Raw genomic sequence first — 65,342 nt, forward strand, 5'->3', positions numbered from 1 at the left:
ACCAAAATGTATTTTTTAAAATATCAATTAATATCTACCACATACTAATATTCTAGTGTCCTGATTTTGCTGACAATTCTATTCCCTACTATTCAGTGTTTGAGGCTTTTTGTGAGGAATTTAAAATTTCTTATTCTTGTCTGACCATTTAATTTTACTTACTTTCTATCACTCTACAGACATGTGAAATTGATATCAGCTAGTATCAGGGTTTGACCAGCACCTCACCAGGACATGGGGGATTTCTTGATTGCTACTGAAGGTGGTGCCATCTCTTTTCAGATGGGCCTAGCTTGTAGAGAAAAGGTTGCCAAGCAAGCCAATAAACAGCATTCCTCTGTGGTTTCTGCTTCAAGATCCTGCCTCCAGTTCCTGTGTTGGTGATATAAAGTGTAAGATAAAGTAAATCCTTTTATCCCCAAGTTGCTTTTGATCAGTGTTTTATCACAACAACAAAAAGCAAGTTAGGGCAAGAGGTTTCACATTCTTGTGTCTCCAAGTGTGAAATTGAGTGGACACATATTCCTAACAAAAGCATGGACAGTTTATTTAGGAAAAGTCACCCTGCAAAGAGAGGAAACAGCCAGAGAAAGAAGACAAGCCCCCACTGCACAGAGAGTGGAGAGTTTTGTGCTGTTTTATTGAGGACCTGTGGGCTCCTTTGTGTTAGAAGTCTTTGGGACTTGTGCATAAGCATCAGCTTTTTAAAGCATGCTCTCTCTGTTACACATAATTCTATTATAACCATGCCTTGTATGTCTCATTATCATCTTTAATCATCTCTATGTAGAGATATGCCTTTTAGTGTTATAATGAGCTATAGGTCCGACACTCTGGGGTACCTTTGCTCCAGAGTCTGTGTTTGCTTTTAGCTGGGAAGAGATTTCCAGCCTTTCTCTTTACCAACTTGTTTTATTTTATTTTTTTCCTATGCTAGTTTTGTAAGGCTTTGGGCTCAACCTTCTAGATTCTACTCTATGAGCTATTTGCCTCCACCTCAAGAGAGAAAATGGAAGTATCTCAATGACTGTTTATAGATTTTGCTTGTGCTTAGGATACAGCTTTTTGTGTATTCATTGAAACATAGTTGTGTGATTAAGAAACAAAATAAAATTAAAAATAAATAAAATAAGACCGGGACCATCAAGTTAAAAATAACTTTAAAAGTTATATATATGAAATATACTTTTGGGAAAGATAGTTAAAGAGGAAAAAGAGGCCCTCTAAGATAGAAAAAATTTTGAGATGGCAGTTTATCTTTATATGAGAGAGCTGTTCTAAAATAGAAATAGAAATCAATAAAAATAAAACTGAAAAACTTAAGGTCATCGCAGAAGGTCTGGGTCATGAACAGGTTCATAAGAGACAAAACTATAAAAGATGCATATATTGGTTAAATTTCCAGTGAGGAAAGGTGAGTAAATTTTCTTAGGGTCACATTAAAAAAAAAACAACAACAACAAAAAAAAAAAACCAAACCAACCAAACAGACAAACAAACAAAAAACCCAGAGGCTGTTGCTGGTCTTTGCTACTTCGAGGTTTCTTCTTTATTTTTCTGCCCTTTATGCTGTCAGCTTCACCCCCTAACAGTAGATAGGAAAGAGGAGAGAGGAGAGAGGAGAGTAAAAAAGAGAAGGAGGTGGGGGGGAGAGAGAGATCTGCATTTAGTTTCTTTCCTTTTCGTTTCTTTGCCTATGGCTATGGGCTCTAGCATTGTATACCCTCTGAAAGTCCCCAGGATTCCAAACATCACACAATTGCAGAAACTGTGTGCAGCTGACAAAACCAAGACTCAGCTAGTGCAAGAGGCAAATCACAGTCGGCTGCTGCTGTCAGTAAGTAGCAGCCCTACATACCCGCACCTGGGGTTAAAAAAAAAAAAAAAAGCATTCTTAACAATATTGTGTGTGTGTGTGTGTGTATGTGTGTGTGTTTTCTAAGAAACCAAAATTACAAAACTGCCACTGCAAGAGGGTTAGTGCAGCCACATCAGGTAGAAGACCAAAGAGTTCCAGTGACTCCTGCACTCAACTTCATTTTCTCCCCCTAGGGTTAGTTTTGGCTAGATACTTATTTCATCCACCCACCTACTCCAAACCTCAGGAAGAAGCTGTAAAAGGAGGCAATGGGACCCTAGACACTCCAGTTGAACTTCTAAATTTTGTAGTCGTGAGGTTTTCAAGAACAGAAATAAAACAAAGACAGGCTCAAAAGCCCAGAAGAAGTTATATACTACAAGCCCAAGTGAGAACCTTAGTTCAGGGAACAGTCCATCTCCCCCGACATGTAAGTCCCTTCTACCTCAGAGAAACTCTATCTGTAGAACAGGACCCAAGGAGTAACAGTTCCCATAGTTGTGGGAACCGAGGGTAATGCCCTCAGTTGAGTTCTAACATATAAAAAATGATATTTGACCCTCCAAGGAAGGATGGGCCATCAGCTCCGATGATGCTCGCCCTTAGAGACTGAAGCTACCATGAGTTCACTGGTGATGTTGCCACTCAAGTGACTGCAGATCACCGCTGAGGTACTTTGAAGAACTCTTGACATGTAAAAACTTTGTTTCCAATACTGGGGTTTCATTCTCTGCCTTATGGATATTTCAGCATGCCTCACTGAGTGAACTTGCATAGTAACAAGCATGGTATACTTTTCCACAAGACGAAGGAGTTGTTGCCAGCCCTAACTTTGGAGCTCTAATAGTCACAGCCTAATGACAAGGCATAATCTTGGTATCCTTACCTAAAAGTTACATTCTTGGAACCACAACTCACTTGCCTATCTACTCTGTAAACATGTGAATAACTAGGACACTCAAGACCTATGAGTGTCATGAGGTATGACAATATGGTAGATGAAACTGCAAAATTGCTTGGGTACCTCTTTCTCTTTTCCATAATTAAAGATAAATCCACTTATACATAAGTAGAGAAAGAATGGGTCACCCAGTGAAGTCAGACTAACCAAAATATCAGGTGGATTAAAAGGGAATGTTGTATTCTGTTGTTCTAAGCAAAGGGGGAAAAACTATATAAGAGAATTTACAACTCAGGGTGCTTCAAAAGGCACACATTAAGTGTTCTAGTGAATTGTGTCTTCAGGAAAAAGGATTATGATCCAGAAGTCAGAGGGGCTGTCTACCCTATCTTTGTAATAGCCTGAGATGTGGTATTAAGCTGTCATTTTTCCTCCATTCAGATAGGCATAATCTGAGGAAATAGCTGGCAATTACATTTTACTTAAATGAGGTCCCTGTCGAGAGTATAAATATCTTCTCAGAATGGATGGAAACCTACCTCTCAGGCTGGACAGAGCCTACCTCAGCCATACTGAAAGAGCTCAGGAACTTATTCTCAAGAATAAAACTTCTCCCTTCTATAGCTACACACCTGAGTGTGTATATAAGGCTATTTAATCTACAAACTGCTAAAAGACTTAGAAATTCTCTTCAAGTAAGGGAAAAAAGCAAATCTTAACTTTGTTATTTTGTTTTGTTTTTTTAAGACAGGATTTCTCTGTGTAGCTTTTGGCTGCTCTAGAACTCACTCTGTAGACCAGGCTGGCCTCGACTCAGAGATCCTCCTGCCTCTGCCTCCGGAGTGCCGGGATTAAAGGAATGCACCATCACCACCCAGCTGTATACATTAACCTTTTAAAGCAAAGAAGTCCTATTTGTGAATGTATGCATAGGGAGCAGAGGAAGCACGGAGTCAAGTCCTGAGTGAATATATATGAATATATGTGAATATGTATGAATATGAACATGTTGACGCGCTCACAGCCATGCCAGGTGCCCAAAGCCTCAGACCCACAGAGGAACGGCAATCCCGCCTCCACCTTTCTTCCGGATGGATGAAGAATCCAAGATTTTTTGTCATCTTGATATTTACCTATGGCCTCATTCCCTATCTGTCTAACCATCTGGATAATTCTTTGCCTTCATAACCTCAAGTTATTTTCCTACTTTATTCCACCATTAGATTTTATTCTTGGAATTCTTCTTCTGTGTTTTGTCACATTCTCAGTCTGTAGCCAGCATTACATTTGTATTTCTAGTCAGAGTTCTTACTCCTGAAATAAAGTTAAAATAATGAGGACAGTTATGTACACCACCAGACATGGTGGCCTTATGCTTCCAGTAGCACAAGGAGAAACCTGCGTAATCCTTAAAGATAGAGGAAGTTTTGTTTGTTTGTTTGTTTGTTTTGGGTTTGGTTTTTTGAGACAGGGTTTTTCTGTATAACCCTGGCTATACAGAAACTCGCTCCATAGATTAGACTGGCCTCAAACTCTGCCTTCCTCTGCTTCTGAGTGCTGGAATTAAAGGTGTGTGCCACCACTGCCTGGTTTTGTTTTGCTTTGTTATTTGGTTGATCTTTTTTTTTTTTTTAAACAGCATTTCACTATGTAGACTGGGTTAACTTTCAATTCACACAGATATCTACCTGGCTCTCCTTTTGGGTGGCTAGGATTAAAGGCATGTGCCACCATGCCCAGTGGAATGCTGTTGTAAGTAAATAGGCCAGAACAAGTTCAAACCAGTATGAAAAACTTACTAACCAAGCATCTCACCACCAGGAGTAAGCCACACTGGGATTGTTCTCCTGGGAGAATACATAGTCATCGAGTCCCTGGCTCTTGCTCTTTGGGGTGACATTTGTTGCCATAATCAGGTTATTCTTGTTTAGACCTGGTCTTTTTATCCTCCTTGTAAAATCAGTGTCTTCTAGACTATTACCTTCTGGTCTGGGGGCTTTGTAAAAGATTTATTGCAGAATGTATGATGAAATACAGGGAGGGAGAAGGTCTAGTCAGCCCACTTGGCCCAACCAGGTGTCCAGCTGCCTCTTCTTAGGTTTAGGCCCATGATGACATACAGCCCTTGGCCAGAGATGATCATTTAAGAGATAACAAAGAAGCACAGACAGACCTGACTTCTTCCATTTCCTGGCCTTGGGCAAGGATGTTCTCGGAACTGCTATTTGGGAATGCTGCCCTTCCTGACCTTCTGTATTCTGTTCTCATCACAAGGGAATCCAAAAACCTGGAGTAACTGATCTAAATAATTCTCATTTTTATCCATTTTTTCCTGCATTCCTCTAGGGCCCACATAGGAGAAGCACAAAGCCTATTTCTGTGGAAGCTTCATAGAAGAGTTGACTTTGAGAAGAGGTGGAGGGGGGGATAACACACATGGAGCAGAGTATGTGCTTTTTGCTCTCTGTTGCTGTGATAAAGACCACACCCAAAAGCAAGCTGGTGAGGAGAGGGTTTATTATCAGCAATAAAAAAAACAAGAAATCATGAAATTTGCAGGTAAATGGTGGGAACTGGAAAAGATCATCCTGAGTGAGCTATCCCAGAAGCAAAAGGACACACATGGTATATACTCACTCATATAGACATATAATATAGGATAAACTACTAAAATCTGTATGCCTAAAGAAACTAATCAAGAGGGAGGACTCTGGCAAAAGTGCTCAATCCCCATCCAGAAAGGCAAAGAGCATGGACATCAGAAGAAGGAGAAAACAGGGAACAAGTTAGGGGCCTGCCACAGAAGGCCTCTGAAAGGCTCTGCCATGCAGGCTATCAAAGCAGATGCTGAGACTTATGGCCAACTGTTGGGCAGAGTGCATGGAATCTTATGTAAGAAGTGGGAAATAGTAAGATCTGGAGAGGACAGGAGCTCCACAAGGAGAGCAACAGAACCAAAAAATCTGAGCACAGGGGTCTTTGCTGAGACTCATATGCCAACCAAGTACCATGCATGGAGATAACCTAGTGCCCCTGCACAGATGTAGCCCATGGCAGTTCAGTCTCCAAGTGGGTTCCATAATAATGGGGACAGAGACTGTCTCTGACAAGAACTGATTGGCCTGCTCTTTGAACACCTCACCCTGATGGGGGAGCAGCCTTACCAGGCCACAGAAGAAGACAATGCAGCCACTCCTGATGAGATCTGATAGACTAGGATCAGAAGGGAGGAGAGGAAAACCTCCCCTATCAGTGGACTTGGGGAGGGGCATGGGTGGAGAAGGGGGAGGGAAGGTGGAATTGGAAGGGGAGGAGGGAGAGCTTTATGGGGGGATACAAAGTGCATAAAGTGTAATTAATAAAAATTAATGTATGTGGACCTATCTGCATTGCCCCCGTGGCACGCCTGGGTTGGCTACCCAGAGGCTATTTAAGCTGTGGGCTGGCTTTCCCCGGGGTCCGAGGATTGTTCAATGTTCCTGAATAAACTGCATTGAAAAAAAAAATGTTCAAAAGTAAAAAAAAAAAAAAAAAAAAAATTAAAATAAAATTTAAAAAAAGATTCCATTAGCAAGGAAATTAGGGCAGGAATTCAATGCAGGAACTCAAAGCAGAGACCACGGAGGAACTAACTGGCTTGCTTTTTTACAGCTTTTCAGTGTGTTTTCTTATACATAACATCTGCCCAGAGATCCTGCCCACAGTGGGTCAGGCCTTTCAACAAATCATTAATCCAGAAAATACAGACCTGTCCACAGTACAACCTGATGGAGACAATTCCTCAATAGAGGATCCTGTTGAGGCAGACTAAGTTTCTGCCCGAGTCACTTAGTGTTTGATGGCAAAACAAATGTGTATGTTGTTGTCAGGGTTTGCTGTTGCTATTTTTATAAGAATTTTATTATTTCTAAAAGATTGGAAATGAAAGGAAGAGAGCCATGGAGGTGGCTCAGCCTTTGAAAGAGCAAACACCAACAAAGGCCTCATTTCTTTTCTAAACTTTGAGCATCAGAGCCACTTCTGCTAAAAGACATCTATCTGCCAGGCCAATTGGCTTCACTCTTTGTGTGTTTATGTGCTTTCAAAATCATTGCTTGATGAAAGTGGGAGGCATTGAGGAATGTTTTTCAGCTGCCTTCTGCATACTTTGCCTATTATGGAATTTGGGCTTCTGTCTAAGGGTTCCCATTTATTCTTCAATCTGCAAGACTGGTTCTCTTATCATTCCATATCTACCACTGTCCTGTCTCCTGCTGGACATCTCCCTGCTTGCCTCATTCTGTCAGACTCTTTGATTTTGGCACTGCTATATTTTCATCAGAAAGAGTTTTTTGGACTAAACTAAGATGATGTCAGCTGAACTTTTGTCGTTTTGAGTCTCGTAGAAGCTTTTGTTTTCTCCAGAAAACAAAACTTTCAGTAGTTTGTGCTGTTCTTAACATTTAGTATACTAAATTACAAACTAGAAATTGTGATTAAAAAGAAAAAAAAAACTTTCAATACAGCTTTTGGAAAAAAACTAGTAAAATTAATTTATTTTTTTTCTTTTTTTCTTTTTTTTTTTTTCAATGCAGTTTATTCAGGAACTTTGAACAATCCTCGGACCCTGGGGAAAGCCAGCCCACAGCTTAAATAGCCTCTGGGTAGCCAACCCAGGCGTGCCACGTGGGCAATGCAGATAGGTCCACATACATGGAAGCAAGCCAGATCCTCAGCCTTAGCCAAATGCGGAATTGTTCGTGACAGAGAGCACTCACCATCGGGAAGGTGGAAGGCGGAAACCAGCTCCATCTTCCGCAGCTCTCTACAGTTCCCCCTTTTTGTTTTAGACGCATCAGGCAAGAGTAGAGGTCTAATCTCTGATATTAGAAATAAATTGGGACTTTGTACCGATGTTCATTTAGGTGTCATCCACCCAAAGAGCATCAGACCCTTCCAATACCTTTTTCTCAGAGGCGGGACCTGGGGCATCAACCCGCATGCAATTGGACATGCTCTTCGCTGGGTCCAAAGCGGCTGACCCTGAGTGCAGTGCTTAGCCTCGCATCCTGAGCGTATCAGTAAAATTAATTTATAATTATTGGAAACTTTAGACTAAATTTAAGCACAGTTTATGCTTCTTTGATTAGCTTCTATATTTCAAACAATGTATAGAAAATTTCAGGTATTACATGTAAACTTAAAGCATTTTGTGCCTTACAGTATAGGTATACCACAATTGAATGCTAAAATGCAATAATTTGCTTGTTCCTAAATAGTTCAACAAGTTACACACATCCATTCCTGCAAATATCTCCAGCTATGTCACAATATTGTTTTAAAAATGGGTTTCCTCAAGTGCCTTAAACAGCTAACAAAAGCAATGTGCAAATGCTAAAGCTTCTTTTTAAAATTCATTTTTTTTATTAATTACAGTTTATTTACTTTGTATCTTAACTGTAGCCCCCTGCCTCCTTCTTCTCCACCCATGCCCCTCCCCTAGTCCACTGATAGGGGAGGCCCTCCTACCCCTCCATCTGATCCAAGTCTTATCAAGACTGGCTGCATTGTCTTCCTCTGTGGCCTGGTAAGGCTGCAGGCCCCTCAAGGTGAGGTGATCAAAGAGCCAGCCACCAAGTTCATGTCAGAGGCAGTCCCTGTTCCCATTACTAGGAACCCACTTGGACACTGAGCTGCCATGGACTACATCTGTGCAGAGGTTCTGTGTTATCTCTATGAATGGTCCTTTGTTGGAGTATCATTCTAAGAAAAGATCCCTGTGCCCAGATTTTAATTTTTTTAATTTTTAATTTAATTTAATTTGCTATCCTTGAGGAGCTCCTGTCCCCTCCAGGTCTTTCTATCTTCCCCTTCTTTCATAATATTCTCTGCATTCTGCCCAAAGTTTGTCTATGAGTCTCAGCACTGCTTTGATATCCTGCTGGGTAGAGTCTTTCAGAGGCTCTTTGTGGTAGGCTCCTGTCTTGTTCCGTTTTATAAGAACATCTGCTCAACCATGTTTGTAGCAGATTTATTTGTAATAGTCAGAAGCTGGAAGCAACCCAGATGCCCCTCAGTTGAGGAATGGATACAGAAATTGTGATATATTTACACAATAGAATTACTACTCAGCAATTAAAAACAAGGAAATCATGAAATTTGTGAACTAGAAAAGATCGTCCTGAGTGGGGTATCCCAGAAGCAGAAAGACACACATGGTATATACTCAGTTATAAGTAGATATTAGACAAATAATATAGGATAATCATACTAAAATCTGTACACCTAAAGAAGCTAATCAAGGAGAACTCTGGGTAAGATGATCAATCCTCATTCAGAAAGGCAAACAGGATGGACCTCAGAAGAGGGAGAAAACAGGGAATGCTAAAGCTTCTTAAAGCAGTCAATTTTAGTAAAGTTGTTAGTACTAAAGCCTGTAACCCTGAGCTGTGTCCTTAAGCATTTCCACACAAAATCACAAATCCAGTAAATGAGATTATCTTAATTACTTGGAACTTATAACAAACACAGATAGGAAAAGGCTCCCAGTATTTAGCCAAAGCCACCCATTTGTGGTTAGCGCCTCCTAAATATCTTTGATACAAACTCTTCAAGGGAAATAGGATGAATTTGAAAAGCATACTTGATAAAAAAAAATAAAAGTTATGTAAAGCAACAATGCTGTATTAAGTTTGTCTTCTATGTAATTCTTTTAGTTTTTAGTCTTTTGTTTGCAAGAATTACTTATAACTAGGTAGAACAGAATTATATGGTATTTATGTTATGAAGACAAAATCATATTGGGTCAGGGAGCCATGCTTTCCAGGATGGCTCCACCTTAATTACATCTGTAATGACTATATTCAAGCAAGACCAGAATTCCTCTTATTTTGTAGTACCCAGTTCTACCACAAAGGTAGAATTTGAGTACTATTGGGCAGATGTTTTCAAGCTTGGCCCTTCTTTCTATGGAGTACTCTGTGTGTGTATGTGTGTGTTGATGGGATACCATAGGATGCTACCAGTACCCCTAACAACTGCCAGTAAGATATCAGTGACACTCTGTAAACTGTACTAACCATAACTGTCTACAATTTTCAAAAATACAACTACATTTCGGTATAACTGGGGTCAAAATAACACTCAATTGAGAACCACAGATAATAGACAGAAGGAATTAAAAAGATCATTCATGTTGACTCCGCTATAACGAATACTGATGTTTTGTGAATTTAAAGTTTACCACCGACATCTTTAAGGAAAGAGAAAGAATGACCTGGGCAAGGGTAGATGGACAATATAACAAAGAGAGGAAGTTGATAAATCATTGAGTTATTTGAGGCCCAAAGAAGGGGCTTTTCATGGAATAGGAAAGAAAGGCAACTCCTTGAGGTAATGAGAAGAAAGCCACACCTCTACCCCAGCAACAGGCACACTGTGAGATAAAGAAAAGAAAGTGATTGAAGCAACTACTGCCCTCCACTGGGTACCAGAACCCAGTAATACAACAGAAGGAAATCTCTAGAAAGCAATTTGAGGACTTATTGGAGCTTGATGAAATGGACATGAGTTCCAACAAGAGAATGTAGCTGAACTTTTGATCTACTTTATGAATTTGTTTCGTACCTCTACCTCACTTCCAACCCCCAACACTAGATAGGAGAGAATGTTAGAAAAGAAAGGGGATGTAGACCTCTTTAGAGTTAGTTCCTTGGGGCAAGTCCAATCTTGGAAGTCAGGATATCCAGCATTCCAGTAAGCCAGCAAACACAGCAGCAGAATGAATCAGCAACAAACTTTTTCCTCCTCAGACTCCTATTCCTCCCAGTGCTCTGACATTTATACACTCTCAGAGTCTTCAGACTAAAACTATCTGCAGCTGGTAAAGATCACACCCCTCTCTGAGCCTGCACCAGGTAATCATACTCATCAGCTGTGAACAAACTGAAAGCTGCCCCATATCCCAAACTTGGTATTAAAACAAAGACATACTTACATAACATAACTGCATTTTTTTTTAAAGAAACCAGAGCTTCTACTACAAGAGAATTAAAAGATTTCAAGCCCTAAAGAATGGTGGAAGCTGGGGTCACAAAATTGTTACGAATGCTTTACAAAGATTAGTCTCCATAGTGGTGAGATTTCCTGGAAGGAAGTGCTGGTTTTCTTGCAATGATTGACTTAAGGTAATGGTGCAGAGGTAGTGTGGCTTTGTCGCTGTTCTGAGACAGACTCACCTTAAAAAATCTTTTTAGACAGGATTTTCATTTTGCCAGAATATATAAGAAACAAGAGTTCGCTTTTGAAACGAACCCATTTGTGTGTGTGCCATAGCTCTGCTCCTGTCTGAGTCTGTTCTGGGATGCTATCATGAAGTGCTTGCGGCTTCTCATTTCACAATGAAAGATACCACCCAATTTGGAGGTAGGTCTTGTCCCATCATTTAATTCTTCCTGGAAAGGACCTCACAGATACACCCAGAGGTGTGTCTCTAAATGGATTTCAGATCAAGATTAATCATCAGGTCTGAATATCCAAGTTCATGTTCAACTACAACGCCTTCCTTCCGTGACAATAACTCTAAAGTTTTAGCTTATCCCACGATGGTTAAATGTTCAAATTCAAAATCTCTTCTGAGTCTCAAACTCCTCTAGTTTAAAACAAAACAACACAAGACAAAAATACCATAACAAATCACAGTACAAAATAAAGCAAAATTAGTACTTCCAAATAAAGTAATGGAACAGGTTCACTGTAAGTATTCTTATATACAAAGAAAGAAGTCACAGTCCTCCAAAACGACCCAGCAGAACAGACATTAAATTTCAGAGGTATAGGGAAGGCAAGCCACACATACTGGGACTAGAGGTTGTCCCTGAGGCTATGGGCCTCCTGGCTTCCATCACTTTGCTGGTGACAGTTCATGTGGCTGTTCTGTTGTCTGCGCTTTGGAACCCTCAGCTCTCCCTACTGGTATTGCAGTATGATGGCTTTGCTGTCCCAGTCCTGTCTACAGATGTGCTTCAAGAGCACACCTAGGGCATATTCTTCCTCTGCCTCAAGCCTCTGCCAGTCTTTTCAGGGTTTCTTTGAAGTCTTGGCGGAACGTGTCAGGACTCTATCACTCTTGCATTTTGTATGTTTGTAGAATAGAGAATAAACGTGTGTGTGATGGTCTCTGCTTGGCTTCCTCTAGAATGTTATTCTGAGAGGGCCTCTGACAGCTGGAAGGACTCAGAGCAGTGTGGTCCAAAGCACGCAGTTAAGTCTTGAGGTGACCTTGCTCAAGGAACCTGTAGAAATCAGGCCCCTTGAACCCACACTACCTCAAAGGCCTACAGGCTTATGATGAGAAAGAGAGAGACAGCTTTTTGCTGTGACCTTGACTTCTTGTATTCTATTGACAGGATGTACAACACCTGGCTTCTTTTAGTCTGTGCTAATATTTGGCAACCAGCTGGGTCATATCCTTATATATTTCTTTCATGCCTTTCCCTGGCGGTCCTGAAACTTTCACACAAGCTTCCTGTTCCCTTTTCTCTTTTAAGCAATCTCTCTTCTGTTATCATCGAATATAAAATGCTGCCTTAAACTACCCACATAGGCTCATCTGTATTTTGTGTAGAAATGACTCTTGTTAGACACTCCTTATTCCACAGTTTCAAATGTGGACTTCCATAAGACTCTAGGACACAAGTACAATAAAGCCTGGGTCTTTCCAATAATGTGATAGAGGTGGTAGGATTTATTCTGATTTCCAACAGGATCATATTAATTTCATCTGCTCATTTCACCAATTAGTTGTTTACTGCCCATTTCTGTCAGCATTCTGGTTAATAACACTCAATGAATGTCTAAGAAATTCCAGTCCTTTTCTAGTTTCCTTGTGTTCTGAGCTCTCACTAGAATCACTTTTATGTTCTGTTTATGGCCGTGCACTCTTTTTCCAGCATGCTCCCCAAAACTCTTCTAACCTCTACTGATTAGTCAGGTCTAAAGCTTATTGCAAATTTCCACATGTCTCCATAACAACAAATGAAATCCTTTTTTGCTTTCTTTTTTTCATTTATTTATTTAATCACATTACAGCCCAATCTCAGGCTCCTCCCTCCTCATCTCCCAGTTCTGTTCTCATGTTCTTCCCCATTCCTCTCTCTCCTTCTTCTCAGAGAAGGGGAGGCCTCCAAGGAGTACCAACCTACCTTGGCACTTCAAGTTGCAGCAGGACTAAGTGCATCCTCTCCCATTGAGGATGGGCAAGGCAGCCCAGCTAGGGGAAGGGGATCCAAAGTTGGGAAACAGAGTCAGAGACAGCCCCTACTCCCATTGTTAGGGGACTTACATGATGACCATGCTACACATTCGTGTAAAGGGTCTAGGTCCAGTCTATGCATGTTATTTGGTTGGTGGTCAAGTCTCTATGAGCCCCCATGGGTCCAGATCATTTTACTCTGTAGTTCTTCTTATAGTGTCCTTGACCTCTCTTGCTCCCTCAATCTTTCCTCTTACTCTTCCACAAAACTTCCAAAGCTTGGCCTATTGTTGGGTCTCTGCGTCTGTTTCCATCAGCTGCTGGAAGGAGCCTTTCAGAAGACAGCTATGCTAGCCTCCTGTCTGTAAGTATAGCATAGCAGAGTATCATTATTAGTGTGTGGTATTGGCTCTCTCCTATGGAATAGATCTCAAGTTAGGCCAGTCACTGGTTTACCATTCTTTCAATCTCTGCTCCATCTTAATTCCTACACTTCATGTAGGCCAGACAAATTTTGGGTGTGTTGGTGTCCACCTCTCTCCATTGGAAGTCCCACCTGGCTAGACGGTGTGGTGACTTCTAGCTCCATAGTCTCCACTGCTAGAAGAAGCTCTGAGAGACAATCCAACTTCTTGGTACCAATATCCTATCTTACTTGATTTTGTGTTGCTAAAATGAAACATTGAAGGCTGGGCGTTTTACCTGGATTATAGCACAGGAGGCTAGATGGTCCAGAAATCATAATTGCAGCAGCCTGACTGATAAAGGCTACCTGACTGTGTCACACTATAGTAGACAAGTGAGTAAAGGCCTTTATTTGAGTAAAGGCCAGAGTGTGTGGCTATTTTCAGTTTTAAACAACCTTCTGCGAAACAGCTTTAACTTATTATTTAATCTATTCATGAGGGTTAAGATGCCGTAATCTAAATGTCTTCTAGTAGACTCAACTACTCAAAATTCTTCCAGGAAGGGTATCACATTTTCTCTGAACAAGCCGTTGGGAAAGAAGCCAGACCAAACCATAGCAACTAATGAGGAAGAAACCTGGACTTAGGTCTTCAGTTGTGCTCAGCCATCTGTGTTTGTCCATTAGTAACTGGTTCTCAAGAGATGATAATGCCTGCTAATTCCTCAGCCACAGGAAGGTCTCTAACATTGTCTGAACATGCTCTGCTACATTTTAATTCAGCACCATGTATTCCTTCACACGGCCCAGAAAAAGAAATATGAGCCAGGTCATGACCAGGAGAGCACATATTTGTGAATGTTTCAAAACTCTGTACATGCCCTTAACACATTAAGTGACGAAGGCAGTTTATCTTCTCTAGTATATCTAATAAAAACAATCTAATGTTGTTTATAGGTCTTAAATTTGGAGCAACTCCAATCTACAAACATTTATCAGTACACAGTGTCTGTGTGCTTGTTTCTAATATCTACTGGTGATAAACAGAAAAAAAAAAAGATTTTGTCTTGAGGAAAAAACCATACAAATATTCCCAAATATAATACAAAAATATAAAGCCGGAGAAATGCTATGGCATATTAGCCTGGAGAATCTAAAAGGCAGGATCAGGAGGAGAGGATGCATAAATACAACACATCTGCTCCAGATATTTACATCTTATAGGTAACCACAGAGAGAATTTGGTTTATATAAATAATGGCTTGTCTCTGTGCTCTGGAATTCAATCCATCTCATCTATCATATTTCCTGGATTTTGGGAAAAAATATTTTTGTTTATATGGAATTGTTTCACTGTTGAGTGCCTAACTATAGCTTCCAAAGTAATCCCCTAAAGGGAATCACAGGATGTGATGGACTTGACCTCAACTATGGGAAACTAAACAAGTTTCTGGAAGCATGGTCCAAGGGAAATCATACTGAGCTGGGAATGACCTGGTCTACCAGCCAGGTATTTTCACTACTTTGAACTTGCAAGGTTTCAAAAGAGCTAAAGCTACGCTGGCTCAGGATGCTTGGCGGTACTGGGAAGGGAATAGACAAGCTCCAGGGGAGAAGAGGAAAAGAAGAGTGGAGCACTGGAAAGGTGGAATGGATCTTGGAGGAAGCTTACTGGTTGAGGCAGTGCCTCATAGTTAACATAGATGTATTTTAACTGCTGTGGACCAGAAAGTATGGAATCCAATCCCTATGAGTTGTCACACAGGTAACCAAAAGGAATGACTTTCCTCCCATAGATAAAACAAGATGTGGGGCTGGAGAGATGGTTCAGCGGTTAAGAGCACTGACAGACTGCTCTTCCAGAGGGCCTGAGTTCAATTTCCAGCAACCACAGATGGCTTTCAACCATCTGCAATGGCGTCTGATTCCCTCTTCTGCTGGGCATGAAAACAGTGTTCATAAAATAAAGAAATCTAAAAAACAAAACAAAACCACCACCACCCCCAAAAAAATCAATAAGATGTGGTGGGCTTGGGCAAAGTGTAACTCCTGCCTATAGGGAGTCAGGGGCTTGTGACACCTGGCCAAGCATGAGCAGATTAGAATTGCTCTTCCCCCCCCCCCAAATCAAGGAATTAATACTTTTTATAGATTTCCAAATTTTATCCACCACTTCATATGACAAGCAAAACACATCTTCTAGTGGTTACTGACCAAATTCTGACGTCTGTTCAATCAATAAACTGTTTTCAGAATCCCATAGTTAAAGATGAACCTGTCCTCATTTGGGAGCATGTGAGTTAATGCATTAGACCACACTTAACTGCAGTAAAGAGAAGTAGTGCTTTTAAAGTCTCTTTTGTGGGCTAAGTCCAGGAAAATAACTCTAAACAACATCTTAGACACAGTGGCTTGGCTACAGAATAGAAAACAATGGAGCCTATGAAGTGTGGTCTCCTTTTCCTGCTGTCCCTTTCTTAGCAGAGTTAGGAGAAGTAAGATTCTACAGCAAGAGTACTATTTACTCTATAGTACTGGCTACTATCTTGGGTCATAAATATTTTCATTTTAATTTGCAAAGAGTAACTCCTGCTTGCAGGAAGCCATGGGTTTGTGCGAGAGCCAGCCACCTGGCCAAGCATGGTCAGATTGGAATTACATTTTTTTTTTTTTTGTCTTCCAAGATCAAGGAGTTCATACTATTACAGGAAATTTTGAAATTTTATCCAGCTCTGCCTATGCCAAACAAAACGTATCTGCTAGTGGTTGAGCTCATGAGTGAGCAAATACTATATAACAAATAACAATCGTAATTGTTCCTAATAAGCCTAACACAGATTATGGCCGTGAGTCTCTACAATTTCTACCTCCCTCTGGACCCTCCCATTTGGTAGGGTATAAAGAAAAGGATGTGAGGGCCGAGAAGGCAGGAAAAGGGGTAAAGGGATGAGAAGCTTTAAAGAAGTGTGTGATACTCACAGGAAGCTCCTCCCTCCCCCAGGAGCGGAGGCCCCTGCAAACTCATGCATACCTGCTTCCTGTCTTCTTCTCATCCTCCCACCTGCACTTTGCACCGCTCCGTTCCTTAAAGGAGACATACAATAAGTGCACTGAGCTTGGAAGGGTGGGAGGAAGCAAGGCAGTAGACCACAGTTTGCGAACCTGCTGGTAGCATTGCATCTATTTAGCCAGAGCAGGGCCCCAAGGAAAGCCTTGTCAAACATTCTTAGGGACAAAGATCAGGTCATGCAAACAGCATATGCAACAAACATTTGTAGAGTGCCAAGACGCACATGTGACCTCTGGGAACGGCAAAGGACCTTACAGCAACTTCTGTTTATAGTGACCGTAATTTTCAGTCAAACTAATATTTATTTTAGCTGTAATCAAAGACCTAGAACTTTTCCTTGAAAGAGCAATGCAGTCCAAAATGTCACAAGAGTTTGTACCGTATGAATAACTTGTGAGTAAATGCTTTTGTCATTCCTAAGCTGGAGCTGTATTACTAAAAAGAAATCAAATGAGTCAACCGGGAGAGGCAAAAAGACTTCAAGAAGATAAGTTCTTCTCTGTTGGTTATGCCATGATGATTAGCTTTTCTTTCCCCAATCTGGGCATGGTGGTAACATGCCCGTCACCACATTATTCAGGAAGCTGACACTTGAAGATAGTGAGCTCAAAGTCAGCCTGGATGCTTTATGGATTTAATCCATCTTGAGTTACAGAGGGAGATTCCCTTGCCCAAACACAGTTTTTTTTTTTTTTTGTTTTTTTTTGTTTTTTTTTGAGTAGCCAAGCTGTGTACTTTTTTTTTTATTTTTTATTTTTTATTTTTTTTATCAGTTACATTTTATTAACTCTGTATCCCAGCCATGTCCCGATCCCTCATTCCCTCCCAGTCCCTCCCTCCCTCCCTCATCTCCACCGTGGTGCCCCTTTCCAAGTCCACTGATAGGGGGGACCTCCTCCCCATTCATCTGATCCTGTTTTATCAGGTATCTTCAGGACTGGCTGCAAAGCCCTCCTCTGTGGCCTAACAGGACTGCTCCTCCCTTCGGGGGTGGGGAGACCAAAGAGCCAGTCATTGAGTTCCTGTTAGAAATAGTCCCTGTTCCCCTCACTTTGGGAAACCAATTGGTTACTGAGCTACCACAGGCCACATCTGAGTGGAGGTTCTAGGTTATATCCATACATGGTCCCTGGTTGAATGTCAGTCTCAGAAAAGACCCTGTGCCCAGATATATTTGGTCCTTGTGGAGCTCCTATCCTTTCCCCATCAGACTAACTCCCCTTCTTTCTTATGATTCCCTGTACTCTGCCAAAGGTTTGGTCATGAGTCTTTGCTTTGAAAACACTGCTAGTTAGAGTCTTTCAGATGCGCTCAGTAGACTCCTGTCATACGTTCAATGCACATCCCATCTGTCTTTCTAAATGAGGATTGATCATCTTACCCCATGTCCACTCAATTGATTATCTTTTTTAGGTGTATAGATTTCATTATGTTTATCATATCTTATAGGTCTATATAAGTGAGTATATCCCATGTTTGTCTTTCTCCTTCTGGGATATTTCACTCAGAATGATCTTTTCTAGATCCCACCATTTGCCTGCAAATTTCATGATTTCCTCCTTTTTGATTGCTGAGTAGTATTCCATTGTATAAAAATACCACAATTTCTGTACCCATTCCAGCGTTGATGGACATCTGGGTTGTTTCCAGGTTCTATTACAAATAGAGCTGCTATAAACATGATTGAGCAAGTGTCCTTTTTGTGTACTTGAACAAACTTTGGGTATATACCTAGCAGTGGTATAGCTGGGTCTGGAGGAAGCACTATTCCTATTTGTCTTAGGAAGCGCCAGATAGATTTCCAGAGTGGTTGTACCAGTTTACATTCCCACCAGCAGTGGAGGAGGGTTCCCCTTTCTCCACAACCTCTCCAGCATGTGTTATCGCTTGAGTTTTTCATCTTGGCCATTCTGATGGGTGTAAGGTGATATCTCAGGGTCGTTTTGATTTGCATTTCCCTGATGGCTAATGAGGATGAGCATTTCTTTAAGTGTTTTTCTGCCATTCGATATTCCTCTGTCGAGAATTCTCTGTTTAGCTCTGTTCCCCATTTTTTAATTGGATTACTTGGTTTGCTGCTTTTCAGCTTCTTTAGTTCTTTGTATATACTGGATATTAGTCCTCTGTCAGATAAAGGGTTAGTGAAGATTCTTTCCCAATCTGTAGGCAGTCGCCAAACACAGTTTTGAACCCTGTCATTTACCATGTTCTTGCTGCTATGTTCAACAACTCTAAAGGATATCCACAATTTACTTCGAAACCTAGAGACTTACAAGCAGAAAATAGGATTGTCCTTAAGTGCGGAATTTATTACAGGAAGGAACAATGAAGCATTTATTTGGGGGCCTACATCAAGCACTGGAGCAAGCAGGACCCTGCAGATCTGCTTGCTCAAGGGAAGGGCCACTTGTTTCAAAGTCTCTGTGTGTGAGGGGGCATCTGCATTATTCTTTGCAACTCATTTTCCTGCCACACTTCCAAGTCTTCTGTCATGTTTTTCTTCCAGTAAATTCAGTATCTGGGGTGTGTCTAATAAACTTTCCAGTCTGGTTTCTCTTTTGCATTTCAACCAGGATTTCAGTCTCTTTATTAACTTAATTATAATAAATTAACTTAGTTATAATAAAACTGAAGGCTATTTTGTTGCAGCAAGAATGGTGAGGCACTCAACACTACTAGACTAATGATGAGCAAAGTTAAGATTCTATGTCTCCCCCACCCCCGACTCCAAAGCTCTGTATATTTTATCTTTGGCCAGTCTGGGAGAGAATTACTAGCATTTCTGAGATTCTTAGGAAAAAAATGCTTAAAGAGCTAAAGCTTCCTCCACAGTGTCTCAGAGACCAGTGATACCAGGTACTGACTGCTTGTCATAAAAAAATAGAAATGGTCTTTGATCTACTTGGATTTTAGTTTTGTGCAGGATGGTAAGTATGGATCTATTTGCATTTTTTTCTACATGTAGACATCCAGTTAGACCATCACCATTTGTTGAAGATGCTATCTTTTTTTCCATTGTCTGGTTTTGGCATTTTTGTCAAAAATCAGGTGTCCATAAGTGTGTGGATTTATTTCTGGGTCTTCTATTTAATTCCATTGACTCACCATTCTGTTTCTATGCCAGTACCATGCAGGTTTTTTATTTTAATTTTTACTAGTTACAATTTATTCACTTTGTACCCCCCTGTAGCTCCTTCCCTCCTCCCCTCCTAAACTTCCCCTCCCTCCCTCTTTTCTACCCATGCCCCTCCCCAAGTCCACTGATAGGAGAGGTCTTCCTCCTCTTCCTTCTGATCCTAGTCCATCAGGACTGGCTATATTGTCTTCCTCTGTGGCCTGGTAAGGGGGAGGTGATCAAAGAGCAAGCCAATCAGTTCATGTCAGAGACAGTCCCTGTTCCCATTACTATGGAACCCACTAAGACACTGAACTTCCATGGGCTACATCTGTGCAAGGGTTCTAGGTTGTCTCCATGAATGGTCCTTGGTTGGAGTATCAGTCTCAGAAAAGACCCCTGTGCCCAGATTTTTTGGTTCTGTTGCTCTCCTTGTGGAGTTCCTGTCCACTCCAGATCTTTCTATTTCCCACTTCTTTCACCCATGCAGTTTTTATTACTGTTGCTCTATAGTACATCTTGGGATCAGGGATGGAGATACCTCCAGAAGATCTTTTATTGTAAAGGATTGTTTTAGTGATGCTGGGTTTCTTGTTATTCCATATGAAGTTGAGAATTTTTCTTTCAAGGTCTGTAAGAATTGTGGTGGTAATTTGATGGGAATTGCATTGAAGCTGTAGATTGCTTTTGGTAAGATGGCCATTTTTACTGTGTTAATCCTGCCAAGCCATGAACATGGGAGATCTTTCCATCTTCTTATATCTTCCTTTATTTCTTTCTTTGGAGACTGAAAGTTTTTTCATACAAGTCTTTGACTTGCTTGGTTAGAGTTACACCAAGGTACTTTAAGTCCTTTGTGGCTATTGTGAAGGGTGTTATTTCCCTAATTTCTTTCTCAGCCCTTTTGTCTTTTGTATATAGGAGGGCGACTGATATTTTTTTTTAGTTGATTTTGTATCCAGCCACTTGGCTGAAGGTGTTTATCAGCTGTAGGAGTTCCCTGGTAGTCTTTTGGGGGTCGCTCATGTATACTATCATATCATCTGTGAAAACTGATACTTTGACTTACTCCTTTCTGAATTGAATCAGGAGCCTATCACAGAGTGCCTCTGAAAGACTCTATCCAGCATGGTATCAAAGCAGACGCTGAGACTCATAGCCAAACTTTGGGCAGAGTGCAGGAAATCTTATGAAAGAAGCGGGAGATAGAAAGATCTGGAGGGGACAGGAGCTCCACAAGAAGAGCAACAAAACCAAAAAACTCTGGGCCCAGGGGTCTTTCCTGAGATTGCTATTCCAACCAAGGACTATGCATGGAGATAACCTAAGTCCCTTGCACAGATGCAGCCCATGGCAGCTCAGTGTCCAAGTGGGTTCACCAGTAAGAGGAACAGGGACAGGACCTTCTCTGACTTGAACTTATATGGGCTGCCTCTTTGATCACATCCACCTGAGGGGGAGCAGCCTTACCAGTCCACAGAGTAAGACAATGCAGCCAGTCCTGATGAGACCTGATAGGCTAGGATCAGATGGAAGAGGAAGAGGAGCTCCCCTATTATTGGACTGGGGAAGGGCATAGAAGAAGAAGAGGGAGGGAGAGTAGTATTGGGAGGGAATAGGGGAAGGCTACAGCTGTGATTAAAAAGTGAATAATCTACTTAATTAAAAAAATAGAAATGGTGGAAGTTGTGCCAGACAGTAAAACAAACAGCAGGATGTGCTGGGGAAACAGAAGCCAAGATCTTTTTCTTGAAATCACTCCACATGACTGTAGTCTCTTTAATTATGTCTCATTTTGCTGCCACAAAAGAACAAAATGAAGAAAACTGAAAATGTAAGAGACTAAAATAAAACAATGGAAGCCAAGAACTGTGATTCTTTAGTCCACTGCCCTTTAGTTTCTATGGCTGTACATTTTGAGTAATGGCAAAATATTGAAAGTTCCTTGCAAAACTAAAATGAAGCAAGACAAGCCAGCTTTTAATGGTGTCTGGCAAGTAGTAAATCACAAACATATCCACTCACCCACCTCTTCTTAAAAGGCTCATTTTATTTTGCACTTATCTGTTAAAATTTGATTTCACAATCTCTTCATAGCTATGACAAGTTGAAAAGGAATAGTTCTGCAAAGTAGCTCAAGAAGGTCCCAGTGGTCACATCTACAAAAGCTTCTGTACCCAAGGCTTAGGAAATACTGAGAAGAGGGGTGCAAATATCATAAGAGCCAGAAGATAGCAGAATTTGAAGTGAGATAGTGTCTTCTAGTAACAACAGAAGCTATATCCACAAATCTCACCAACCTGACTGCCCAAATGTGAGCTAAACAATGATGGCACCAATGAACACATCAAACTGGCCAGAGAAAAGTCCACGAGGTCTTAACTCTACACAAAGAACTACAGGCAATTGAGTAAAGCTGGGAGGGGGAGTGGTGGTCCTCCCCAAAAGGGAACACACCAATTTGTTGGCCCATCAGCCAAATGGTCAGTCTTGAAAACATGTATACAAATAACATTATATGGACCCAACAGGTTATATTTAAGAATATATGTGTGTGTGTTTGTGTGTGTCTGTGTGTATACATAAGTGCATACAATAGCAATCAATAAAAAAGGAGACCATGAATTTGAAGGAGAGTAATGAGGTATTTGTAGGAGGGTTTGCAGAGAGGAAAGGGAAGGAAGAAATGTAATTAAATTACAATCTCAAAAACAAACAACAGAAATAAAAATGGAGAGGGCAAAAGCATGAAGCAAAGGAAGTTTGCTTTCTGTAACTGTCTGACTACCAAAGCCTCACGAGGCCCTGGATGCTCTTTGGCTTGAACATAAACCCAGGCCATCAGCTCTTCAAGGTCATGTTATCCTCACAAAGTAGTTCTTAACATCTTATATGTAGACTGCTAAGATTCAGAAATGAAGCGTCCTCCCAAAATACTGTCTTGTGGTGGTACCATTGAGAGGCAGTTGGCTCATGAGGACACTAATCTTATCAATGGACTCACAGCTGAGTGGACTATGAGGAAGTGGGACCTCATTGAGAATAGGGATCACAAAGGGCATGCTTTTGAAGGTGTATTATATTCTTGACTTTAGCTTCTCTTCCTTTTTTATTCCCTCTCTGCCATGATGCTCTGGTTTTACCACAGGCCAAGACATAATGGAACATGCTAGCATGGACCTCTGAAACAGTGAGCCAAAATTAATCTCTCTTTTTCATCACAGTCACAAGTATGTAAGGGTCTAATGAAATCTATAGATAACTTTACCTTGGCCATTGGTGTTTAATCCTGTATTTGGTGAAGCTGTATTGAAAGCCCAGTCTCTCTGTGAGGTGTTATGTTCAGTGCTGGAATCATACTCTTCTGCAGTAAGACCTTTCAAAGCAAATCTCACAATTCATTTTGCTTCTTGGAGGGAACATGTGAGAAGAACCGTGAGGTCATCCTGACCCTTTAGGTTGAGTTGACTATAAAGCAGATGCTTGGTAGGCACACACACACACACACACACACACACACACACACACACACAACTACCACGTGTTTTGTGTTTTACTCCCGTCACCTCTAAAATATTAACTCTGTATGATCACAAGAACAAAGAGTATTATTTATCTGTCTTTAAAGTCAATATAATTACATAAACTTTGTTTCTCTAATAGTCTAATGGTCCAAAGAAAGAAAAGATATGAATATAAACATGGCAAATTCTTTATTTTTTCTATGAAAGTCTTTCCTAAAAATAAAAGATGGCAAATGAACCAGCTTCAGGAAGACAGCTGCCCCAGATATAAAACCATGTCTGCTCTGTCTGTCCGTTTCCCAGGGCAGAGCAACAGTGACTTTGTTTTTTAACTTAGTTCAACTATTCTTAATCCAGCCTGGAACAATGTGCAATAATGAGAATAAAGTCTGGGGATTCCTGAGGAGTTAGTCCAGGAGACTATGTTCAGAAATATGCAAATATGAAATATTAAAAGGGGGAAATCTCAATCAATTTCTATTGTGATATGTGCTCATTAACTCTGTCAGTAATTATTCTGAACTATTTATTTATTTGCCTATTTGAGGCAGGTGATTCACTGTCCAGGTTATTTGTTTCATGGCTTTGGAATGTCACACATGTGGTGCTCTGAAACAACAGAAATACACTACCTTGCAGTTCTGGAGGCAAGAAGCCACAAGGAAGGTTCCTTAAAGGCTCCAGGGGAAAGCTGTTCCTGGCCTCTTCCAGATTATGGTGATGGCAGGCGTTGTTTTGGCTTGTGGCTATATTGCTCAAATCTGTGCTTCCACAGTCATCTTTTACTGGATTTAGAGCATTTAAAGACCCCAGGAGGACCTTATCTCAAGATCCTTATCGTAAATCCTACCTTCATGACCCATTTTCCAAGAGTGAAGAAGTACAATTCAATCCCACTACAGCCTCCAAAGAATACCTCTATTTCCTCTTCCCCAGGTCTTCTTTCATTTATCTGAAGGTATCTTTCAGCACTCTTCTTGATGTGGGAAAGAAAAATGATCATCATTACTGAATACCTAATGTTTCAAGCATGTGTCAAAATAATATTATGATATGTTAATTTCTGTTTTCCCCCTTTTTAGTTGTTAACACCCCCCTTTTGCATCATAACAGGTGATATCTATCTTAATTAAGGTTTTTTGTTTTGTTTTGTTTTGTTTTTTTTCTGTTTTAGTTAAGGCTCTAAAGAGACACCATGACCACAGCAACTCTTATGTAGGAAAACATTAATTGGGGCTGGTTTACAGCTCAGAGACTGAGTCCATAATTTTCAGGGTAGGAAGTATGATAGCACAGAGGCAGACATAGTGCATGAGAGGTATCTGAGAGTTCTACATCCTGGAGAGAGAGAGAGAGAGAGAGAGAGAGAGAGAGAGAGAGAGAGAGAGAAAGACAGAAACTGAGCCTGGCTTGAGCTTGTGAAACCTCAAGCCCATTACTAGTGACACACTTCCTTCTTCAACTATTAGGAGGAAACACCTCCTAATAGTGTCATTCCCTAGGGACCTATGGGAGCCATTTTCATTCAAATCACCAGAACTACTTTGCTCATTATTTCAGGTAAAGGTATGAGAAAATATTCATTAACTTATTTATATTACGCAAGTGCTAACAACCCAAGGTCTTAGGCAGAAGAAAAGGATAAACAGAATGAAGACCTGAGTTCCAGAAGTGTCGCAAATGGTGTTTGTAAGCAATGGGTTCAATTGCTGCATGAAGGTTATCTCATCTCTCAACAACTTGAGCTGAATATAACATTCTAGTCTCACAAGACTGTGAAGTAAGACACTCTTCCAGATGACACAACTATAAAATGTCAACTTCTTTTCCATGCCCAGTTCTGCATGAAGGCACTTGAGAAAACTTCCCAGTCCAAGCTAAACACTCACCATTATCTGTGTGTGCAGACAAGGGAATGAACAGTTCATTCAAGGGAACAAACTGTGATTATTCAATTCATTGCAAAATATGGAGGTCGGATATGATACATCCTGAGACCCTTTTGGCTCAGTGATTTTACTGTCATTTGAAAGGGGAAACATTTCCCACATTCAGTGTGGAATAAACAACAGAGTCTAGAAATAGCATTCAATTCCCCTGTTCTCTTCATGTTGTGTAACTTGAGAAAAAGCAAGAAATTTCTGTTTATGAATTGGACATACGCCGCCACTGTCCCAAGTAAACTATGTCAAACCTCAAGGAATCAGATTTCTTTTTGATTCGTCAACTTAAATGATTGCATCTCAAATGAAATCAGTGTCTGGTAAGTTAGGGTGAAGAGACAATAGAAACTCTCTACATCACACAGATCTTCTGCTGCTTACCACAGCTTCCCTTCCCTGTCTTTTTCCCGCTGCCCACCTTATCCTTCTGCCTCATACTTCACTCCCTTGCCTACATCTCGTGTTCCACGGGTGTGTTCCTGGAATATTAGTTAACCATACCGTGCTTCATCACTGTCCTGCCTTATGTAATTTTTCCAGAACCTCTTTAGAGAAGAGATCCTGTCTTATTTTACATCATTGAAGCTGAGTAGGACACTTTGTTCATATCTGCAAAACAAACAAACAAGCAAATAGACAGACAGGACAAAAACAAAAAACCGTACTTGTTGAAATGAATGGCTAGACACATGGAGGCCAAAGGTAGCTTTTATTATGCTTCCCGATTTGACTTCAGAGTAGAAGCAGTTCTCTTTTCACCTCATTCCACCCTTCTTCAGTTCACTAACCTTTGTTTCCTCTTCTATTCTCTCAGCTTTGTTGTGCCCCAGTGAAATAATTTTGAAGAGGTACTATAGTTTAAATTTGAAATGTTCCCCCAAAGGCTCAGGTTGTAAAAGAGGTACTGTCTTGATGGTTATGGAGCCTCTAGGAGTAGGGGTCTGGCCATGGAAATAGTCCGCTAGGAATGATGGGTTGGTCATAGCTTCTCCTTGTCTCAGTATAACTCACTCTCTTCTTTATGGTCCATGGCCTTGTGAATGGTGGGCACCACAGACTCCCACCCCATGGATGGAGGCACTCAGCAATGTCATTACCACTGTGATGGACTAAACTAATTCTGAAACATGAGACAAAATAAACTTTCCTTGCATTGTTTCTTTCTTCTTGTCTTCCTCTCCTTTCTCCTCCTCCTTCCTCTACCCATCTTTCTTTATTTTCACTTAGCACATGTATACATATATATGTGTATAATAATTTATATGAAACATAAATCCAGAGTTTAGACTTGGGTCTTAGTTCCAAGATAACTGTGCTATGGAAATTTAAAATTATAGTTAGCTAAAGTGCTTCTGCTCTCAAGTATGAACATTTTACATAAGGACCACTTACGTCTGCATTTGGACATTTTTTTTTCAATATACATTACATTACTTCATGCATTTCCACAGGTTGCCTCTTAATACATGCAAATAGCTTTATTTTATGTTTTTCTTAACTGCTGAATTTCTATACATCAGGTCTTATTAATTCCTCCCCTTGCACCTACTTCTCATGCTCAGCAATGTTATGTGGCTATTAAGTGAAATTTTGTGTCCATTGCTGGAAATACACTGCTTATTCGATCAACTTAAACACTATTCTACCACAGAAACATATTGCATAAAAACTACAGAAAAATGCACGCCATCTCTTAACAGCTGTAAGAGAAAATTATTCTTATGTTTTTAGTATAAAATGCAAAAATCAAAACCTTTTTCTAAGTGGCGTTAGTGCCTGTATACTATCCTTGATACAGAAATTGTGGTACATTTACACAATGGAATACTGCTCAGCAATTAAAACAGACAAATGGTGGGAACTAGAAAAGATCATCCTGAGTGAGCTATCTCAGAAGCAGAAAGACACACTATATACTCCCTTAGAAGTGGATATTAGATATATAATATTGAATAAACATACTAAAATCTGTACACATAAAGAAGCTAAGCAAGAAATAGGACCCTGAGTAGGATGATCAATCTTCACTCAGAAAGGCAAATGAGATGGACATAGGAAGAGGGAGAAAATAGGGAACAGGACAGGAGCCTACCATAGAGGGCCTCTGAAAGACTCTACCCAGCAGGGTATCAAAGCAGATGCTGAGACTCATAGACAAACTTTGGACAGAGTTCAGGGGAGTTAACATGACCTGGAGAAGACAGGAGCTACACAAGCATCAAATATATCTGGGCACAGGGGTCTTTTATGAGATTGTTTCTCAAACTAAGGACCATGTATGGATATAACCTAAAACCTCTGCTCTGCTCGGATACAGACCATGGTAGCTCAGTATCCAAGTGGGTACCCTAGTAAGGGGAACAGGGACTATTTCTGACATGAATTCAATGCTGGCTCTTTGACACCCCCCCCCCGAGGGAGGAGCAGCCCTGCTAGGCCACAGAGGAGGACTTTGCAGCCAGTCCTGAAAATACCTGATAAAATAGGGTCAGATGAAAGGGGAGGAGGTCCTTCCCTATTAGTGGACTTGGAAAGGGACAGGGAGGAAATGAGGGAGGGAGGGAGGGATTGGGAGGGAATGAGGGAGTGGGAAACGGCAGGGATACAAAGTTAATAAATTGTAACTAATATTTTAAAAATAAATAAATAAATAAAAGAGCAGGGAAGAGAACCACGGAGACCAATTAGGAAGCTATAGCAATGATTCAGGAGAAAGACGATGATGAAGATCACAGGGTAGAATTAGAGTTCATGCCAGAGTCTGAATGTATTGATAGAGCAAACAGGGAATCCTGATAAATAGGATGTGGGGTAACTCACAGTTAAGTTATGGGTGTACACGGAATTTTAAAGCTGTAATACTGGACAAGAAATACTAGACAGGAAGCCTAGAATTTAGAACTAGAAATTTAGTGATATTACACATGTTTACTGCTGTCTGCAACTTCATTTTGGTATCTATAAAATGGGATTCAATAGCTTCCCTACTCTGGAGGCCCAAATGATTATAGTACCTGTGCATTGGTTGAGTTGCTTGAGTTGTATCATAGCTCTCTGTGGCCTCCTAAGAATTAATTAGCCTGAACAACTATAAGAAATGCAAAGGTCAAATACAAAACAATTTAATCACTAATACATACTGAGAGAATACATTTCAAAGTTTACTTCAGAGGGAGAAATTCTTGATAATAGTAAGTAGAGAGAAAGTTGGTTCAAGAGAACCCATGGTGTTTGGGAGATGTTGTTTCGCTTTGTTTTAGTTTAGTCTAGTTCGCTTTGTTTGTTTGTTTGTGATAAGGTGTTACTGTATTGGTCTGGCTGGTCTCACCAAGTAAAAATAAAGCCTACAGTGTGTGGTAATAGTGGGGAATTCATTCCCCTTTGCCCATGCTTGTGAATCACTCAGGGGTAGGTGACTAATCTGTGAAATTACCAAACCTCCTCTTCAGTCTCAGCTCAGCACCAAGGAATTCTTTTGTTTCCCCCTAGTTCTGAATGGACTACCATTAACATGGAATTTTTCTAAAAATTTAGCAATAATGCATGTGACTGAGTTATAGTGAACCAAAACGTTTACAACTTTCCCATTCTGGCTTCAATGTGCAAATTTCAAACTATTCTTTCTAATTCATAAACGCATAAAAAAAGCCTTCAGAGTTGAAATTTCAGAATGAGTATGGGATGGCTAGTCTAGGTGAGGCAGTAGAAGGAAGCAGGAAGAGAGAAAGTGAGACATGACACTCCACATTTAGTTTGTCTGCTTTCTCAGACAAGCATGTTCTTAATTACTCCTCCTGCTCTTTATCTCTCCAACTTGCCTACTTGTATTAAGTCCAAGTGCCTCAATATTCTTATAGGCAACTGATAAACCATTCAACATGCTGACATAAGTTGAACTATCTGAAGCCTCTACTTGGAAGACCAACTCCAAGAAAGGCAGTGGCCTCAATAAAGGGATGTCTGAATGATCAAAAAATTTAGGTAGTGTGGAGACAGCTATCTAGGTAGGAGTTGCTTTAAGAAAGGCACACATGAGGCTGACGTGCTGCCTACTGCGCTAAGAGGGCAACACTGGGTAAGATGATCAATCCTCATTCAGAAAGACAAAAGGGATGGACATTGGAAGGAGAAAACAGGAAACAGAAGAGGAGTCTATCACAGAGGGCCTCTGAAAGACTCTAACCAGCAGGGTATCAAAGCAGATGCTGAGACTCATAGACAAACTTTGAGCAGAGTGCAGGGAATCTTGTAAAAGAAAGAGGAGATAGTAAGACCTGAAGAGGACAGGAGTTCCACAAGGAGAGCAACAGAACCAAAAAATCTGGGCAAAGGGTCTTTTCTGAGACTAATACTTCAACCAAAGACCATTCATGGATATAACCTAGAACCCCTGCTCAGATATAGCCCATGGCAGCTCAGTATCCAAGTGGGTTCCCTAGTAAGGAAACAGGGACTGTCTCTGACATGAACTCAGTGGCTGCCTCTTTAACAATCTCCCCCTGAGGTGGGAGCAGCCTTGCCAGGCTACAGTGGAGGACAACGCAGGCAGCCCTGATGAGACCTGATAAGCTAGAGTCAGATGGAAAGGGAGGAGGACCTCCCCTATCAGTGGACTTGGGGAGGGGCATGGAGATGAGGGTGGGAGAGTGGGTTTGGGAGGGAATGTGTGAGGGGCTACAGATGGTATATAAAGTGAATAAACTGTAATTAATATAAAAAAAGAAAAGAAAAAAGAAAGGCACACATGGCTTCATTACCTATACTTCAATTGACACATCTTCAGTATTGTTCCACGACCATTTGAATGGGTCTTGTGAGTAAAAATTACTTTCACAATAGCAGCAGTGAACTATTTGTCCTTTTAACTCTCATTCTTTTGCAAGAAATGTGTAGCTGACCAGAAGCTCTAACATGTGACGTTTTCAAAACTGACAGCCCCACATGCTTCCTATGCCTTCCTTTTAAAATGTATGTTTCCATCTCAAATATGGTAGATATCACAGTACACAATTAATTTTACATAAAAACTCTTTGAAGGCCTCAATATGTCCTTGAACGATGAGAAGGGTGAGACCTGAGGACAACATGCTTTCACTCCTCTTACCTGACCCAGCAGTGATTCGGCTGAGGTACAAGAAACACAGCAAGACAGAGTGCTAAGTCCTGCTGTGCATGAAACCAGTTGAGCTAGTCATTTGTGAAGTCTGGTATTTAAGGTAAACCAAGTAAGCATACCAAGAAACTCTGTAACTCGTAGAGTCAGGTCAAAAGACACTCAACTAGAGTAGCTCTCAGTGACCACATCAGAGACACCCCGTGAAGAACCTTGTGAGTACGGAGAAAGGTCAACTGAGTATTTCACACAGAGAGAGAAAATCCAAGTGTTTTTCTTTATTTCTCTATTTCTCGAGGGAATGCCACACATCAAGTATTTAGTTGACACTTTTAATTGCTCAGTATTTTAATACAAATATAAGAAATTTTACAGAATTAAATAACAGGTGGAAAGCATACCTACCGAGCATATAAATAACCAGTTCAACAATGAAAACAAGTTACACTTGAATTCCTAGGTCATTCCTGTATAGAGACAGACAAAAGGTACAGAAAACAACTTCACTAGTTTTGTCAAAGGGTGAAGAATTTATAGCTTACAATGTCTTTAGAACAAAGGGATTGTATTCCAGAGTATTGTATTCTGTTTGTAAAAAGTTAAATCACAGAAAAAGAAGCTTAAGGGGAGGGAGATCACATACAACTGACCACTGTACAGGAAATTCTTACGCATCTGTTTTCATAATATATTATCATTACACTAGATGGGAGTCAGAATGGCCTAAAAGAGGGTGATACAGTGGGCCAAACAGACAGGAAAAGCATGCTTTTGTAAAGATGTGAACTACTGTCTAAGACTAACAATATTGCCTAAGTGCTAAAAAAAAAAAAATAAGTTAAATGGACATGTTACATTTGCCAGTGGTACTTCACACTAAATTCTTCTCTATTTTCAGCATAGTAACCCTCACAGAAGCACAAGGAGAACAGCAGAGGAATCAAGGATTCTAGCAAGGCCAACAATTAGCAGAGCAGTAGCAGGTAGTAGACTAGATATTCAAACAATGTGGAAACACACTCGTGGACCTATGAACAAAAGCAGAGATGGGACACCAACAGAAAGGCAAAAGGTAGTCTCAGAAGTTCTTTGAACCCTCCTGTGTTCTTTCTTCTCTTTCTTTTAACTTGTTTCTTTGTTTATTCTTAACTTTTCTTCCTAGAATTCCATCAGGTTTCAGACATGGCAAATATTCTGGTCCCACTCTTTTCTATTTTGTATAAGGATGAGGAAGCTCTGTGAGGTAAATTGACGACTTTTCCCCCCTTTGGCGGGAGCCAAAGTCAGCCTGGGAGCCGACTCCACACTGGTGTTTTTAAGTCTGGTGTCTTTCTAACAGCACGGCACTGCATTGCTCTACAAAATCAAGTCCTACAACAGACCTGAGGCACATGTCTTCCTCTTGGAATACAAACGCTGAAGAACTGGAATGGCAGCAAAAAGTCAAACCCCTCACAGGCTGGCTTCCATGTCATTTGCTCTTTTTAGGTCCCATGGAGAATGACCTTTTCCCTCCTGCTTTCCTTTCATAGCAGATTCAAGTAGACCAGGGAAAAACTTTCAGGGTTCTGTATAATTTCTATAGGTCTCTGTATTAAAAAGAGAGAGAGAGAGAGAGAGAGAGAAGTGTGTCAACATTGGACATTTTTAGTTTCTCAACAAACTTTAAGCAACTAACAACAGAAAGATTAAGAAACACGGGAATCTCTGAGTATATAGTTTTTCTTTTCCCTCCCTTCCTTCCTTTTTCGCTTTCTTTTATTTCAGCTTTTTATGAGAGAGTTTTAAAATTAGCCTAGACTGTCCTTGAACTCACTGAGTCACTGCGAAGTCCAGAATGGCCTTGGACTAGCAATGATCTAGCTTAAGGACCCTACCTCTTTGGTCTCTCACATGCTGGGATCACACACTGGCTGGAAACAGACACTTCTGACCCAGTAATGGACTAGAGAATGACCTAAGACTACAAAGAGAGGCACATGCTTGAGAAAGCCAAGTGATCAGAGTGTCCAACTAAGAAGACACCTGAGCTTTGCTTTCTCTGGTTTGTAACCTGCTGGACCTCAGACTGGGAATAGTCATCTAGTGGACAGACATTTTTTTCAAGTGTTACTGACTTCCTACCACAAAAAAAAAAAAAAAAAAAAAAAAAAAAGAGGATGTCAGCTTCTTCCCAAGGAATGTGGATAGTGAGATAATAGACCTGGAATTTAACCTCGGTACCACCCTCCCCCCTCATCTCTGTGTACTCTTATGTCATTTTACTGGAGCTTCCAAAGTGCTACATATTTTAGATGCCAACATTTTCGGTGAAAGCACTACCTAATATGGTGCAACATTTTAATAAAAGTGAGTCATTATAATAAAAAGAAAAAAGAACAGATATATATGCAGTAATTTATTTATGTACTGTACTTAACAGGCATGAACTTACCCTGTCAAGTTGTTGTCAGGCTATCTATTTGGTCTCAACAAACAGCTACTTTACAGCAGATTACTAAAAAGTAGTTTTGGAATGGGCAACACTCCTCAGACCATACTTCATGTGGGATTGTTCTAAAATCTTAATGGCTTTTGTCTCTTTGAGATTTCAAATTTGTAATTCCTTCGCTAGAGGCCAACAGTCTCTGCTCTCCTCCATGGCCAGCTTGTTTTCTGTTTCCAGGTCCTTAGTGTGACCAACTCAGAGAAGCTGTCTGCTGACTATTTATCTTAAATAAGTGGCTTTCACTTCCCTTTCATTATATGTTATATATGGTTTTCTCACAAATCCACATTCACTTTTTCATAGTATCCTTATCTATTAATTCAGTGGTGTTTAATCTGTCTAATATATCCATATATATATATGTGTATGTGTGTATGTACATATGTATGCATTAAATAACCAAGCTTCCCATTATTCTATCTCAAAAACAACAGCCCAGTTTAACGAAAATAACTTCACATCTTTAGAATAAAACAAATTTTATTACCAATATCAAGAAATCAGTGTTCGGCATCATAAAATTATTTCAGTATGTATAGACTTCCATCCTGTCTCCCCTCTCAGCTTATCTTGACTCAATACTTTTCTTGTGAAATGAATACTATAATGTTCTCCCTTCTAATTAATCCCATTCTTGTGTTCAAATCAGTTTCTGAGTTCTGCTCCCTCAAAACCTGCTTGCTGTAATCTTCATGTTGTTTTCTCTATTCAACTCCTCGAGCTCTCCACATTTTTATCATTTGTGTGCATGATGAAAATACACATTGACAAAACCAAAAGGGACCATAGACTTAGTAACAACAGAAAACTTCACTTATGGGAAACTTACTATGACACAGGGATGTGAATGGAGCTTTGATGGCATAGACCAATGGTTAAATTGCTGGTAGCTTGAAATTAACCATGACGAAAACATTTCTACTAAATAATTTGGCAAAATCAATTCTACCAGTTATGCCATAAACTAGTTAGTATTGGCTTTTTAACATTTTTCTAACTGAGTGCATTTCTTTAAAATTTTCACAGCATTCTTATAATTACAGTAATTACTCTTATTTTCCTAATGCAGAGAAACAAACATAGAGATGTATAATGGTTTGCCCAATGGTAGCCAGTTTTTTTTTTAATGAAACAAGACTTTATTGGAATCACTAAATAAGTGGTTATAGTTGCAAATAAAATAAATGATTGATCAGAAAATAGCCAATTCTATATGCCATTCAAAATCTCCTTTGCTAAAATAGACAGTTAAAATACTGACTTACTGAAGACAGGAATACATTATAGAATTATCTCAAGCACCATTGGGAAAATGAAATAAATTTCAGTTAGACGGAAGACTGTGTTACAGAGACCTACTGTAACACGTGATGACTGTAGTAACAAGGTTATCAGTCACATGAAAATCATTAAAAGCTTAGCCAGTAAGTGTTCTCATTATTTGAAAAATATCCACAATTTGGACACATAATAAAAGCATTGTATTATATATTATTGATACAATTTTGTCAGTCTAAAAATAATACAAATAATCAAGTTGAAATGACTGATACACACATTATTTGAAGATGAAAAGCCCCAGTGATATTTAGTAAAAATAATTTTCAAAGGACAAAATACAAGGCTGATCTTTTCTCTTTGTTGTATAAATATGGAGGACAGTTGTAGGTTTTACAAACCACTGACCACAGAGACTCTTAGAACTGGGAGCTTTGATAGGTCATAGTGATTTTTGTCTGTCTTATTTAGTGAAAAGAGAAATAGGCTGTACTGCGGCGCTCTCTGGCCTACAGAAGCTTCCATAATATTTTATTGTGAAATAGAAGATTGTATTGAAGTTGTGAAAGAAAAAGTCACCAAGAGCACCTACTTCTACTGCTAAAATTGAGTCGTGTGTGTGTGCGTGTATGTGTGTGTATGCATGTTCAAGTATGGTACTTGTGTTTAAATAAAAACTATATTGTTTATTGTTGACATCAATTAAGGCTTACTGGTAGGGATTTTAAAGAATGCTGAGGAAAATAACCAGGTACTCGAAATCTGCAATGGCCTCATAACATTATTCTTTCAATATTTCAGAATGTGAAATCTCCATTTTTTTCCCTCTTTAGACTGTCTGTGACTACATAGCTCAGACTAATTTTAAACTTGAAATTCTTTTGTTTCAACCTCTCAGTTGTTGATATTATAGGCAAGTACCATCATGCCTAGTTAGAAATGTCCATCTTATTAAGCTGTGATAGATGGAAAAGACCAGTTTTGTCCTGCCTGATATCATGATGTACAGTGCTAAGTGTAATATTTCACCTTGCTCTCACAGAGAAGCCAAGTGGACTTACGTAGGACTAAGATATCAGGGAAAGTCAGCGATACTTGCTGTTGTGAGGGGTGTCTGAGTAGAGAGAAGCAGGAAGTTTGCAAGAACTGAAGTTTCAATTAAAAGAACCAATGTTGGCAATGTCACAGTTAGTTATGATTAATAAAGAATAGAAAGCAGAAGTTACAAATTTTTCTGTTAAAGACTTGAGACACAAAATACAACTTTGAAAAATACTGAAAACAAAGTTTTGCTTTGTTGGAAGAAGCTGAAGCTTGCACAAGAAAGCTACAGTGACGTCATCAGAGGGTCTGACAATGTTTTGTTGTTCTTTCTAACAGCATTGCCTTGAACAATGATGAGGCCAAAGAATTATAGGTCTTGGATGCCTATATGTGGAGGCCAGGCAACGGCTGCCTTTCCACTTAACACAGGCCTGCCTTTCTATTTGTGGTAGCATAGCAAGGGTGTCCTATACTGTCCTCATCCTAATTTCAGGAAAGTGGGAAGGTGATACCTTACATAGAAGAGTGGGTTTGTCTTGTACAATTTAGCTAAGGGCTAAGAGATATAGATAACCCTCCTGTAACCACACGTCTTTATGAGGGTAAGAGGAAGGCAGGAGATATAGTGAGAAACTCAGTTTGAGAATGACATAAGTAGCCATCACTAGCATCACTAGAACCACTAGTTCTGTAGATAGAAATGAGAGGGAAAAAAAGGTTAATCTGAAACATCTGGATAAACATAGGAAATGGTTTCTCTTCTAGAACCTGAAGAAAGGAAAATAGCTTGAAGGCCCCTTGATTTTAGCCCAATGATTCCTACGTTGGATTTCATACCTAAAGAACTGTAGACAAATGAATTTTTGTGGTGTAAACTACTAAGTCTGTGATAATTTGATAAAGAAATAATAGGAAACATAGTATTTATCTTTCTTGGCTAAACCATTTATATACTTTTATAAAGTAACGCAACCTCTTACAATTTGGATAACATAAATTTGGCTTCCCTGATAATAAGGATTGAAACTGGATTAAGCTCAGCCAGGCTTTGGAGTGTAGACTTCACAGGTAAGGGGCATGGAAGTTCCAAAGAACACAGCTAACAATAGATAGGAGGGAAAGGACATAAGCTAAAATTCAAAGTGAAAATGACATTAGAGGATTACTGAGCTTAAATATTTTCTAATCCGTGGTATTTCACTAATTTGTCTTAATAAATGACATTAATGTGGACAGGTGATCTCTTTAAAAACAAAACAAACAAACAAACAAACAAAAAAAAAAAAAAACCATGGCCAAACAGCTAAGGAGATGGATGTTCTAAGAACTAAGAGAACTAAGCTGCTATTTAGTTGCTATGCAGAGGAGTGCAATGTTTTCACTCCTGGAGATGTTCTCGCTATAGAGTGAAACTCAACATTTGGGCCGTTTATGCCAAGAGTTTGTTAAGATTTTGGAAAATAGCAAAGAATAGTTCCATGCAAGAAAACCCAGCCTGGTGGCCAGGAAATTGGTGATCATATTATGTCATGTCATCTTATAATAATATGTGACATCTTTACACACACAAAAAAAATGTACATTATTTTTTCATAAAGGCTTGGAGTACAACATCTTTCACAGCAATGCAAACCTGAATAGTTCATTAAAGGTTCCCCATTGCTTCACTCATATAGAGCATCACACCCCTTCCTAGGACTATGAAGATTCTGGGATGGGTAGGATTCTCACTCACCCAGTCCTTTCATCTGGAGGTTGTTAGTGTAATTATTTAACAACTAAGATTCTAACCACTTCAGTAATAAATGTTCTTTGGATTATCTTCTCAACCAAGCATGAATTTTATCACCACAAATTGTTCACTGAATATCTTTTCTCCTTTACATAATAGTGAGCTTTAAATAGGCGTATGCCAGGTAAATGTTGGGATCTGGAAAGGATCATCCCGAGTGAGCTGTCCCAGAAGCAGAAAGACACACACAGTATGTACTCACTCATATAGACATACAATATAGGATAAACCTACTAAAATCTGTACATCTAAAGAAACTAATCAAGAGACAGGACCCTGACTAAAATGCTCAATTCCTATCCTGAAAGGCAAAGAGGATGGACATCAGAAGAAGAAGAAAACAGGAAACAAGCTAGAAACCCACCACAGAGGGCCGCTGAAAGGCTCTGCCCTGCAGACTATCAAAGCAGATGCTGAGACTTATGGCCAACTGTTGGGCAGTGTGCATGGAATCTTACGTAAGAAGTGGGAAATAGTAAGATATGGAGAGGCCAGGAACTCCACAAGGAGAGCAACAGAACCAGAAATTGAACACAGGGGTCTTCCCAGAGACTCGTACTCCAATCAAGTACCATGCATGGAGATAACTTAGAATCCCTGCACAGATGTAGCCCATGGCAGTTTAGTGTCCAAGTGGGTTACATAATAATGGGAAGAGGGACTGCCTCTGACATGAACTGATTGGCCTGCTCTTTGATCACCTCCCCCTAAGTGGGGAGCAGCCTTACCAGGCCACAGAAAATGACAATGCAGCCACTCCTGATGAGATCTGATAGACTAAGATCAGAAGGAAGGAGAGGAGGACCTCCCCTATCGATGGACTTGGGGAGGGCATTCGTGAAGAAGGGGGAGGGAGGGTGGGATTGGGAGCGGAGGAGGGAGGGGCTTATGGAGGGATACAAAGTGAATAAAGTGTAATTAATATAAAAAAGAAAAAATAAAATAACCAAAAATAAATAAATAAATAAATAAATAAATAGGTGTATACTCTTACCCAGGAAATAAGAAATTATTGATATGATCATTGTATATTGACAAAAGCCCACCCACAACTCAGGTTACTAGGCTGTAAGGGAAGTCAAGATAAATATAAATATTATGTGGCCAAAAAACATACTTTTTTATGAATTAGCTAGCACTTGGAGCAAAAGTGAAGTCTAGAATATGTGTCTCATGTGATTTTCTGTGTTCTTTCATTTCTAACCCTGTCTTGAATTAATCAAACCAAAGCAAAGATAATAGCTTAGCTACTCAAAACAAAGAGCTACATTGATCTGCTCCCAACGAGAGCCAAAGTTTCATTCATTGTTTCTGGGAAACACATAATAACTGGTAGGTGACTTTTGAGAAATGCAAGCTTTTTAAAAAGATTTTTTTATTGATTACACTTTATTTACTTTGTATCTCCCCTGTAGTTCCCTCCCTTCTCTCCCTTCCTCCTCTTACTACAAGCATGCCCCTCCCCAAGTTCACTGGTAGGGGAGGTCTTCTTTTCCTTCCTTCTGATCCTAGTCTGTTAGGTCTCATCAGGAGTGGCTGCATTGTCTTCGTCTGTGGCCTGGCTTATTCTCAGCCTCAAATTTACTTTCATTGTTTTACGTGGAGAAGATGTGAACTTATGACATTATCGATGTTAGTAGAAAGAATGACTATGGGGTGGTAGAAAATTTCCCTAGGAAACTTTGGATTCTTTCTTGCTTTCTATTTCAATAATACTGGTTCGAAAATACTGGTTCCACAGAGACGAAGACAAAGCAAGTATAGTCTTTAAAGGCTTCTCAGTCCCCTCAGCGGAGAAGGAAGGGAAATAACTGCGATGACCCTGTTAGGAGTGGTGTAGAGAACGGCCTGATTACTATTCCTTCTTCCTCCTGAGCACATGCAGAGCAGAAAAGAGAGCACAGAACACTGTCCCGAACTGCACAGAACTGCAAGAGGAGTTAGGGGAGGCTGACTTCTATGCAAAGACAATAGCAGCTACTACGGAATCCCCCCCTTGGACAAAAGTAAATTTTGCTTGCACTTTAGCGGGCATGAATTGCGTTTGGGATCTGAAAGGAGTTTTGTCTTGATAATTTAGGAAACAAACATTGACTGCACTGAACACATTTTTTTTTAATGACTTATTGTTTTTTGTTTTGTTTTGTTTTTTACAGTTTGTTAACTTTGTATCCCTGCTGTATCACCCTTCCTCTTTCCTTTCCAATCCCACCCTACCTCCCTCATCTCCTCCCTGCCCCTTTCCAAGTCCACTGATTGGGGAGGACCTCCTCCCCTTTCATCTGACCCTGTTTTATCAGGTATCTTCAGGACTGGCTGCAAAGTCCTCCTCTGTGGCCTAGCAGGGCTGCTCCTCCTTCAGGGGAGAGGGGAGGAAGTCAAAGAGCCCGCATTGAATTCATGTCAGAAATAGTCCCTGTTCCCCTGACTAGGGTACCCACTTGGAACCTGAGCCACCAAGGGCTACATCTGAGCAGAGGTTCGAGGTTACATCCCCACATGGTCCTTGTTTGGAGAAACAGTCTCATGAAAGACCCCTGTACCCAGATATATTTGGTCCTTGTGGAGCTCCTGTCCTTTCCCAGTCATATTAACTCCCTCCCCCTCCCCTTTTATGATTCCCTGCATTCTGCCTAAAGTTTGGTTATGAGTCTTAATATGTGCTTTGATACACTGCTAGGTAAAGTCTTTCAGAGGCCCTCTGTGGTAGGTTCCTGTCCTGTTACTTATTTGCTCCTACATCCAATGTCCATCCCCTTTGTCTTTCTAAGTGAGGATTGATCATCTTACCCCGGTCCTCTTTCTTGTTTATCTTCTTTAGGTGTATAGATAGTATGTTTATTCTATCTATCTTACAGGTCTATATAAGTGAGTACATACCATGTGTGTCTTTCTGCTTTTGGGATACCTCACTCAGGATGACCATTTCTAGGTCCCACCATTTGCCTGCAAATTTCATAATTTTTAATTGCTGAGTAATATTCCATTGTGTAAAAGTACCACAATTTCTATATCCACTCCTGAACTGACATCTGGGTTATTTTCAGGTTCTGGCTATTACAAATAAAGCTGCTACAAACATGGTTGAGCAAATGTCCTTGTTGTGTACTTGAGCATCTTTTGGATATAGGCATAGGAGTGGTATAGCTGGATCTTGAGGAAGCACTATTCCTAATTGTCTGAGAAAGTACCAAATTGATTTCCAAAGTGGTTGTACAAGTTTACATTCCCACCAGCAATGGAGGAGGGTTCCCCTTTCTCCACAACCTCTCCAGCATGTGTTGTCACTTGAGTTTTTGATCTTAGCCATCCCTGCACTGAACACATTTTTACAGGCAACTGAGTGCTCCATGGAGATGAGTCTGTTTAGATTCAAGCGCCATTCATCTTTCTTCTTACCTTCCTGCAAAGCACGCATGCACGCACTCACCTGCGCATACACACACACACTCTTCCACTTTCTTATTTCTTCTTGCATGTTCACAGAATGGATTTTTTGGATCACTGAGTTCAGAAAACTTTAATTCATAAAAGGTTTATGAGCTCAAAAAATGAGGGGAAGAAAAAGTGAGAGAGGACTGAAGTAAAGGTGATAGGGATGAAAGGCAAATGCAGAGCCATGTACCTGCTGCATTAATTTACAAGAGAGAAATGTCATTTATTTTACTTTTTTCTCTTTCTCACAATTTTCTACATTGCATAAAATTTGGCTCTTTATGAACCAGCATTTTCTTGGCTCTGAGCAATTAAGCTTCCAACATAATTGACACTTGTTTTTAATAGCCTTAAACACACAAAATCAAATCCTGTGGTTGTTAAAGTTCTGAAATCTTTTTTTAATCAACTTACTCAAAATATGAACATTCAGAGAAATTTACTGATGTGGCCATATGTCATGTCAACATTTGCCAACAAATGGTAATCCCAGTGTTCACAGGTTCAAATGACTAGGATTTTATTTTTTTTTTAAGTGAGGCAAAAGTTGAGCATAGCCATAAGCTGCCTCTTTTTGGCACTTAGCAAATCTATTCCTCAGAAAATCTAACACTTTCTTAATGAATAGACAACTATTAATTTACAAATATCCCTGTCTAGCGAAATGTATCCTGGGCTTAAGTATAACTCTTGGTAAGAATCTGAATCCTTTACAATGATTGCAACTGATAAGAAGTAGCTCCTTTCCAGTCAGGAGTATGATGGGGAAAGTGGTCTTCTAGTTCTAACCTGCTTATAAGAACTGACTGTGACCTTGGAGAAGGAGGCTGGCTTCCCTTCTGGCTCCCATTACCTAACTGAGAAACTGAAATGTTTGGATTAGATAAATTAAAGATATTTCTGCATTTGACACCATAGGGAGGGCTTTGTGTTCTACGTCTTATGTTGATATGCCATGAGATAGTCTGACAGAACAAGACCTTGCATCTACTTTCTTAAAAGGGTCACTGACATTGAAGGCTCCTTGCTTATTTTGTAAATTCAGTGGATTAATATGTTGTTTATATGGTTTAGGCAAGATTAGGTCAAAGTGTTGTGAGGACATGAAAATTAGCACATGAAACAAAAAGGAAAGGAAAATAAGGTAGAATTTGAGGGAAATTTTAAATCAAATTCTAAAATAACACTTAACACCAGCATTTATTTTATCTGACCCTGAAGTTTAGTTATCTGAGATGGAAGAAACTCCCATATTACCCTTTCACCCTTGGAAATTCCCATTTTAAAACAACAAAATTGCAGCTTTTTGCTCAGTAGGTTGTGCACAGGCTTCAGAAAACAAACAAATGAACAAATAAAATTCCTTTATGAACTATAGCTAACTTCTCTTGTTTTAGGAGCAATCTTATTTTCTGATGCCTTACATTGTCTAAGACTTGCCCTGCATTCATAAGGTACCTAGTTACAATAAGAGGAAGAGAATTTGGAAATTACCTTTAAAATGTATTCATACTCACTCCATCTGGTCACTCAAGTAATAAATGAACATTTATTGAGCAATATTTATTATATATAGCCATATATGTGATATGTAGATAGAGAGACAGAGAGAGAGAGGGAGAGAGAGAGAGAGAGAAAGATTTGCATGAGTGATACTGCCGCAAATGTTGGTGAGGTGAGGGCTACAGAGAAATTCCCAGCCTGGAAAAGCATGAAGACTAACACAAATAACAACTACAAATGTGAATCACTTGTGTGTTGATAGTGTTTGAGGCTTCATGAAAGTGGAGCATAGAAAGTGCTATCTAATGAGACGGCATTGGGCAATTTCACAGTCTTTTAATTGGTCAGACGGCTTGTCGGTTGCTGTAGAGACAAGATTGGCCTTATTAACAGATGGAGAGGTCCCTGTGTAGGTGCCAGATTTCTTTATTTGATTTCCCCAAAATCCCACTGTGATCCAATCAATATTTTCCTATTTTCTTTCTAAGAGCTCTTACTCTTAACTTCTGAAATCACCTTTAAAATACCCTATAAAATGAAAAGTAGAAATGTCCACTTGCAAGAAAGGAAGCTTTGTAGCTTTTTTAAACAGAATCAGCCCTTATGTACTGTATAAACAATAAAAATAACAGTGGTGGCCTCCCTTATTTACATATGCAAACAAACCACAAATTATTATAAAGAATGGGATATTTACCTTATTTCATTCTTTGCATCCCCTGTGATGACTCACCTCGCTCCTGACTTCGGTGGCGTTTCCAGTATAATAAGATTGAGATCAAGACCAGAAGAATTACCAGAGAAACAATGCTTAGCAACAATGGAACTGAAAACCAAAATCCTGTGGGTGTCGATGGGAGAGAGGGAAAGGGGAGTCAGAAGAGGAGGCTGCTAAGGCAAAAAGTGATAAAGCAACAATTGTGATGAGTTTTTATGACAACTGAGCTCTCATCTAAAATTATCCCTAAGTACATACCTAGTTACTTCTATACTCATGACCTCATAGGACTTGTAGGACATTTAGGTATAAGTAACAGCCAGCATATTTTTTTTTTTTTTTGCAGTTACATATAGTAAGAGCTTCATGAATTCCAGCAGTTAAATGTTATTAATATCAGCCAGGCTTGGTGGTGCAGTCCATTTAATCCCAGGATCTCTGTGAGTTTGAGGCCAGCCTGGTCTAATAAAGTGAGTCCAGGATAGCCACGGCTACACAGAGAAACTCCGTCTCAAAAAACAAAAAGAAAAAGTTATTAATAGCTAACAGACTTAAAAATGAAACCACTCCTAACTGAGGAGACTAACTGAGCTCAATGCCAGGGTGAAAAATATACTGGCCAAGGATTAGTCAAATCTTTTTACCGCCAAAACTCATATTCTTAGGTTACACCAAGGTAACGTGTTTGTTTAAAAAAATTAAATATGCTGGGAATTAGAAAGAAAAATAAAATCATAATTCCTGTGATATCAACCACTGGAAGCATTCCTTCCAATCGATGGTTTCATTCCTAAGCAATCTATTGCAAACTGTTACAACTGAGCTGAGTCTTCAGCCTCTTCTAATTTCTGTGTATGGGACTTTTGGCTTGTAAATAATCAGAGAATAAACAAATGCTATACAAACAATAAAAAACATTTTATGTTGTGTAAGTCGAGCTCAGAATTCCTGGAAAGGTACTCATTTTTCTTTTCAGGTTCTTGCTTTACAGCGACATTTACTCTTGTCCTTGGCTGACCCTGGGGCTTACTTCACGAAGGTCCCAATGTAGCACTCAATGCTTTCAACCAAAATTTATCTAAATACCCAGTTTCTATCTGGCCTTGAGGCTTTGGGGAGCCCAGCTGGACATGTCTGTAGGAACTACTTCCTGGAGGCCTCTGGTTAGCCATGAAGGAGCTGCCTTAATTTTCAGATCGATTGGTTTTTGTATCTCATGTTTATATTCGATTTTTTTTTTTTTGCATAAAGGAATTCCAAATACAAATGTTCATTTAAGCAGCTTTCTGTGGTTGTGTTTTCTTAATTGGTATTTGTTATTTGATCTCATACCATGCCTCATTAGAAAGCCAACTTAATTATAGGAACATGTGCATGTGTGTATGTGTAAAATATAGCGTTTATACTTTCTGCAGCTTTATGCATCTTCTGTTGGTGGGGAGACTACAGTAAAACTTGCTGTATTTGCTCCCTCAAGCTTTTTCTACACTTACTCCACACTCTCTCTAATCATAGCCTTTGCTGAGCAGTTGAGAGCCTCTGAAGAACATTATCATCTTCCGGGTGCACAAACATAGATGCACCACAGTCTCCCTTGTCTCTCTTACCTTTGTCCAGAGTCTGCTTGTAGTCAGTCACAGTTCCCAGGTACAAAACCTGGCAGATCACTTCCTTCCCAACCTGATTCTTGGGGTCTTTAACCCGGAGGATGCTGGTGACAGATGTAGTCCCGTTTGAATGGTAGTGACTCTCAGTACTATTCTCAATTCCTGACCCAGTGCCCTTCCAGGAGATGGCAGGGGCTGGACGGGCAGTCGCAGAGCAAGTGATGTTTAGGTGGTCTTCAAAATAGTTGTAGTGAAGGGATACTATGGGCTGTACTGCGACAAAAGAAAAAGCACATGGCCTGCCATCAGTTAGGCACCTCGCCTGGGTTCTGCATTTCCTCACAGGGATGAGGCAAAGACAATGGGAGCTAGACAGATGAAATGACAAACCTCCCCCACTCCCAGCTCTTCCAGTGAACTCAAACCTCGAATGAGAGATGCCATGTCTGTCATTTGTCTCTAGCTGGTTAGATGAAGATACAAGAAGACACGAAATTATATTTTTCTCCTCCATACAGTGTAAGCCTGATTATTCTGTGTCTTTTCTGCGAACAATCTTTTCTGTTATGTTTCTCAGAAATCATCTGACAGTAGCCCCTAATCAGCACCTCTGTATGGATACTCTGTACCTATGAGAAGCACCAGAGAGGGCAAGGCTCCCACTGCCTGCTGTTTAGAGAAAAGGCCATTTTCTGCAAAAAGCTGAATGAGGCAGGTAGGGGACTTCCTCCACCAAAGTGCTTAGTTAGGAGACATACTCAAAATGACAGCTAGAAACTCAGAGTTTATAACTAGGAACATCAGAGAGTGACCATTGGAAGTGACTCAGGGATCACCTGGCAAAGTTAAAAAAAATGTTCAGAATAAAAAGATATAATTTTCCCACCAGTTGCAGCCTGTTCTCTTTGCACAGGCCTCCCCAGCTAATGATTTCATTTCTGTTGGAATGTAGACCTTAGTTCTGCCAACCTGTATAAACTAATCCTTCTGAGGCTGGCTTTGAAGCCCGTGAGTTAATTAGAAGCCAGTAGGGAGTGAAAGCTTCTTTGTGCTTGGAGGTTCAAGAGACAGATAGACTTCGTTAGCTGGGGGAGTGGACCTGTAGATGGGTGCCCAAATTCCAAGCACCAGTAAGTGCTAGGAGAGATAAAAGTAAGAAAAATGAGTATGATTTATGAGTTTTGATTACGTATCATAGTCTATGGGGGTATAAAAGAATGGCTTAAATGCAAGTTGTAAGGTTTGATGGAAAGGGCCATTCACTGTTGGTGGGAACAGGATTTCCAGTTTGGGTGTGGCGGGAGAATGAGGAGGAGAAGAAAACTAGAGAAAAAAAATGTGCAGAAGTGAGAAAATATGAGACAAGAAGCAAAAAGAGGGAAAAAGAAGAGGAAGGGATAACGGATAAAAGGAAGAAAGTGAGTAAGGGAAACAGACACAGGAGTGGAAATCAAGAAGAAATCCTGACATAATATTGAGAGGGTCCATTATAGTGTGAGTAGAAGATCTCTGAATCCATCGCATTTCCCACTTAAGTAGTGGATCCCTTCCTTTCCCGTGGACAATGCTGTTAGCACGCTTAAAAGTGTCAATATTTAGGTGTCATCCACCCAAAGAGCATCAGACCCGTCCGATACCTTTTTCTCAGAGGCGGGACCTGGGGCATCAACCCGCATGCAATCAGACATGCTCTTCTCTGGGTCCAAAGCGGCTGACCCTGAGTGCAGTGCTTAGCCTCGCATCCTGAGCATATCATTTTAGCTTTTTATGGTATCCAACCATGCTTGGGGAGAATGTCCTATGACACCTAAATGAACATCTGTACAAAGTCCCAATTTATTTCTAATATCAGAGATCAGACCTCTACTCTTGCCTGATGCGTCTAAAACAAAAAGGGGGAACTGTAGAGAGCTGCGGAATGCTATGCCTTAAAGATGGAGCTGGTTTCCGCCTTCCACCTTCCCGATGGTGAGTGCTCTCTGTCACGAACAACTCCACATTTGGCTAAGGCCGAGGATCTGGCTTGCTTCCATGTATGTGGACCTATCTACATTGCCCCCGTGGCACGCCTGGGTTGGTTACCCAGAGGCTATTTAAGCTGTGGGCTGGCTTTCCCCGGGGTCCGAGGATTGTTCAATGTTCCTGAATAAACTGCATTGAAAAAAAAAAAGTGTCAATATTTGTAACGTCTCTTCCCTACCTCTGTCCTCTCCCTCCTAAAGCCACTACCTTAGTCCCATCTTTTGTCTGATCTCCTAATTCATCATTATAGCTGTGCATCAATAAAGAGAAAATAATCTCATCACACCAGTAAACCTGTGGGATGTTTAAAGAATGCTTTGAATCCTATTATATTCCCAGCGGCATCGGTTCTTTATGAAAAGCCTTTTCTGGCTTTACCTTTAGCAATCCTGAAACAGCTTCCTTGAACTAAAATAAAAAAGACATCATATTAGCTCCAGGTTAGACTAATCTGCCTCTTCCTTTAGGTCCAGAAATTGTAAAGGGCTCTAGAGATAACAAATTGCACATTTGCTGTCCAAAGGCAGAGTCAGAAATCAAATCACTGCCGTGAACTTGTCACCCTCATCATTGTCTTCAATTTTGTTGATGGCAAGACCCTAGACAGAACACAGTTCCAGCCAAACAATTTAGTGCAGTGCCTTGAGTTCTCTAAATCCTGCACTAACAGCTACAGCAGGCACGAGAGGCTAAGTGCCTTCCGGTGAACCTGCCTATGCTTACGAAACAGAAAATCCAGGCGCTATAACCACATTCCTAGTGCTCTTAGAAATCGTATTTCTAAAAAGAAGAAAATGTATTCTCAGAGATTCTCACCATAGAGGGTGAGGCAAGCTGTTCCCGAGACCTTCCCAGAACCAAAGGTATTGAAGAGACACATGTAGCAGCCCTCATCATCCACTGTGGTGTTCCAGAAGGTGATGCTCGTGTTCCAGAGTCCCAGCTCAGTAATGTTTACTCTGTCTCTATAGGCAGGCTGGACCACAACCCCATGGGTTTTGCTGTAAGTGATCATGTTCTCTGGGCTCACGGCTTTCTTCTTCTGCCATGTCACAATCAAGGGTTCCTGAGATGTTTTCAGAGAACATCGTAAGGATGCAGATGTGTGGAGCGGCTTTCTTTCGTCCTGGGTTACCACTTCCACTATGGAATAAAAAACAACGTTTCCATTTTAGAATCTTATTATATACATACATACATACACATGCATACACGCATGCACACACACAAACATACATGCACACACACATGCATACACATATGCACACATACATACATACACACAGCATCATTGAAGGATCAGGCTCTGGAAAGGAGACTGAGGACAGCCACACAAGGGGAGTGATAAATAGGATGATGCTTTAGGAGGCTTGATATACTCATCAAAAGATTTTGGCACTCAACTGGTAATCCACATACTCTCTGTTTTCATTATATGTTATGGCAATAAGTTCTCTGCAATGCTGGCCCCTGATACTATGACAGGTGACTTAATGTACTAGCATCCATGTAATAATAAATAAACAATAGCAAATGACCGAACCTTTGAGAAAAGGGACTCAGTGAAAGAGGAGTAATAAATGCCACACTCAAGAACTCAGAACAAATGAATCCAGGCATCACAAGTCAATAAGCATGTTGTCATGAATATGGGTGAGCGAAAAAAAACAACATTGTAAACAGTATAAATTAGAGATCTGAAAACTGGAAACACAAAATCTCAACAAACTGTTCTGTTTAGCAGAATGGCTGCCACTGAATGAGGAATTGGTAGACCAGAAGGCCAGGCCATGGCATCCTCCCAGAATGTAACACAGAGCAGTATATCTACACAAAGGATTAAGAAAAAAGCTCAATGAATATACTTAAGCATTCTGACATTAGTGCTTTTCACATGGAAAAAAACTGGAGATCTATAAAATGGTAAGGGGAGCAATCCAACTTGAGACAACCTATGAAGCCTCATGCACCTGACAACTTAACCCTGAGACGGATGAAGTAAACATTGCTGAGATCTCAATAGAAATTTATAAATCTACAGTCCTAATAGAGTTTTCTATGTCTCCTAAAATCTCCAGTTCCATAATTTTAAATCATTAAGGCAAAAATTCAAGCATTATAGCATAGAAAAAATTAAAACATGCTTATAGTTATTTTTATATTTGATTAGAATATACTAGATTTACATGTATATCATGTTTTATACGTATGAATATATATTACTCAGATATATACATTGCTAAGTGAGAGAATGTATATTTTCAAAACACACATAAAATATATTCCCAAACTGAACTTGAGATTGGCCTTAAAAATTTACTCTTTCTCAACATTATCTACAACACTATAAAATCAGGACTTCCCCCAATCCCTTTTTAACTTTAATTACAGCTGAACTCATGGCAAGATTCATAAATTAACAGATCCTAACCAGAGCATGATGCACTCAGCGTCTATAAAACTCAATAAAGCATTTCTTTGATGGACAGATTTAATACCAACTTTATTCACTAGGAAGCAAAGAGACTGAAAATGAATAGATGACAGTTTCCAAAGCTCCCCCTTCACAAACCAAACAACAGCAGGGAACGAAGTAATAAAATGATAGACAAACAAACCAGCAAAAAGTGAGCACTGACCTCTCTTGAAATGACAAGAAAAATTAGAAAATTCAGAGAAAGTGGAACAAGCATGTTTTTGTACAGGGGATAATACAATCTCTGAGTGACAGTATTTTTTCTACCTTTTACTATTCAATTTTAAGGAAGGTCTTCCAGGAAGAATATATCAGTTTCTTATCTACAATACTGTAAACTAGATCTTCCCAGGTCCTTAAAATTAAGTTCAGGAAATTATTTTTTTCAAGTATTTTCCCTCATTTCTGTGGGGGAAAAAACTGACATCATATTTCACGAGGGAGGAGATGTTTTTCTTAAATCTAGTTTATCTACTGGAATAGCCTCTGAATGCCAAATTGTTCTGCTGCATTGAAAAACAAAAATATGGAAAGCGGGAAGAACCACTCCCACGGTCCTAAGGCTGATGGCATGCTCTAGTAATTCATGCAGAAGAGTGGGCTAGGCTAACACACATAGGAGTGGCCAGCCTTCACCCTAGAGGCTCTCTGGGTGAAGAACTGAGCATCTTTACCTTGAGCTGTGCCCAGCGCTACTGCTGCCATGCCCCAAATCAGGCTGTAGGTGGAGAGATGGCAGAAAGGTCTCCTGAATACCTGAAGACAGAAAGCAAAGGACAGAGATGGGGGTTGCATTTGGATGGAGCTTCTATTACCTTTTCCAGGAAAGGCTGGAGTCAAGTGTTTACCCGCCAGAGTTTTGTGGAAACAGAACCCAAGGCTACAAATGGAAGAAAAAACAGAGTACTCAGGATGTGGGGAGGGAAAAGCTACAGTGCGGTTCTGCCATGGCTCTGGCAATGTGAGTCTTGCTCTTAAAGCTACAGCTGTCGAGAGCAAAGTCTTGCACACATCAGCTCCCTGGGCCAAACTGCCTTAAATTAATAGAGAAAAACACAGAAAATACAAATGTCAGACAGCATACCCTTCCCAAATAATCAAGTGCTGTTAATAAGAAGGACAAAACTCAAAAGGAAAACACTTTTCAGAAACATTGCAGCCTTGGGCTTTGCTGAGGCAGATGCTCCTGAAAACGCAACCTTTTATTTTTCAATATTTAGAGGCCAGTGCTAATATTAACTTTGTTTATTCCTTCATTGCTTTATTTTTTGTTCTCGGCTAGGGAATCTCTGCCTCAAGACAAGCCCTGGCACTATTTAAAAAATGTTATTCTGGGCATTTCCTTGCTGTAAAATGAGGAGACAGAGTGTTCAGATCAGCTGTTCTTCATGGTTGCCTCAGAATTGTTTCACTGGACCTAAAGTATCATTCTAAGGGACACAAGTAGGAGATGGGATGCTTTCCTATATTTTTATGTTTGTAACTAATTTATTATCTCTGTGTGTGTATGTGCGTGCGTGTGATGTAGATGGGGAATTCACATGCTGCACTGTATGTGTGGAGGTCAGGAGAGGTCAGGAACAAGTCGGTGGGTTTGGTTCTCTCCTTTCACCTTCATAAACTATCTCAGTGGCCATAGTTCTATACTTTTTGTGCTAAAGGAGTGTAAGACATGTCGATTTTCTCTATAATTTTAATTAACTTCATTTTTAGTTCTTGTTGAATTTCATTTTTAATTCTTGTTGCCATTCCAACTGGAGGTACAACATTTCGGTCAATGCTCTACCTTCAGGGCCCATTCACGCCTCCAAGCACGCCAACACTCTATAAAGGTCACCATCTCCGGCATTGCACCTGAACTCCTGGAACTTCCGAAGGCTTACAGCACACCAAACCACAGCTACTTTCATTACAAGACAGAAAAATGTTTCTCCCTGTGTTCACTAAGATAGCTGTGTTTCCCTTAGTCACTAAGGCCACCCTTTGTACAATTACAGAGTCAAAGGCAAACTGCAGTTCTCTCTTGCTCTTGTAAACTACCCTAGGTTCTTCTTGGCCTGGGCCAAGGAAATTCATTAATGCTCTCTCTAAATGCCTGTGACACTCTGTTACACTGCACCCTGTCTTCTTTTGGAGCTCAAGGCCCATGCACAGGTTCTATTTCTGATTCCCTGCTGCTGGGTGTAGGGTGCAATGCTCCTTCCTCTTGTGCAAGCTGGTGTCTGGCTATAGCTGTAGACACTAGTCAGTCCTCTTGGGCCGGAAACCACTTATCTCTCTTGGGCCAGAAAAGCTGGTTTTTCCACTACCCTGGAGCTCCTCACCAATTCTTACTGGAATGAACTTTTCCCTCCTTTTTCAGCATGTGGGGTTTTTAAAGCACGAATGTCTAGGCCATTGTTATGGGAAATTTTCTGAAATTCCTCTGCCTTTCAGAGATACCAGCCTTCTGATGTAGTAGGTACATGACCATCTGGTTTGAAAGACCAGGAGACAAGAATAAATGACTGGAATAAACACATACAAGACAAATATATAAATATTTATTTTAATTTTTACTTTGCTCTTGGTGAATCAGATGCTAATGATCACAAAACTAACATTTATTGAACACATTATGTACCTGGCACCGTTCTTAGCACTTGAGATCAGCTACTTCACCCAACTTTCAGGAACCTATGAGGAAGGCACTGCTGATATCAACACTTGTGCAATGAAGAATGTGGAGGAGAGATGCTAAGTAGCTTTCCTCGGTAACGTGACTAGGAAGTAGTAGAGGCAAGACTCACACCGGAGCACTGGCTCCACAGTTCACAGACATAACCATGCTACCGCATTGCCTGGCCTGTTGGTTTTAAAAATTGGGCACTAATGTAAAAGTATTTCATATTTCCTATCTCAAAACCATGATTGTGGGACTATCAAACTCTTGCTGATTGATCAGGATAAGGTGACCACATTTAGTGGTTTCCCGAGGAAAGCAATCTGACAGCCATTATGAAGTTGGCTAGAAGTTACCGCCTGGTGTTCCATGAATTCCTAGCTTTGTGTTTCCTACTACCTGGAGCCCAGCACCTCCGAGGTTCTGTCAGACCTTACGTTGTTATGTCTCCTCCTTGCAAATCAAGGTCCTCCTTGCTGACCTTCAAATGGCCAAGCTCTCTTGTACTCTAGCTCATTTGTATCTTCCTTCTGCCTAAATCCTTCCCAACTGACAGAATAAATGGCATAGCATGGGTTAATAACTTTATGAATAACTTTATGAATGACAGGAAAGTCATCATCATTTCATCGTGAGCCATTTCGTCTGGGACTTTTCTTTCTCAGACAAGAGCGTCTCACTGGCTCTCTTGCCCTTTCCAAATATTTAATTAGTCATTTCAAATGCTAACTTCTCTCACGTGGAACCCTTGGTCCTTCCTCTAGTACCAGTAGTCTCAGTTCATGTCACTGGGCATTTTGTCCTCTTACTAATTCAATGTATCTTTAATTCTTTTTATTAGCATAATTGCTTGTACAGAAGAATAGGTTTCATTGTTAACACCTTCATGCATAATCTAACTGGGCCTTTGGCAATACTTCCTCCATTACCTTTTGCATTTGATCTATGTGAGGTGCTGTGACAGGTGCTTTGGAGACTGATAGAGACCCCTAGTCTATGAATTCGTTTTACATATTTGCACATATTTATATGTTAGTAAAGGAACCTTCCTTAAATTCATCTTTGCATGAGCTGGCACTTTCCATCATAGTCCTTGCCCTGGTATTCCTTGTGATCTTCAGAATATACACCCTGGAAGAGACAGTGTCTTGTCCCTGTGGCCATCTCTATGCAACCCCATACCTTGAGTGCTTTACTGCTTCCACCTAGGGAGCCCCAGCATTTTACACTTTCTGCCTGGACCCCACGGAGAATCATAAAAGTGTAGGCTCTGATACCCATCTGCATAGCATAGTAGGATTTTCCTTACAACCTTACAGCTACAGGAAATTAAAATTTCCATCATCTGAGTGATCCTTAGTATAAATTATTGTTTGCAGCGACAAGTTGGGGATACTGAAGTGTACCATGAGTATGCCACGCCTACCTTGTGACTTCTCTTGACTTCAATTGGTCTAAGGTTCACAACAAAGTCACTACCCATTAGAAAGTTAAAAGGGATGAGCTCCCTAAAAGCCTGCAACCTCCACAATGCAACCTCTGCTTCCCCTCCCCCCCCTTTCATGCATACAGGCACCACCTTCTAAAAGGTTTTAGCTCTGAAGTGCCCTGGACTTCCGGAAAAATTTTCTCCATATTGTTGAGACTATTCTCCATCACTTCTTAGCATATAGAAAAGCTGGACAAATCAGGCCAAATGCATTCTCTGGCTCTGCAGCTATGACTCAGTACAGGTTGTGGCATGCTAATTTCACACCATTAATTTTGACCATTATGCCTTTCTTTCAGAATGAAGCCCAGGCCCTAGCAAAGGCTGTAATAAGAAAATGCGGGACTATGTGGCGTCTGTAGTGAAAAATAACTGTGTCTAAGGGCCAGAGGAAAAAACAGCATAAGACTGAGGAGTGTGTCCTGGGGAGGAGGGTGAAAAACAAAGCAGAGACTGGGGAGCAGGGAGTCAAGAGAGAAACTTAACTGTTACAAATTCACATAAAAAGGTATTTACATTTTCATCTGGTCCATGCAGAACAGTGCCAGGCTTTCTGTTTCTCAGAGAGATGACGTGGGAATGGGAATTACTGTGTGATAACCAGGGCAGACCCCAGTCTAAAGTGAATCCTAAATATATCAGGTAAGACACATTATTTAACCTCTCTCAGGGTTAAATGAATCATAGGTGGGAAATTTAAAAATGGTAATTCTTCAATATCTGAAACTTCTGAGTACTGACACGATGTTACCATGGAAAATGCCACACCTGGCCCCATGCGATGGTCACCAAGAGGAACTGTGCAATCGCGACATTACCCGAGGCTCTGTATATAAGATGTACATTAAATATGAATGAGATTCCTGCTTAGTCTTGGGTCGTGCTCCCAAGAGATCTCATTGTGCATATGTAAATATTCGAAATTTTAAAATAGCAAAAAAATCTTAGGGGCTGGTCTACTGCGAAAACAGCAAATCGATGCTGCGGGGTATCACAAGTGAAAATTCCAAGGTAAAAAAAAAAAAAAATTCCAGTGCGCAGAATGTAACCGATGCTAAAAGATTAACTAATGAAGAATGAACTACAGTGTCCAAATATGAAGACAAAGAAATCCTCCTGTAATTCCCACCAAGAAGGTTCATTACAGCCTGCGCCTTACCCGACAGCTACACACACCTGCTAGGTTTTTAGATCTTATTTCCCTGTTCTTTCTAGGTCTGAAGAAGCATCTTCGTTGCAGCCGCAAAAACTTGGAAAAAAATGACACCCCCACCACACCCTACCCGTTCATTTGTAAAACAGGAAAGGAATTCCTCGTTTGAGGATTAACAGCATGTAGCTCACAGACCACCACTCCCCTTTGTTAAGAAGGGTAAAGCAATCGCAGTGGCCTGTGGTCTTGCCAGCCCTATGAAAATCAGTACCTCGCGGTTTTAATTGCATTTAGATTTTTCACCCAATTCTACCAGTTTCGTGCGTGGATAGAGAACAGGGTGTATGACAACCCTTCCTTTTTTAAAATTTTCTGTCGTGTGAAGACTCAAAATGTCGGTCTCTCTAAATATCCTGGCTTTTAACGAGACCACGGAGCTGGCAATCCTCTTAGGAAGGTTGCTGCAGCACTTGTAGATAGATAGACGCTTCCCAGCTTCCCAGGCTAGGGCCGGGAATGCAGCAAGAAGCAAAAGGGAGCTGGATTACTAGGCTGCATCCCAGCTGCGGGTTAAGGACCACAACCGTGTTTGCCTCGCAATGGGGTCTGCAGCCGGGAGCCCAAGCTGTCCGTGGGAGCCGCCATGGGAGCCGCTGCTGGGCTTTCTCCCGGCCCGGCCGTCCTAGGCAGTCCCAAGCCCTGGTCACTCTTCCTCCAAGGAAAAGCTTCTTGCGCTCCCCTCGCTGGCTCCGCGAGCTCTCAAGAGCCACGGGCTACCGATCGCCCGCCCTGCCCTCCTTTGCCTCTCCGACTCCACTCACCAGACTGTCCATCGTTGCTCCGGGCCGCAGCTAGACACTAGCTTCTTGGAGTCTGAGCTCCTCCACTGTGGAGGGTTTATCGCAGAAAGCCCGTCAGGCTCAGTCGCTGTGAAACGCCTCTCAAGCCACCTCCCACCTCCCAGTCTTTTTTCATAGAGGGCGCTATTGAGGCGGGCAGAGTGACCCAGTGTGGAAACCGATTCTTATCAGAGAGGCATAGCTAATTTTTTTTAAAAAAGATCTTCAGTTGTGCTATCTGTGCTTTCTGGCACATAGACAAAATCCAGAAGTTGAACACTTAATCCATGAGAACCAGCGATTAGAGAAGGCAATGGATTTCCTCCCTAAAGATCTGTCTTCCAGCTCATCTTTAGCCAGATGGTGAGCAGAAGGGAAACTGGACAGTCGATCATTTAAGTTTTTCCCCTCTGCTCAGTCTTGTCATAGGAGTTTAGGTCATGGTACTTTTTACTTTACCATCTTCTCTTTGTAATAATCAGTTCTGCTGTCCATCTTCACCATGTCTGTGCGGCAGAAGGTAACAAGCACCAGGGCTGGCCATGCATTCTTCTCAGTCTTCCTAGATTACAGGTTAACTCGGAACAAACCAACCATTAGTATTGTGTACTATGGCTCTCTACAGAATAAAACACAAAAGTGCTTTTATAATAGAGACTATACAGTAGCCCTGTCAATCTCACTGTGAGTTGCTGACCTGTGGGCTGGATAGGTAGAAGGTTTGGGGACATCCTGGGCTACAAGAAACCATATATATGATGTCAAAACTAACTGAAAACATTTCCAAAAGAAATATTCTAATAAATGGAAAAATGAACCCATGTGTAGGCTATAAGATGTATGGAAAGCTCCATAGTGCCTAGTGTATTACTGTGTAAAATTTGCATATATCAAATAACAAACAATTCAAAAACCCACATGGAAAAAGATGGAGATCAGAAAGTAAGGCTTACAGGCTGTGGTCCAGCTCATCCAACAGTGGCTGTCTAGGAATGGAAAGTCCAAGAATCCAGTAGATGTTCTGTTCATGAAGCTGGGTGTCTCAATAGACTTCAGTGTATGTTGGAATCTTGTCTCTACCTCTCCAGCACACTGCGATTACGAGCATACAGTACTATGGCCTGGCATTTTTATACTGGTTCTGGAGATAGAACTCAAGTCCTCATGCTGGCAAAATAAGCAGTTAACTAAGAATGTCATTTCTCCAGCCAAAAATCACTTTTTCATGATAAAAATTCAAAAATAATCATAAGGCATTTCTTATACACAATAATATGCTTAAATAGTCAACATTTATGAAATGGCATGCTTAAATATTACATTTAAATTCAGAAATCTGACATTAGTATTATTTGTGAGAGGTGACCATGTGCATGGCAAACTGTCAGAATCAATCAAAAGGCTTTGAATCTTGTCTTAGTTAGAGTTTTTAAAAGCAAGTTGGAGAAAAAAGCTTTTTTTTTTTCTTACACTTCCACATCACAGCTTATCAGCAACAGAAGTCAGGACAGGAATTCAAGCAATGTCAGAATGTAGAAAAGGAGCTGATGCAGAGGTCATGGATAGGAACTACCTACTAGCTGGCTCTTCGTGGCTTTCTCATCCTGCTTTCTTATGGAACCCAGAATTCCCTGACCAAGGGACTGGGACTACCCACATCAATTATTAATTAAGAAAATGCCCTACAGTCTGCTAAAAATACAATCTTATTTAGGTATTTTCTCCCTCCTCTGCAGTGACTCTAGCTGTGTCAAGTTGACATAAAAAAGCTCCTCACCAAGGGACAAATCATCTAGACAGAAGCTAAGTAGGGAAATAATGACACTTACAGAGATCCTAAATCAAATGGACATAATAGATGGCTACAGATCTTTTCACCCAAACTCAAAAGAGTGAGTATACCTTCTTTTCAGCACCTCATGGAACCTTCTCAAAAATTGATTATATAGTCGGGCACAGAGCAAGCCTCAACAGATCAAGAAGATCAAAATGATCCCTTGTATCCTATCAGACCACCATGTCCTAAAACTAGGCCTCAACAAAAACAGGAATAACAAAAAGCCTACATATACATGGAAACTAAACAACTCTATACTCAGTGACAGCTTGGTCAGGGAAGAAATGAAAAAAGAAATTCCTAAAATTCAATGAAAATGAAGGCACAACTTACTCAGACTTATGGGACACGATGAAAGTGATGCTAAGAGGAAAGTTGGTAGCACTAAGTGCCTCCAGAAAGAATTTGGAGACATCTCATACAGGAAACTTAAGGGCACACCTGAAGGCCCTGGAGGTCGGGGGAGGAGGAAGAAGAAGCAGACACACCCAAGGGAAGTCGAAGATTGGATATAATCAAACACAGAGCTGAAATCAATGAATTAGAAACAAAGAAAACAATTCAAAGAATCAACAAAACCAGGAGCTGGTTCTTTGAGAAAATCAGCAAGATAGACAAACCCTTAGCCAAAGTAACTAAAAGGCAGAGAGACACCATCCAAATCAGCAAAATCAGAAATGAAAACAGGGACATAATAACAGACACTGAAGAAATCCGAACAATCATTAGGTCTTACTACAAAAGCCTATATACCAAAAAACTTTGAAAATCTAAATGAAATGGACAATTTTCTTGATAGATTCCATTTACCAAAATTACATCAAGATCATATAAAGAGATTGAATAGTCCTATATCCCCCAAGGAAATAGAAGCAGTCATCAAAAGTCTCCCTACCAAAAAATAAGCCCAGGGCCAGATGGTTTCAGCGCAGAATTCTACCAGACCTTCAAAGAAGCTCTAACTCCAATTTTCTTCAAATTACTTAACAATATAGAAACAGAAGGAACACTCCAAACTCATTCTATGAAGCCACAGACACCTTGATACCTAAACCACACAAAGACTCAACAACAACAACAAAAAAGAGAATTTCAGACCTATCTCTCTTATGAACATTGATGCCAAAATACTCAATATGTACTTGAAACCGAATCCAAGCACACATAAAAGATATCATCTACCAAGACCAAGCATGCTTCATTCCAGGCATGCAGGGGTGGTTCAATTTATGGAAATCTATCAATATAAACAAATTGAAGGAGAAAAAACACTGATCATCTCCTTAGTTGCTGAAAAAGCATTTAACAAAATCTAACACCCATTCATGTTTAAAGTCTTGGAGAGATCAGGGATACAAGGCACATACCTAAACACAGTAAAGACAATATACAGCAAGCCTATAGCCAACATCAAACTAAACGGAGAGAAACTTAAATTAATCCCACTAAAATCAGGGACAAGGCAAGGCTGACCACGTTCTTTTTATCTCTTCAATATAGTACTTGAAGTCCTAGCTAGAGCAACAAGACAACTGAAGGAGATCAAGGGGACATAAATCAGAAAGGAAGAAGTCAAAGTATCACTATTTGCAGATGATATGATAGTATATATGAGTGACCTCAAATATTCAACCAGAGAACTCCTTCAGTTGATAAACAAATTCAGCAAAGTGGCTGCATACAAAATTAACTAAAAAAAAAAATTTAGTTGCCCTCCTGTGTATGAAAGACAAATGGGCTGAGAAAGAAATTAGGGAAACTACACCTTTCACATTAGCCACAAATAACATAAAGTACCTTGGTGTGATTCTAACCAAGCAAGTGAAAGAGCTATTTGAAAAAAAACTTCAAGTCTCTGAAGAAAAAATTGACAAAGTTATCAGAGGATGGAAAGATCTCCCATGCTGTAGGATTGGTAAGATCAACATAGTGAAAATGGCCATCCTGCCAAAAGCAATCTACAAATTCAATGCAATTCCCATCAAAACACCAACACAATTCTTTACAGATGTTGAAAGAAAAATTCTCGACTACATATGGAAAAACAAAAAACCCAGAATTGCCAAAACAATCTTGTACGACAACAGATCATCTGGAGGTATCTCCATCCTTGATCTAAAGCTGTACTACAGAGCAATAGTAATAAAAACTGCATGGTACTGGCACAGAAGCAGAATGGTAGATAAATGGAATCAAATAGAAGACCCAGAAATAAACCCATATACCTATGAATAATTAATTTTTTACAAAGAAGCCAAAACCATGCAATGGAAAAAAGATAACATCTTTACCAAATGGTGCTGGTCTAACTGGATGTCTACATGAAGAAAAATGCAAATTGATGTATATTTATCACCCTGCATAAAACTATAGTCCATGTGGATCAAAGACCTCAACATAAAACCGGACACAATAAAACGGTTAGAAGAAAAAGTAGGAAAGAGCTTAGAACTCATTGGCACAGGAGACACCTTCCTGAACAGAACACCAACAGCACAGACTCTAAGATCAACAACCAATAAATGGAACCTCATGAAACTGATAAGCTTCTGTAAAGAAAATGACACTGTCATCAGAACAAAACGACAGCATACAGACTGGGAAAGGATCTTCACCAACCCTATATCTGACAGAGGACTAATATCCAGAATATATAAGGAGCTCAAGAAGTTAAAAAGCTGTTTGAGAAAGCACCAGATTGATTTCCAGAGTAGTTGTATAAATTTACATTCCCACCAGCAGTGGAGGAGGGTTCTCCTTTCTCCGCAACCTCTCTAGCATGTGTTGTTACTTGAGTTTTTGATCTTGGCCATTCTGATGGGTGTAAGGTGAAATCACAGGGTTGTTTTGATTTGCATTTCCCTGATGGCTAATGACATTGAGCATTTCTTTAAGTGTTTCTCTGCCATTCGATATTCCTCTATTGAGAATTATCTGTTTAGCTCTGTTCCCATTTTTTAATTGGATTACTTGATTTGTTGCTTTTCAACTTCTTTAGTCCTTTATATATACTGGATATTAGCCCTCTGTTAGAGAGAGGGTTGGTGAAGATCCTTTCCCAATCTGTAGGCATTCATTTTGTTTTGATGACAGTGTCCTTTGCTTTACAGAAGCTTTTCAGTTTCATGAGGTCCCATTTATTGACTGTTGATCTTAGAGCCTGTGTTGATTGTGTTCTGCTTAGGAAGTTGTCTACTGTGCCAATGAGTTCAAGGCCCTTCCCCACTTTTTCTTCTATCCGATTTAATGTGTCTGGTTTTATGTTGAGGTCTTTGATCCACTTGGACTTTAGTTTTTTGCAGAGTGTTAAGTATGAATCTATTTGCATTTTTCTACATGTAGACATCCAGTAAGACCAGAACTATTTGTTGAAGATGCTATCTTTTTTCCATTGTATGGTTTTGGCATCTTTGTCAAAAATCAGGGCCTCTGAAAGGCTCTGCCATGCAGGCTATCAAAGCAGATGCTGAGATTTATGGCCAACTGTCAGGCAGAGTGCATGGAATCTTATGAAAGAAGTGGGAAATAGTAAGATCTGGAGAGGACAGGAGCTCTACAAGGAGAGCAACAGAACCAAAAAACCTGAGCACAGGGGTCTTTCCTGAGACTCATACTCCAACCAAGTACCATGCATGGAGATAACCTAGTGCCCCTGCACAGATGTAGCCCATGGCAGTTCAGTGTCCACGTGGGTTCCATAGTAATGGGAACAGGGACTGCCTCTGACATGAACTGATTGGCCTGCTCTTTGATCACCTCACCCTGATGGGGGAGCAGTCTTACTAGGCCACAGAGGGAGACAATGCAGCCACTCCTGATGAGATCTGATAGACTAGTATCAGAAGGAAAAAGAGGAAGACCTCCCTATCAGTGGACTTGGGGAGGGGCATGAGTGGAGTAGAGGGAGGGAAGGTGGATTGGGAGGGGAGAAGGGAGAGGTTTATGGGGGGATACACAGTGAATAAAGTATAATTAATAAAAATATTTTTAAAAAGAAGTTAAAAAGCAACAAATCAAGTAATCCAATTGAAAAATGGAATACAGAGCTAAACAGAGAATTCTCAACAGAAGAACATCGAATGGCAAAGAAACACTTAAATGTTCAACATCCTTAGTCATCATGCAGATGCAAATCAAAACAACCCTGAGATTTTGCTTTACACCCATCAGAATGGCTAAGATCAAAAACTTAAGTGACAATACATGCTGTAGAGGAGTGGAGAAATGCGAACCCTCCTCTATTGCTGATGGGATTGTAACCTTGTATATCCACTTTGGAAATCAATCTGGCATTTTCTCAGACAATTAGGAATAGTGCTTCCTCAAGATCCGGCTATACCACTCCTAGGCATATATCCAAAATATGCTCAAGTATACAACCAGGACATTTGTTCAACCATGTTCATAGCAGCTTTATTCATAATAGCGAGAACCTGGAAACAACCCTGATGCCCCTCAACTGAGAAATAGATACAGAAATTGTGGTACATTTACACAATGGAATACTACTCAGCAATTAACAACAAGGAAATCATGAATTTGCAAGCAAATGGTGGGATCTAGAAAAGATCATCCTGAGTGAGGTACCTGAGAAGGAGAAAGACATACATGGTACATACTCACTTATAAGTGGATATTAGATATATACTAGAGGATAATCATACTAAAATCTGTACACCTAAAGAAGCTAAGCAAGAAAGAGGACCCTGGGTAAGATGCACAATCCTCACGCCTTGCTCAGAAAGGCAAATGGGATAGACAATGGAAGAGGGAGAAAACTGGAGACAGAACAGGAGCCTACCACAGAGAACCTCTGAAAGACTCTACCCATCAGGGTATTGAAGGAGATGCTGCGACCCACAGCCAATCTTTGCGCAGAGTGCAAGGAATCTTATGAAAGAAGGGGGAGATAGAAAGACCTGGAGGCAACAGACAAGAAGAACAACAGAACTAAGAAATTTGGGCACAGGGGTCTTTTCTGAAACTGATACTCCAACCAAGGACCATTCATGGATATAACCTAGAACCCCTGCACAGATGTAGCCCATGGTCGCTCAGTATCCAAATGGGTGCCCTAGTAAGGGGAACAGAGACTGTCTCTGACATGAACTCAGTGGCTGGATCTTTGATCATCTCCCCCTGGGGGGACAGCACCCTTACCAGGCCACAGAGGAAAACAATGCAGTCAGTCCTGATGAGACCTGATAGGCTAGGGTCTGATGGAAGGGGAGGAGGTCCTCCTTTATTGGTAGACTTGAAGAGACATGGGAGGAGATGAGGGAAGGAGGATGGGATTGGGAGGGAATGAGGGAGGTGGCTACAGATGCCATACAAAGTGAATAAACTGTTATTAATATCAAAGAAATACTAACCAGCTCAAGCGACCCCTTCCATCTTAACTCACAAACACATCACTGTTACCTCACAATCTTTCCTTTCTTATTCATTCTGAAGATCCCACATTAAAAACAGAAATAACTTTAAAATTCCCATAGTCTTTATAAATTCAAACACATTAGAATTCAGTCTCTTTAAGAAAATCCAAAGTCTGTTAAAACTGAAATCTTTTTTTAAAGTGCAATCTCTCAATTGCATGTTCTTGTAAAATAAAAATTAAAAAAAAAATAAGTGAAGTACTCTCTTATTTCAAGAGGGAAGAACCAGGGCACAGTCACAATCTGAACTAAGTAAAACCAAACTCCAACAGTATAAATAACTCAACATCAAAAGTTCACAATTCCCTCATGATATTCTGAGGCTTTGGATCACTTCTCAGGCTCTTCTTTCTTCAGCACACATAGCTTGTCTTCTAAGCTCCTGTTGGCTCCACTCCTCTGCTATTACTGTTCTCAGTGGTCATCTCCTGGTTCTTACAACTCCAAAGCTCAAGGAACTTCTACTGCAATTGGGTTGCACCCTCACCAATAGCTTCTCCTGAGTTCTCTTCATGGTGACAAGCCTCAATTTCTCTGCATGTCCCGTTCAATTCTGCATTGTCAAAGTCCTTTCCTGGCCTTTCACAGTGCCAAGCCTCATCTGCTCTCCATGACCCTTCCATAACTTCAAAACCAGAACCACCTGGGTGACTCATTCTTAACACTACAAAGTTCTACTGGCAACACCAGTACAACCTTGGCCACCTCTGGAACACAACTTCTCTGGGCTGACTCTTGTAAAACCAGTCCCAAAACATTTGTCCTCAATGATACAGATTTCTTAGTTACCACTAATTTCTCAGCTCAAGGAAGCCAGCATCAATTACCCCAGCAAAGCAAAGGTTTTACTTTGGTATTTCTGGTATCCTACTATTCATTGATTCTTCAGCCCCAACTAACCAGAAACATAGAATCTTAATTCAAAATAACAAATGGCACTGATAATGTTTTAAATTATCTTTGAAACCTCACAAGCCATGCCTATTTTCTGCATTGCTCTCAACATTCTTACCTTCCATGCTCCTCAGCAAGCATTGAATAAACACTCAATGGCTTTTCTTGCACAAAGTTCCAAAGCCCTTCCACAATCCTCCCCCAAGCAACAAGATCAAGTCTGTCACAGAAATACCCTACAGTCCTGGCATCAATATCTTAGTTAGAGTTTCCGTTTCCTCAATGAAACACTATGGCCAAAAGCAAGTTAGGAAAACAGGATTTATTTGGCTTATATTTTGACTACTATTCATCATCAAAGGAAGTCAGGATAGGAACCCAACAAGGAAAGAGCCTGGAGGCAGGGGCTCATACAGAGAACATAAAGGGGTGCTGATTACTGGCTTGCTCACTATGGTGTGGTCAACCTGCTTTCTTATAGAACCCAGGACCACAAGCAGAGGGATGGTACCAACCACAAGGGGCTTCAATCACTAATAAAGAAAATAATGTATAAGAGCCCACCTACAGCCCAATCTTTTAAGGCATTTTCTCAACTGAGACACCCTTCTCTCCAGTGACTCTAGCTTGTGTCAAGGTGACACAAAACTAGCACAATTCTGGATAGTTTAGGAAGCATTCCAAACACAAGCTATTTTACAGGAATTTTCCTCCCCACTAACATATATCATAAATATTTTACTTAAAAACAAGGTTTCACTCGTGGTAATGAACAAATAAAAAAGACCCAAGGCATTAGCTCAGTAAAACTTACAAAACTCATTCACAGAAAAAAACAAAACAAAACAAAACAAAACTGGGCTTTCCTAAAAAGGGGAGCCTTGAATAAATGTTTGACAAAGATAAGGCAAGTGAAATTACACTGAAAAGCCTTCCAACCTTTCCAACAATCTCTACAGTAGAAAAAAAAATCACAAAACATTAGACAAAAAAATCAAAGAAGATACACACTGTAAAGGTACCCTGTACTCATAGCCTGGGAGAATCCAAATTATCAAAATATCTGCACTACCCAAAGTGATTCAAAGAGTCCATATCAGTTCAACAACATTCTACACAGAATTATCAAAAGAACCCTAAAGGCACTGGACCTCCTGACTTCAAAATATACCATAAAGATTCAGGTAATCAAAACAGCATGGTATTTACAAAACACAGACACATAGACCAACAGAACAGAATAGAGACTGTGATAAACCCACATATCTACAGAGAATTAATTTCAATCAAGGTGCTAAGAACACACATAAACACATACTTGGAAATGGCAGTGTTGCCAATAAATAGTGTTGAGGTAAATGGATAACCCTCATGCAAGGGAATGAAAGAAACTAGAAACATCTCTCACATATGTTGCAAAAATCAAATCCAACTAGATAATTTGATTACAGTATATAGTATTTAAGACCTATATTATAATATTATATAAGTTTTAAAAAATATATAACTATCATATCCTACAAATATAGTATTATAAATATCAAATATAAATATCAAGTTCTTAAATATAGGATTATAACACCACTAGAACAAATCTTGGAAAAAATACTCAGGAAAGCCAAATCAGTAAGGACATTTGAGACACGATCTTAAAAACTCAGACAACAAAACCAAAACAGACAAACTGAGTACATGATACTAAAACATTTCTGATCAACAAGGAAAACAGTCACCAACAGCATGAAAGACTATGTTATGAAATGAAGAAAACATTTGCAAACTCTACATCTGACTGTGGTTTGATATTTAAAGACATATAAGGAATTTAAGAATTCAATAAAAACAAACTATTTGATTTTATGGGCAATAAAGTTAAATAGACATATCTCAAGAAGGCATACAAAATGGTTAATGGGCACATGAAAAAAAAAAAACCAAACAAAACTTAACATCACTAATCATGAGGGAAAAGCAAATGAAAACCACCAGAAGGTAGCAGCTTACCCCGTACTTATATTTATTTTAAAAACACCAAAGAAAAGTGGTGTGTGCATATGGAGAAGGGAATCCGCACAGACAGTAGGTGAAATGTAAATTAGTATGGCCACTATGGAAAACCATATAAAGGGTTCTCAAAAAGTTAAAAACAAAACTGCTATATGTTCAAGCTATCCCATTACTAGGCATATATCTAAAAGGAAAAGAAATCCGTATGTTGAAAATGTTGAGGAGACATCTCGACTTCCATGCTCTCTGTAGCACTGTTCACAAAAGATGAGAAATAACGCAACTACCTGTTTAGAACTGATGAGTCGACAATATGATACACACACCTGTGTGAATATTATTTGGCCATAAAAAGAAAATTCTGCCATTTATAATAAGATGAATGGAACTTGGGGTTAATCCATGTTAAGTAAAATAAATAAATAAATAAATACAGGTACATAGAGAAAAATACTACATTATCTGATCCAGATAAGTCATGTTATGGAGTTGAGAATAGAAT

At 40.1% G+C, this 65,342-nt stretch overlaps 1 protein-coding gene across 7 annotated transcripts; it reads right to left on the reverse strand.

Annotated features, from left to right (window-relative positions):
- Positions 1–30,419: 30,419 nt before the first annotated feature.
- Positions 30,420–54,805, reverse strand: LOC110540026 (OX-2 membrane glycoprotein). 7 transcript variants are annotated; one of them, XM_021626847.2, is made up of 6 exons: positions 54,650–54,804; positions 49,199–49,280; positions 46,865–47,191; positions 44,027–44,299; positions 42,435–42,542; positions 30,420–31,750 (listed from the first exon to the last, which is right to left on the reverse strand). In XM_021626847.2, exons 1-6 carry the CDS (start codon positions 54,659–54,661, stop codon positions 31,722–31,724), a joined length of 831 nt encoding a protein of 276 aa, XP_021482522.1. In that variant the 5' UTR covers positions 54,662–54,804; the 3' UTR covers positions 30,420–31,721. The 7 variants fall into 7 exon arrangements, 6 of the variants coding, with proteins under 6 accessions (XP_021482522.1, XP_021482521.1, XP_060226467.1 ...); XM_021626846.2 differs by having other exon boundaries at positions 42,399–42,542; XM_060370484.1 differs by lacking the exons at positions 30,420–31,750; positions 49,199–49,280 and adding exons at positions 41,799–42,064; positions 49,340–49,404 and having other exon boundaries at positions 44,027–44,294; positions 54,650–54,786.
- Between the last annotated feature and the right edge of the window lie 10,537 nt (positions 54,806–65,342).

This window comes from Meriones unguiculatus, chromosome 17, assembly GCF_030254825.1.
Source record: "Meriones unguiculatus strain TT.TT164.6M chromosome 17, Bangor_MerUng_6.1, whole genome shotgun sequence".
Taxonomy (NCBI): domain Eukaryota; kingdom Metazoa; phylum Chordata; class Mammalia; order Rodentia; family Muridae; genus Meriones; species Meriones unguiculatus.

Excerpts from the sequence above, each read along its gene's own strand:
- LOC110540026 (XM_060370481.1), bottom strand. Across the intron at positions 47,192-49,198 it reads AGCGCTGGGCACAGCTCAAG|TGGAAGTGGTAACCCAGGAC; the intron begins GTAAAGATGCTC and ends TTTATTCCATAG. Across the intron at positions 42,065-42,434 it reads CCACCGAAGTCAGGAGCGAG|CAACCGACAAGCCGTCTGAC; the intron begins GTGAGTCATCAC and ends TTGTCTCTACAG.